The following is a 60,449-nucleotide window of genomic DNA, read 5'->3' as shown; positions in this document are numbered from 1 at the left end:
ATAACAGTTTACATTCATTTCCCAGTGTTCCTTTTCTGGATGTAGCTGATTCTGTCCATCATTAATCAATTGGAATTGGATTAGCTCTTCTCTATGTTGAAGAAATCCACTTCCATCAGCATACATTCTCGTACAGTATCATTGTTGAAGTGTATAATGATCTTCTGGTTCTGCTAGTTTCACTCAGCATCAGTTGATGTAAGTCTCTCCAAGCCTCTCTGTATTTCTCCTGTTGGTCATTTCTTATAGAACAATAATATTCCATAACATTCATATACCATAGTTTACCCAACCATTCTCCAATTGATGGACATCCATTCATCTTCCAGCTTCTAGCCACTATGAAAAGGGCTGCCACAAACATTTTGGCACATACAGGTCCCTTTCCCTTCTTTAGTAGTTCCTTGGGGTATAAGCCCAGTAGTAGTATGGCTGGGTCAAAGGGTATGCACATTTTGATAACTTTTTGGGCATAATTCCAGATTGCTCTCCAGAATGGTTGGATTCTTTCACAACTCCACCAACAATGCATCAGTGTCCTAGTTTTCCCACATCCCCTCCAACATTCATCCTTATTTGTTCCTGTCATCTTAGCCAATCTGACAGGTGTGTAATGATACCTCAGAATTGTCTTAATTTGCATTTCTCTGATCAATAGTGATTTGGAACACTCTTTCATATGAGTGGAAATAGTTTTAATTTCATCATCTGAAAATTGTCTGTTCATATCCTTTGACCATTTATCAATTGGAGAATGGCTTGATTTCTTATAAATTAAAGTCAATTCTCTGTATATTTTGGAGATGAGGCCTTTATCAGAACCTTTAACTGTAAAAATGTTTTCCCAATTTGTTACTTCCCTTCTAATCTTGTTTGCATTAGTTTTGTTTGTGCAGAAACTTTTTAATTTGATGTAATCAAAATTTTCTATTTTGTGATCAATAATGGTCTCTACTTCTCCCTTGGACACAAACTCCTTCCTCCTCCACAAGTCTGAGAGGTAAACCATCCCATGTTCCTCCAATTTATTTATGATTTCGTTCTTTATGCCTAAATCTTGGACCCATTTTGATCTAATCTTAGTATGTGGTGTTAAATGTGGGTCCATGCCTAGTTTCTGCCATACTAATTTCCAGTTTTCCCAGCAGTTTTTGTCAAATAATGAATTCTTATCCCAAAATTTGGGATCTTTGGGTTTGTCAAAGATTAGATTGCTATTTTTATTCACTATCTTGCCCTGTGAACCTAACCTATGCCACTGATCAACTAGTCTATTTCTTAGCCAATACCAAATGGTTTTGGTGACTGTTGCTTTATAATATAGCTTTAAATCAGGTACACTTAGACCACCTTCCTCTGACTTTTTTTTCATTAGTTCCCTTGCAATTCTCGACCTTTTATTCTTCCATGTGAATTTTGTTGTTATTTTTTCTAGGTCATTAAAATAGTTTCTTGGGAGTCTTATTGGTATAGCACTAAATAAATAGATTAGTTTGGGGAGTATTGTCATCTTAATTATATTCGCTCGGCCTATCCAAGAGCACTGAATGTCTTTCCAATTATTTAAATCTGACTTTATTTTTGTGGCAAGTGTTTTGTAATTTTGCTCATATAATTCCTGACTCTCCTTTGGTAGATATATTCCCAAATATTTTATACTATCGACTGTTATTTTGAATGGAATTTCTCTTTGTATCTCTTGCTGTTGGATTGTGTTGTTAATGTATAAAAATCCTGAGGATTTATGTGGATTTATTTTGTATCCTGTGACTTTGCTAAAATTCTGAATTATTTCTAATAGCTTTTTAGCAGAGTCTTTGGGGTTCTCTAAGTATACCATCATGTCATCTGCGAAAAGTGACAATTTGATTTCTTCATTTCCTACTCTAATTCCTTGAATCTCTTTCTCAGCTCTTATTGCCGAGGCTAGAGTTTCTAGTGCTATATTGAATAGTAATGGTGATAGTGGGCAACCTTGTTTCACTCCTGATCTTGCAGGGAAAGGTTCTAGTTTATCACCATTACATATGATGTTTACTAAAGGTTTTAAATATATGCTCCTTATTATTTTAAGGAATAGTCCATGTATTCCTATACTCTCAAGCGTTTTTAGTAGGAATGGATGTTGGATTTTATCAAATGCTTTTTCTGCAGGTTGACCAGATTTTCAACTTAATTTTCTTCAATAATTATTTAAGTGTCTACTATGTGTCAGGCACTGAGAGAAGCCTTGAGAATACAATTTACAATTAAATGGGGGAAACTATGCAAACAAAACATACAAGTATACAAACACACACACATACAAGTATACAAACACACATACACAGAATACAAATATACAAAACAAGCTATGTACAGAATTGATAGGAAATAAAAGAAGAAAAGCAGTGGAATTAAGAGGGGTTATGGATGGCTTCCTATAGAATATGGGATTTTAGTCATAGAGATTATAAGAAGACTGGAAGGTAAGAAGTGATTAGATTATGAAGGTCTTTGAATGTCAAAAAGAGCATTTTGTATCTTTTCCTGCAACTAATAAGAAGGCACCAGATCAGTGTTTAAAAGAAAAATGACTTCAGTGGCTGAATGGATGATAGAAGTAGTGGGGAGAGCCTTGAGACAGGCAGACCCACCAGCAAACTGTTGCAACAATCAAGACATGAGGTAATTCTTATATGTTATTGATATGCATCCTAAAATAATGCCTGCAATTTGCTTTTGTTCCCTCTCCTGAAATAGTGAAACCTTAATGTGGGCTCTGCTATTTTTCCTTCCTGTACTAGGAGGCTGAATTAATTCTGGTGGTGACTTAGTGGTTCACCACAGCTACTTCCTGAATCAGTTTCCGTTCACTCCTCAGGACCAAACTCAGCTGATTTCCCCTTTTTGGGGGAAAGGGAGAGAAGGAGCTTTAAATGTTCATGGGGAAATGCAAAACTCATTCAGCTGTCATTAAGAAGTCATTAAGTTCCTTTTATGTGATAGGCACTGGGCTAACACTGAGGATATAAAGGAAGGAAAAAATCAGACCCTGCTCTCAGGAAGTTCAGTCTAATTGGGGAGACAACATTCAAACCACTACTCTATAGAGTAGATAGAACTGATGATGAAATTATTAATATATTGTTAATATGACAGAAATTATAAAAGCCAAATGTATTATGGACTGTCACTCCCTAAAATTCAGTAATGTCCTTGAATTCCTATTCTTAAGATATTTACTCTTGATTAGAATGAGCTGAAACACATTTTAGGTCCCCCTCAGCCAAGGATTTTTCCTTGTGGGGGTCTAATTGAACTTGAAGCTGAGCTTGCCTCCTTTAAATGGAATTCATGGCATAAAGGGCAAAACAATAGAATAAAATCTATTTCCTTGCCTAGATTGCCAAGGGCCACTGGGATCTCATGACTAAGCCTTGCTACTTCTTACTGAATTCTCTCTCTTCTAAAACTTTTCATGAGTCTCTTTGGTTGGGAAATCCAGTGAACATCCTCCAAAGTGGCAGTTTTGCTACCCTGATATCTCAATTAAAGACTTTTTATTCTTCAACTATGTAGTTTTGATTTATTTTAGGACTTGATAAAAGTAACAGAAGGAAGGCACTACAAGGGGCAAGGGAGAAGAGGAGAGATAGTTGTCAGAGTCAGAGGGCAGGTGTAATTCCTGCATAGGAAGAAGCACAGATTCCTGGAGACTACATCAGTGGCTTCTGATCAATTTGAAACTGAACCGTTAGTTTTTGTGTTTGGCCAATCAGTTCTGAAACCATCCTATTATGATATCACAGAGAGTAAGGACAGAGTAAGTCTGAATGACCCCCAATGTTTTAACCTTGCTTGACCTTTGAGTGTGGTGCTCAGTCAGCCTGAAGGAGAGGGCACATCTCCCAATGACATCTCATCCAATGAGGGAGGAGCTGGGATGGGGCAACTCATTGGTACTTTTCTTGGCAAAGATCCCATTTTACAGGTTAGAAAACTGTGGAAACAGAGTTAAATGACTTGCCTGGGGCCATAAAGCTAATAAGTATGTGAAATTTGAACTCAGGAAGATGAGATTTCCTGACTCAGTCTATCCATTTTACCACTTAAGCACCCCTAACATAATTTAAAAGTATCCAAAGTGGGATGGGGTGCTTTCGGGGATGTAGGTCCTGAGTTTACTTTCACTAGAGGTCTTTAGGTAAAGAAATGATCACTTCTTGCAGATATTGTAAAAGGAGTTCTACTGAGGACTAGAAATAATTGTCCTTCTATTTCTGGGATTCTATGACTTCATGACTTTGAATCCTGTACTCCCTCTGCTTTGTTACACAATGAAAAACAGACCCTGATCCATTTTTAAGTAAATGCCCTTTTAAAATCCTGTTCTCTCCAGTCTAAATCAGTGAGAATAGGAGAAGCAATGAATATCTTAAAACAAATGAGTTGTGACTGGAATGGGAAGGGAGAGAAGGGAAAGGAATACACAAAAATGTCACTTCTTTTCTTTCCCCTTAAAGCCAACAAGACCCTTGGGTCAAGACTTTCCTTGGAGAAGGACCAAAGTACACAAGAAATGCAAGAATCTAAAAATGTTTATTGAATACCAAGTGCTTACTTGCCACCTCACTCAGCTCTCTAAAACCCAAGAAGACTTGCTCTGGTCCAGTCTCTGAATTCCATATTACCAGCATTTAGCACAGTGCTTGGTACACCTAGATTAATACTTGTTAAAGCATTTATTAGATCATTTATTGATATATATAATTTGTTCTGGCACTTTGTGTAGTCTTCCTCTTCTTCTAGGCCTTTGTACCTCTTTCTGTCTTGGAAGACCCAGGCTATGCATCATACATTTGTCTTATTTGCCAAGGATTTAGCCAAGGGCCTTGAAAGAAAGACTTTCAATAGCTCCCTAACTTTCTGCTTACTTCCTCAGTCTCTCCTAAGCTTTCCTAAAAGATGATTTTACATTGTTCTGAATTAGAGTATATCCTCCCAAAGGATTCCTTTTGGATTATGGACATGACTTTTATAGCTACCCTTTCCCTTCAACTTCTCCACCTTCACCCCAACTTCTTACTCATTCAAGGCTTCTGTCTAACAAACATCCTGCCTCTAATGACTATTTTTTGGAACAGAGAACATTTCAGGTATAATTTTCTTAGCTACAGAATTTTGACTTTAGGGAGAGGAAAGCATTTCTTATCCTGTTATGGTACAGGTCTGATTCTTTTGCTTCTGGGTGTCCTCTTTGGAAAGCCTTTTTGAAGATTTGATTTGTAACCTTAATTCTAGTACAATGTGTATGCATATATATATATATATATGTATATATATATGTATATATATATATATATATATATATATATATATATATATATATATATATATATATAAAACTCTGGTGCTTAATGGTTGCAGGGATATGGTGCTGTATGGTTAACAAAAAGCTCTTCTGGGGGGAAAATGTGCTCACCACATACTAAATTTAATCTGTATTGTTAAAAGTTTCTAGATCACTTTTTTTCAGTGTATACAATCAATGAAACAACAAATCATCTTCTGATTTGTAGCATCTGCTGTTTTTTGAGATACAAATGTTCACACAAAAAAATTTAACAATTGACTCTTGATCTGGCATATCCCTAGATGTTTGGGACCTAGAATCAAAGGTCAACAATGCAAAGTCCAAGGATATTTCCTTTTTCCTTGTGGGGGTCTAACTGAAACTGAAGCTGAGCTTCTAGTGTCCTTGCCTCCTTTCAATGGAATTCATGACATAAAGGGTGAAACAACAGAATAAAATCTATTTCCTTGCCTAGATTGCCACTGGGCTACTCAATTATAGGAACTCAATAGAAGTGTAGTGGTTGTCTGATTGTTTAAGTAACATAGAAAAGAGGCACAAAGCCAGGAATTCTTAACCTCTGTATCATGAATTTCTTTGGCAATTTGGTGAAGCTTATGTAGGCTCCTCATAATAATACTTTTAAAGTCATACAATACATAATCTTACGGAGGAAAACAATTATATGTTACAATTTTTTTTTTTAAAGTTCAGAGACCCCAGGTTAAGAATCCCTACTAAAGGCATTCAGAGGGAAGTGAAATGAATGGACTAGAATAGTCAGGGAAAGCTTCATGGAGGTAGATCTTGAACTGGAACTTGAAGGATTGATTATGTTTCTGAGAAGCTGATATGTTCAGGGGAAAAGTTCCTGGAGAAAAGAGAATTTGACAGTTATTTAAGTTTTAATTTTTATCCATCAATTTTATTTTTATAAATAATTTAGTTTAACATTTGTTTAAATATTATTTTAAAAATTATAAATTTAAACCAACAAACAAAATGAATACTTGCATGTACAAGTTCTACAGAAAATGCAGGTTACACATGAAATTATATATCTCCAATATACACTGCTTACTTTTTAAAGAAGTATATAACAAATTTAACATGTTACTTTCAAAGTTGTCCTATTAGTCAGACAGATGAACAGGACAACAGAGCCAGAGGGTCCAGTGACCAGATCAGGAAAACTGGAGATGACACTGGATTCATTGAAAGATCTTGGCCTTTTAAAGTTAAGTTTTCAATAGTTAGGTTGACTGAGATGGCACCTATTCAATGATTAAGCCTAACTAGAAATTGAAGCAAATAATGGCCTCTATCATCTAATAAAAAAGAAAGAAAGAAAGAAAGAAAGAAAGAAAGAAAGAAAGAAAGAAAGAAAGAAAGAAAGAAAGAAAGAAAGAAAGAAAGAAAGAAAGAAAGAAATCTAAATAAATAAATAGAAAGAGAAGACTAAGGAAGTGATAGGACTCTATCTAGTCCTTAGTAGCCATATATAGCCAGGGTCACAATCCTAGGCCTTTCCCCACTGCTCCTGCTGACCTTGAGATGTTGGAACTGAGTGAAGGGTTTTGGAAAGAAATTCCAGCTATGAGGAATTCCAAGTAAAGGTGCTCTGTCTCCTGGAACTTAAACTAATCAGGATCCTGGCTAAGAACAGTTCTCTACGTAGAATCCTGAGCAAGGGGACCTTAGTAATAATGGATCCTGAATTATCAAACCTAGGCTGGTGTGCTGAGAGCCCTAGGATAGAATGGCTTGACCATGAGGACTCATGAATGGGACATAGAACATCTTAAAGGGGCTATTATAATCAACTAGAAAGACTACTGAATTTCCCATCAGAAGACTTGAAATTGAATCTAAGCTCTGCCTGGTAATCTATACCTTTGTGATGGTGTGTGGATCACTGGGCCTTTAGAATTCACTTTCCATGTCTTAAAAAAGAGAAAGCTGATTTAGAGAATATTCTAGCTCAAGATCCTATGAGCCCTGTGAGTGCAGCTGAGTAAGGGAACCCTCATCATGAGGAGCTCTGAGTGAAGAGACTCTTACTTATTAGGATGAGTGGTTCTAAGTGGGAAGATTTGTGGGGTTTGGGAAAACACAGGAAGAGAATCTGTACTCCAAGATGAGAGGGTAGAAAAAGGCCCAGAGAATCTCAGGAATTCAGATTGAAATCTTGTGTGACCTACAGGCATTTTATTTCTCTGAGTCTTGTTTTCTTCATCTCTTAAATGAGAAGGGAGTTAGACTATATCACTACTAAATTCCCTTGCATCTCTAATTATATAACCATTGTAATAGAAAATTCTGCAGTGACCATAGCTATCAGACTCCCGTTGAGGCAGTAAGATAGCACCATAGATTCACATTTGCTCTCAGATGCTTAGTAGTAGTTGAGCAACTCTGGGCAAGTTATTTAAACTTTGCTTTCTCATCTACAAAATGGAGATAATAGCACTGACCTCCCAGGATTGTTGTGAGGCCAAATGAGTACTCAGGGTACATAGTTAGTGATTAATAACTATTTGTGCTATTATTTTCCTTGAGGGGACCTTGGCCAAGGGAAGCTTGAGAATATGGAATCCTGACCTAATTTAAAATGTTCTGAGTGGAGTGAGGGGTCCTGATCTAGAAAGCTTTGGTCATGGAAAGAGATTTCGTTGAGGGGGCTGTGGCTGTGAGCTCCTCTGAGTGAAGGCATCCTGGTAGTGGAGTTCTTAGATAGGGAACCAGAATTACAAGGAGCTCTGATAGAACCTTTAAGGATAACCCTAAAGAATGGGAACCTTATAATAGGATATGTTGAACAAGGGGAGTCCATATATTTTTTGTCTTGAATGAGGCAATCCTGAACATAACTCAGCACACCTTGAGTGTGTATGTATATATGTGTGTGGGTGGGAGGGAGGTAAGGGGCAGCCCTAAAGAAAAAGAATGTGGCTATGAACAACAAATATTTATTGGAATTATTGAGTTGGGTAGCCCTAACTTGAGGAGACTGTAGAAGTAGAGTGTCCTGTGTAAGGAGATGCTTCTGATCTAGACAGGGTAGGAAGTATTTGGAAAGCATGAGGGGGGACACCAAACATCCTGCTCTAGGGCACTTACTTTTCAATCCAATTTACCTGCTCTGCTTCTCCAGGTACAACAAGATCATACCTCATCACTTCCAGCAGATGGCAGTGCAGCCCCACACTAAGTCTGACTTCTCTGAGGCTTTGGGCAGGTGGCAGGGGGTCCCTGGGGTGATCTAAGAGCTCAACCAAATGGGGAGACCCAGGTGAAGGCAAAGGCCACTGCAGGACACTAAAGGGAGGAAGGATTACCTGGCTTCTCCTGGTTATAATCTCAAGAGTCATGGGAAGCCAGATGGAATGACTCAGAGGTGATGCTGCAAGCCCAGACCTCTAAACACCTTTTGAGTTGTTGCTATGCCAAAGTCTGCTCTAAAAAAAAAAAAAAAAAAAAAAAAAAAAAAAGGAGCAAGAGTTAGCCTTATTCATGTCCCTAAGAGTTCTGGCTTCCAGAATTCGTCACAGTCTTGGCCCATGCAGCACAAACACTGTTACATGTTAACTTAGAAAATCACAGAATCTCAGAGTTGGAAGGAAACTTGAAGGTTATGAAATATGTGAACAGCAACAATCCCCCTATAATAAGCTGACAAGTAATCATTTAGTTTCCACTTAAATAACTCTAGGAATGGGCAATCTACTATCTTCCAGAGTAGCTCAATAAACTGGTTACAACTCTGATTTTTAGGACATTTTGCATATATGTCCTGCCTCAAGACTCTCCATTTTTCATTCATTCATTAAACTTTCATCTGGTCTGATCATGTCACCCCCCCTATTCAATAAACTTCAGTGGCTTGCTATTGCCTTCAGAAGCAAATAAAAAATGCTGTTTGGCATTTAAAACCCTTCATAACTTTACTCCCTCCTGTCTTTCCAGTCTTCTTATATTTTATGACACATATTGCTAGATTCAGTGGCCTTTATCTTCTGGCTGTTCCATAAACAGGATGCTCCATCTCTGAGCTCTGGGCATTTTCTCTGTCCCCCATGTCTGAAATATTCTCTCTTCTTGCCTTTTACTATTGACATCCCTGGCTTCCTTTAATTCACAACTAAAATCTCATCTTCCACAGGAAGTCTGATCCAACTGGTCTTAATTCCAGTGTCTTCTCTCAATTAATGATTTCCTATTTATCCTATATATAGATTGCTTTGAATATATTTGTTTGCATGATGTCTCCCCCCTTAGACTTTAAATTTCTTTTGCTGTTTGTGGTATCCCCAGTGCTTAGCATAGTGGCTGACCTTTAGTAGGTCCTAAGTAACTGCTTATTGACTGACTGGGACATATTCTGACTTTGTGCACATCACTTATGTGCTCTAGGCAAGTCTCTAAGATTCTAAGTCACAAAATAGGTGTTGAACCTATTGTTTGGTAGGAGTTTCCTTATCTGGTAGTTCCTTACTGAAATGAAATCATAAATCCAGTTCCAGTCCCAATAGCCTTTTCTTTACATAGAGCTTAAATTCAGCACTTAGCACAGTGCCTGGTACACAGTAAATATTTATTAAATGTTTAGTGATTGAAATTCATTAGATTGTGACCTCCTTGTGAATAGGAACTGTCTTTTGTCTCTTTGTATTCCAATGTCTGCCTATGGTAGCACTTAATAAAATGTTTATTGACTGACTGAAATCTTTCTCTGTTACTTTTGCATTTACCCCTAGTTTTTATGTTTCGCGACCCAACAGAATACATCAAATCCTTCTACCAAATGAGAATTATTTGAAGATAACTACTGTATCATATCCACCATGTATTTTCTCCTCCAGATTAAATTTTTTTTTCAAAAACTAATTAACAAATATTATTATCTATGTGACCATGGTTTATAAGTGGCAGAATCAAGTCAAACTCAGACTGGTTTCCTCTTCATCAGACTGTTTTTGTATACTCGATCATCACTGAGGTCCATTCTAACTTTTATAGCCTGGGATTCTGGAAGGGGCAACAGAAACAAAACCACCTATAAGGTAATGAAAAATCTGGGAGATATTTTGAAGACTCCATGGGATTTGGTGAAAAACTGGTAAAAGGGTATGTAATGAGTATGTAAAAAAGTAAAAAGGAAAAATGTCTATGAATTGCATTAACACAAAATGTTCCTATCTCTCTAAGGTGAAATCTTAATGATGATGCTTCAGAACAAAGACAATCAAGGACAGAGACTTGGATTCTGAATTGATTTTGACCCTGACTCATACGGTTTTTCATCTATTCAGATGAAGTTAAGCTTAGCTTGGATAAAAACAGAAAATGTAGAATTCTTAGGAGGAGGAGGAACAGAGAACTAGAACAATAGTGAAAAGTGCTGGGGGTGGAGATGGGGAATGGAATGAATAGACTTTCCTTTGTATTTAGCAGAAGTATTTGGAATTATTATCATACTTCTAAGTAGCTGTAATTACTACCTATTGTAAAGTAGTATCAAGACTATATATCTCTGTCCAGGCATGTGTCTCCTACTGAGAAACAATGTGATGTATACTAGATAAAGTGCTGTATTGTCACCAGGAAGTCCTGGATTCAAAACTCCCAATGTCTGATATCTGATGGCTACATGAACCTAGGTAAACCATCTCAAATCCACAGAGCTTCAGTTCTCTCATCTTTAAAATGAATCTAATAGTAACATTAGTACTCCCAGGGAGTGTTATGAGGATTAGAAGAGCTAATGTATACAAAGCTTTAATGTAAATGTTCATTTTTGTTATTCTGAGAAGCTAAAATTCTCAGTTCCCAAAAGCATAGTCATCCAATGTATTATGTTCTTTTCACCCTAGGTTGTGACAAAGCCCAGGTCCCATCAAAGTCCATACCATCTAATCTGCCATTTGATTATTCTGTACCTATTCCCATGATCCTGATCTTGTCACTCTCAGCCCCCACAATTACACCTCCTCTCACACATTGCAGACTCCAGATAGAGATCTTCCAGATCCCATTTCTTTCACTGCTCCAGATCTCATCAAACCTTAGTCCTCAACATTAAGATATTATGATATTCTTAGCCTTAAATTCCTCAACCAATATTCCTTTAGATCCCCTGTTCTAGCACATTCCAATCCCTAATCCCAGACCTTATCAATTATCAGGTCCAATCATAGCCCACTTAATTTCCATATCCATAGAACAATAAGCTTCTGTAGAGGATTTTACAGAACAATAGATATATAGGATAAGGCCTTATTTCCCTGTCTTTAGGAATGGATGTCCTTTTAGATATAGATCAAAGTTTGAAAGGTCTTATGTATACTAGCATAATACTTTTTATGATTATTTAAAAAAGAATCTGGAAATAAATGGTTCCTCATTGGCTTGGAAAATGGCTGAACAACTGTGATATATATATATATATATATACATATATATATATGTATATATACATAATATTGTGTTAAAAGAAACATGGAAAGACACGTATAATCTAATGCAGAATAAAGAAAACAGAACACAGTGAATACAATAATGGAAGTAAAAACATCATTAAAAGGCAGCTGCATTCTCACTAATTGCAATGACTAATCTTGATCCCAAAGAATGGATGATGAAACACACTTCTCTCCTCTCATAAGTAGGGCAGAAGTTTTTGAGTAGGAAGTTTTGCATATAAGGCTATTATGTTGGTCGGTTTTGCTAAACTATTTTTCTTTATTTTAAGAAAGAAGCTTCATTGGTGGTGGGTGGAGGGGAATGGCATGAGTCAGGAAATGATTGTGGTGTAAAAATCTAAAGGCATCAATAAAACTCAAAAAAAGCCCAAGAGATTCACATATAGACCCAGATAGAGGTGGATGGTGCCCCCCATAATACCACTGTCTTAAGCTCATACAATGATAGATGTGTGTTTCCTAGAGATCTCTAGACAAAGAGACCATACTATCCCTATCCATGAGACTGTGAGACTGTCTTTAAAATTTGTCAAGACAACTTTCCTGATATCTAGTTTAATAATTTTTTTCTTGCTCCCACACATTCAGGTGGGCTCCTAATGGGGGTTTTGAAAGAAGACAGGCAAAATGTTGCATTTGAGAATTTCTAGTCTGTACAGGGGGTCAAGAGGCCCTTCTCTCTGCCTCAGACTCTTGCTGTATGTAGGGCTGAAGGGCTCCTATATTTGTCTTTCCTAACTTCCCACCATGTCATATTTTTCTCCCACCTCCAACATCACAATCATCAGGCAAGATTCATATTGTCTCTTCAGCTCATTCTACTTTTCCTTTTTAGAGTAGGTATAAGGACAGGAGTGGAAGTACCCCTGTTGAAGGCATACAATATTCAATGACATTTCATCATAAGACAGGGGCCATTCAAAAAGTGAAGGACTCAGGGGGCACAAGACCTGACCCTTACAGAGTTGTCACTTCTCTGCATTGACTGGGGACTTGTAGAATCCCCAAAGCCATACCAATTACTCTTACATGACCCATTCCTGTTAATTGCCTATGACCACAGCTGCAGCCACCAATTTGAAGGGGACCCAAGAGGAGGGGAAATAAGAGTAAGAATTCCCCTGTCAAAAGGGCTTAGAGTTCTGAGGGGGATAGGGACGACTGGCTTGGGGAGCAGTGGGAATTTGCTTAAGTTTTAGTGAAAACAAGTAGCCAGAGTAGCCTTCCCAACCCTAACTCCACTCCTTTCACCTTTTTGACCCCAAGTTTGTTGGAGCTGGTGATGGTTGGGATACTGAGAGAGCCCCTTGGTTTATGGAAAACTTTGAGTGAGAGGTTCCTGGATATAGGGAGCCCTGAAGGGGAGAACTCTAATAATGGTATAGGAGGGTCCTGAGTTAGAGGATATTGGTTGTAAGGAGCCCAGAATTGCATGATCTTGAACATGAGGAACTCTGAGTGAAGGGTCCCTCAATATGAGTAGCCATAAAAAGTAGGAGGCTCTGACTATAGACTTTCCTGAAGTGACTTAGCTTATAAATAGATTTGAATGAAAGACCCTTGGTGGTAGAAAATGAAGGGTGAAAATGAGAAAGCCCTAGCTGAAAAGAGTCCTAAAGAAGGGGATTCCCTGACAGGAGGTCTGAAGTGAAGGAACCCTGGGCATGGGCAGTCTTGGGGCAGATCATAAGCTGTGCTGCAGCTAGTGGCACATAGGTAGAGTTCTGAGCTAGAGTCAGGAAGAACTGAATTAAAATTCAACCTTAGGCCTTTTCTGGTTGTGTGACTTCGGGCAAATCACTGAACCTCTCTCAGCCTCAGTTTCTTCAACTGTAAAATGAGGATAATAATAATAATAATAAACTTACTTCACAAGGTCATTCTGAGGATCAAATGATATAATATTTTAAAAATACTTTTAAAGCGCTTAGCAAACTGTGTGGCACATTACAGTGGCTTAATAAATACTTGATTCCTTATCTTCTTCTTTCCCCTTCTCCTTTCCTGAGTGAAGTTATGACCCTGGTCATAGGGAGTTCGAGCAAGAGAACTCTGACCATGGGGAAACCTGAAGCAAGGGGACACGTAGTATGTCAGTCCTAGGATGAAGATATCTTGGCTTTAAGGATTCCTAAGAACCCCTGACTTTGTTTACCTCTGATCTAGATCAGAGAAATCCAAGAAGGAGGGCAATTCTGAACCTAAGGAGCTTTTACTGGTGTGGGAGAGGTGGGTTTTAGAGGTCCCACTCTCAGTGTTGGTACCTTGGCTATGGGAATCCCTGAATGATGGAGCTCTGGTTATAGAGAGCCCCCAATGAGGACATCCAGACTCTAAGTAACCCTAAATGAGGAGGCTCTAGCTGTAAGGACCCTGGAATGAGGGAGCTCTAGTTATAGAGAACTTGGCTGTAAGGATCTCTGAGTGAGGAGGCTCTGGTTATAGGATCCTAGAATGTGGTATTTTATCTCTGGGTATGCTAGGGTGGGGGATTCTGTACATAGCTAGTTTTGAGTGAGGTGGCCCAACCTTAGGCATTCTGAGGAGGAAGATCTTGGTAAGGAGAAGTTCATAGAAGACTCTTGGCCAAAGGATATCCTGAGTCAGGGAAGCCATATATGTGGAGATCTGAGTGAGGAAACCCTGAACATGGGAAGCTTGAGAAGGGGGAGCTATGGCTGTCAGGATCCAGCACTGAGAGAGAGGAATTTGTCTAGAGCCAACACTGACAAGAGATCTTGGGTGTGAGGTGCTTTTCTCCCAGCATGGGTTAGATAGTAACTGGATAGCATGTTGGGGATGTCAAGTCAAACCCAAACAATCTGTAGCTTGTTCTTATTTCTCATTCTTGCCTCCCTAATTTCTTCTCCTATACCCCCCCCCCCATAATAAGGTCATGTTCTTTCACTGACAGCAGATGGCAGTGTAGTCTAACATAAAGCCTGACTTCCCTGAGTCTGTGGGCAGGTGGCAGGGGGTCCCAGGGGTTGGATCAAGTAGAAGCCCCAGGTGAGATGAGAATCTACTCAAGGAGAGACCAAGGGAAAGTGGGATTATTAGACTCCTCAATATTGCTTCTCCCTGCCTCAATTTTTATCCACTGTAGTCTCTAGGGGACATGGAGCCAGATGGGAAAGCCCAAAGCCCATCCTTTCTGCATAGTTACCTAAGCTAGCTCTTCATGATACTGTCTATAGCCTTAGGACATTTCAGATTCCTACACAGATTTAGGAGGCAGCACAATCCATTTTTTTCCCCACCATACCTTGTCATCAACCTGGCTCACATAGATGCCCTATCACTATCCAGGAGTAATGTCATATTGCCCAGCTTCTGTCACATTCTGCACTACATCATTAACTAGATACTGTAATATTTAGTATATGTCATTTCTAAAATTCCCACCCTGCCCTGCACTCCATTATATCTAAGAACATATGTCAGGCAAGGACCAATCATTTTCCAAAACTTGTCACTATCCAGGCCCTTTAACTTCTAAGACAGTGTCAGAATCCAGGTCCAGTTATTTTCCAAACCTCACTGTTACCCAGACTCCTTAACATCAGACCAAATCACAACCCACGTCTCTGAGGATTTCAGCCCTAATTTCCAAAAGCACTCAGATCCAGAACCTCTGAGACCCTGCCACACTGCAAACTCAGGAGCCCAAAAGCACTGCAGAGACATTCCAGGCCTGGTTTATAGCCCAAATGTCAATTTACCAAAGGCCTCCTTGTCCCAGTTCCTTTCTCTGTTCCAAACCCCAGCTGTACTAAATCTATGGAACCAATGATCACTAGGAGAAAAGAATCTAGATCAATCACCAATAATCTATAATTAGGGGCTTGGGGGAGCATTAATAAGAACTAGATGCTATAGAGAAGGCATAAGTTAAAAGAACAAGAAGGGGCAGCTAAGTGGCACAGTGGATAGCGCACCAGACCTGAAGTTAGGGCCTGAGTTCGAGCCTGATCTCAGACCCTTAACATTTCCTAGCTGTGTGACCCTGGGCAAGTCACTTAACCCCAATTGCCAAAGCAAAAACAAAACTAAAAACCAAGAATATCTAGATATCAGAATTTGATATCTAGATCTTTCAATAATAACACCTAATATTTACATTGCACTTATTACCTGCAAGATACTAGGCAGTGAAGCAATTAGTGTGATATAACAAAAAGGCATTAGAGGATCTAGATTTGAATTTCAGCTCTATCATGCACTAATTTGGGTAAGTCTGATAAACCCTCTGATTCTTAGTTTCTTTATATGTAGAATTAGGATGTCAGAAAAGATTATTTCTAAATCTATGATTTTTATCAATGGAAATGGAACTAAAGAATAGATATTATCATCTAATTTGCAGCTGCTATCTAAGGACCTAACGCTTTTTCATCTAATTTGCAACTAAAATCTCCAATATTTGTTGTCTATTTCTATTGGAATGCAAGTGTCTTGAGAACAGGAATTTTTTCACTTTTCTAATTGTATCCCCATTGCTTTGTATGCCAGTGATTAATAAATGGCTTATCATTCATTCATTCATTCACTTTATAACCCTACAAACATGTACTAAAGGACTAAGATCTGTGGCTTCAACTCCAAATGCTATACAGTCTTGCCTCTGATAGAAATATTCCTTCCCTTGCAGAGACTAAAAAAGAATAGTTGTGGTTTTTTTTTTTTTTTTTTTTTTTTGTTTGTTTGTTTTTGTTTTGCTTCAAGAACTTCAGTGTTGCAGTTGTTACCTTTTTACTTGTTCAGGTCATACATAGGAGGCACCAGAAAGGCAGGATCAAAAACACCATCCAATTTGTCTCTTCTGTCATGTCTACAAGCTAACTCTGAGAACCATATTTATGTACCCTACTTTTAAAGTTCTCATACAATGCAGATTTCCTGCAATTTATATGCTCTAGGATTTGTTCAAGGCCAAATGCAAATCCTTTCCATGAGTATTCCCTTATGCTTGATGGTACTATCAAAGTCAGCCTGTACATAGTTCTGTGCTAGGCCTAACTGCTATAAGTTGGTGTGCTTTATCTGTACTGGTCCCTCATGAATTTTATCTGTTTTTTGTTTACTTCTCAAACCCATACCCCGAAAGATGTATGTGTTGGAGGTAGAAAGGAAATAGGACAAAAACAAAAGCCTATCCTCAATCTAGACACCCACACATCTGCAATGGATTACTCAGAGCCCAAAAGTTTCAAAGAAAAAAATTTCATTTAATAAAAAAATTTAAATAATCAGCTTAAAAAGATATATGAATTGTAATAAGTAATTAGGGGCACTCCTTTTTTTCCTAATCTTCTGAACTGAGGACCTTTCCATGGAACTGGGCCCTTTTTGGTAGGGTGTGTGCTCTGGTTCCTTACTGACACAAGTCACCCAGTCACAGGCAATAAATAACAACATTCACATAGTCACTAAATGGCAGTATATTTGCTTAGACTTTTGCCACAGCCTCTTAATTAATCTTCTTACTTCCAACTTTCCCCTTTCATTTTTTACACAAGTTCTAAAATAATTCTCAAATGCACAGGCTTAATTGTGTTACTTCCCTGTCCCCAAACTTTTCGTGACTTTCAATTGCCTGGAATTTCAGATATAAGCTCATTAACATGGTATGGACAATCAAGCCTGTGCTTTAGGAAAATAATTTTGGTGGTTATGTTGAAGAAAGAGGGAGATGGGACAAGATGTGAGGGGCTTTAAATAGGGTGATAAGCATGTGAGTAGAAAGTAAGGAGTGTATGGAAAAGATATTATGGGGCAGAAAAATAAGGCAATTGATTACTAGATATGTGGGATAAATTAGAGTGAAAAGTTTAGGATAATTCATGATCCATCTGGGTTACTGGAAGAATTGGAGTAATCTCAATAGTAAAAGGGAAATTTGGTAGAGAGGTAGGGTTTAGGGGAAAGAATGAGTTCTGTTTTCAACATGTTGAGTTTGAGATGCTTATGAGACATTTAATTTAAAATGTCATTTTAATAACTTTTAAATACAAATTGTAATGAATAATTAATTAAATTTAAATAATTTAATACAAAAAATATATTTTTTTATTTAATTTTTATTTTATTTTATAATTATAACTTTTTTTTTTTGACAGTACATATGCATGGGTAATTTTTTACAACATTATCCCTTGCACTTACTTCTATTCAGATTTTTCCCTTCCTCCCCCAACCCCCTCCCCCAGATGGCAGGCAGTCTTATACATGTTAATTATATTACAGTATATTCTAGATACAATATGTGTGTAGAACCGAATTTCTTGTTGCACAGGAAGAATTGGATTCAGAAGGTAAAAATAACTCATTTCCCAGTGTTCCTTTTCTGGATGTAGCTGATTCTGTCCATCATTAATCAATTGAAATTGGATTAGCTCTTCTCTATGTTGAAGATATCCATTTCCATCAGCATACATCCTTGTACAGTATCATTGTTGAAGTGTATAATGATCTTCTGGTTCTGCTCATTTTACTTACCATCAGTTGATGTAAGTCTCTCCAAGCATCTCTGTATTTCTCCTGTTGGTCATTTCTTACAGAACAATAATATTCCATAATATTCATATACCATAATTTACCCAACCATTCTCCAATTGATGGACATCCATTCATTTTCCAGCTTCTAGCCACTATAAAAAGGGCTGCCACAAACATTTTGACACATACAGGTCCCTTTCCCCTCTTTAGTATTTCCTTGGGATATAAGCCCAGTAGTAGTATGGTTGGGTCAAAGGGTATGCACATTTTGATAACTTTTTGGGCATAATTCCAGATTCCTCTCCAGAATGGTTGGATTCTTTCACAACTCCACCAACAATGCATCAGTGTCCCAGTTTTCCCACATCCCCTCCAACATTCATCCTTATTTGTTCCTGTCATCTTAGCCAATCTGACAGGTGTGTAATGATATCTCAGAGTTGTCTTAATTTGCATTTCTCTGATCAATAGTGATTTGGAACACTCTTTCATATGAGTGGAAATAGTTTTAATTTCATCATCTGAAAATTGTCTGTTCATATCCTTTGACCATTTATCAATTGGAGAATGGCTTGATTTCTTATAAATTAAAGTCAATTCTCTGTATATTTTGGAGATGAGGCCTTTATCAGAACCTTTAACTGTAAAAATGTTTTCCCAATTTGTTACTTCCCTTCTAATCTTGTTTGCATTAGTTTTGTTTGTGCAGAAACTTTTTAATTTGATGTAATCAAAATGTTCTATTTTGTGATCAATAATGGTCTCTAGTTCTCCCTTGGACACAAACTCCTTCCTCCTCCACAAATCTGAGAGGTAAACCATCCCATGTTCCTCCAATTTATTTATGATTTCGTTCTTTATGCCTAAATCTTGGACCCATTTTGATCTAATCTTAGTATGTGGTGTTAAATGTGGGTCCATGCCTAGTTTCTGCCATACTAATTTCCAGTTTTCCCAGCAGTTTTTGTCATATAATGAATTCTTATCCCAAAATTTGGGATCTTTGGGTTTGTCAAAGATTAGATTGCTATTTTTATTCACTATCTTGCCCTGTGAACCTAACCTATGCCACTGATCAACTAGTCTATTTCTTAGCCAATACCAAATGGTTTTGGTGACTGTTGCTTTATAATATAGTTCTAGATCACGTACAGCTAGACCACCTTCACTTAATTTTTTTTTCATTACTTCCCTTGAAATTCTCGACCTTTTGTTGTTCCATATGAATTCTGTTGTTATTTTTTCTAGGTTATTTAAATAATTTCTTGGAAGTCTTATTGGTATAGCACTAAATAAATAGATTAGTTTAGGGAGTATTGTCATCTTAATTATATTCCCTCGGCCTATCCAAGAGCACTGAATGTCTTTCCAATTATTTAAATCTGACTTTATTTTTTGTGGCAAGTGTTTTGTAATTTTGCTCATATAATTCCTGACTCTCCTTTGGTAGATATATTCCCAAATATTTTATACTATCGACCGTTATTTTGAATGGAATTTCTCTTTGTATCTCTTGCTGTTGGATTGTGTTGTTAATGTATAAAAATGCTTTGACAAAATCCAACATCCATTCCTACTAAAAACTCTTGAGAGTATAGGAATAAATGGACTATTCCTTAGAATAATCAGGAGCATATATTTAAGACCTTCAGTAAGCATAATATGCAATAGAAATAAACTGCAACCTTTCCCAGTAAGATCAGGAGTGAAACAAGGTTGCCCACTATCACCATTACTATTCAATATAGTACTAGAAACGCTAGCCTCGGCAATAAGAGCCGAGAAAGAGATTCAAGGAATTAGAGTAGGAAATGAGGAAATTAAACTATCACTTTTTGCAGATGACATGATGGTATACTTAGAGAACCCCAAAGACTCTGCTAAAAAGCTACTAGAAATAATTCAAAATTTCAGCAAAGTGGCAGGATACAAAATAAATCCACATAAATCCTCGGCATTTTTATATATCACTAACAAAATGCAACAGCAAGAGATACAAAGAGAAATTCCATTCCAAACAAATGTTGAGAGTATAAAATATTTGGGAATCCATCTACCAAAGAAAAGTCAGGAATTATATGAGAAAAATTACAAAACACTTGCCACAAAAATAAAGTCAGATTTAAATAATTGGAAAGACATTCAGTGCTCTTGGATAGGCCGAGCGAATATAATAAAGATGACAATACTCCCCAAACTAATCTATTTATTTAGTGCTATACCAATCAGACTCCCAAGAAACTATTTCAATGACCTAGAAAAAATAACAACAAAATTCATATGGAAGAATAAAAGGTCGAGAATTTCAAGGGAACTAATGAAAAAAAAACTCAGAGGAAGGTGGTCTAAGTGTACCTGATCTAAAGCTATATTATATAGCAGCAGTCACCAAAACCATTTGGTATTGGCTAAGAAATAGACCGGTAGATCAGTGGAACAGATTAGATACAAAGGACAAAAAAGGGTACATCTATAGCAATCTAATCTTTGACAAACCCAAAGATTCCAACATTAGGGATAAAAATTCATTATTCGGAAAAAACTGTTGGGAAAACTGGAAATTAGTATGGCAGAAATTAGATATGGATCCACACTTAACACCATATACCAAGATAAGATCAAAATGGATCCATGATTTAGGCATAAAGAGGGAGATAATAAATAGATTAGAGGAACAGAGGATAATCTACCTCTCAGACTTGTGGAGGAGGAAGGAATTTATGACCAGAGGAGAACTAGAGATCATTATTGATCACAAAATAGAAGATTTTGATTACATCAAACTAAAAAGTTTCTGTACAAATAATACTAATGCAAACAAGATTAGAAGGGAAGTAACAAATTGGGAAAATATTTTTAAAAACAAAGGTTCTGACAAAGGTCTCATTTCCAAAATATATAGAGAACTGACCCTAATTTATAAGAAACCGAACCATTCTCCAATTGATAAATGGTCAAAGGATATGAACAGACAATTCTCAGAGGAAGAAATTGAAACTATATCCACTCACATGAAAGAGTGTTCCAAATCACTACTGATCAGAGAAATGCAAATTAAGACCACTCTGAGATACCACTACACACCTGTCAGATTGGCTAAGATGACAGGAACAAATAATGATAAATGTTGGAGGGGATGTGGGGAAATTGGGACACTAATACATTGCTGGTGGAGTTGCGAAAGAATCCAGCCATTCTGGAGAGCAATCTGGAATTATGCCCAAAAAGTTATCAAACTGTGCATACCCTTTGACCCAGCAGCGCTACTACTGGGATTATATCCCAAAGAAATACTAAAGAGCGGAAAGAGTCATATATGTGCCAAAATGTTTGTGGCAGCTCTTTTTGTTGTAGCTAGAAACTGGAAGATGAATGGATGTCCATCAGTTGGAGAATGGTTGGGTAAATTGTGGTATATGAAGGTTATGGAATATTATTGCTCTGTAAGAAATGACCAGCAGGAGGAATACAGAGAGGCCTGGAGAGACTTAAATCAACTGATGCTGAGTGAAATGAGCAGAACCAGAAGATCACTGTACACTTCAACAACAATACTGTATGAGGATGTATTCTGATGGAAGTGGAAATCTTCAACATAAAGAAGATCCAATTCACTTCCAGTTGATCAATGATGGTCAGAGGTAGCTACACCCAGAGAAGAAACACTGGGAAGTGAATGTAAATTGTTAGCACTAATATCTGTCTGCCCAGGTTGCATGTACCTTCGGATTCTAATGTTTATTGTGTAACAAGAAAATGATATTCACACACATGTATTGTACCTAGACTATATTGTAACACATGTAAAATATATGGGATTGCCTGTCATCGGGGGGAGGGAATAGAGGGAGGGGGGGTAATTTGGAAAAATGAATACAAGGGATAATATTATAAAATATATATATATATATATATATAATAAAAAAAATTAAAAAAATGTATAAAAATGCTGAGGATTTATGTGGATTTATTTTGTATCCTGAAACTTTGCTAAAATTCTGAATTATTTCTAAACAAAACAATATTTTTTAAAAAAACTGTCTAATAGGTAATTAATGTTGTATGATTGAACCTTAGGAGAGAGTCAGGTTCACTCAGAGAGGTAGGAGGAGAACCAAGAGAACACAGAGAGGAGATGAAGATTGCATTTATACAACAGCTTCATGGATTCATAGAACCACATATATAGAACTAGAAGTGACCATCTAATCCAAACTCAGGGAAATAAGTGACTTGCCCAGTACCACACAGATAGCAATCAACACAGATGGAATCTGAATCCAGATCCTCAATTCTGGGGCCACTGTGCCATAACTGTACTGGGGTTCACCAGGAATAAAATGGCTCAATTTTAGCAGAAGCTTTGTTCCAAAGTGTAGATATGAACTTTGCCATTCCCAGGTTTACTCTCAAGGGGATTGGATTTTCAGCTATTGCAACTTTTATGTTGTAAAGGGATAACCATCTGTATCATTGGAGAACTGCCCACACTCATAAATTCATGGTTCCTTTAAGAATTGAAGTAAGTTTGTGCCAACTGTGAATCCAAGAGGGAAACAGAAAATAAGACTATTTGTGACTGCAGCCATAAAGCCAAGACCATCCCTTGAACACATAGCATGAAAAGGATTGATTACCATTGGCAACAGGAACCTTAAATAAGGAAGGAAATCTGGAATTGAGGGAAAGAGTAAAGAGAAGAAAGGGGGAAGGACACTTTTCTGATAGGCTTTCTGTGTCAGGACCAAATTGTAGAGTACATTCTTAGGTTCTTGCATTTTGAAACTAGATGGTTTGAGTAATTCCTGCTGGCCTAACTCTCAGGTTTTGCTGGAACAAATGTCTTCACCACAAAAATGGGTAGGGTATGAGAACATACAGGGTGGGGGTGGGGTTAGATTGAGAAAAAAGGCACCTAGTGTCTTTCAAAAGGAAAAAGTGAGTCAGTTAAAGGAACAGTTGAATTCCTGTACTGTTTATTTTATTAGAAACAAGGTCCAGCCAAGTTTTAAAAGAATGGAGAGGACCAAAGTGTGAAAGTGAAAAATAAAGCTCATATATTCTCTAGCAATTAGTGTATACAGTTGACATTTTTCATGGTGTAACTAAACTATTTCTAGTCCCAGAAGGATTGTGGCACATACTTGTTCTTCCTAAAGGGGCTACTGGTCAGCAGCTGGTAGATCAGGTTCAGTCCTGGAAGAGCCTGGGCCTGTGAAGAGAAGCATCAAGCATTTTCTTCACATTCTCTAGTCCTTTGTTCCTCCACCTCCAGAACCCAGGGAAAATCACTTAAAGCACAGGTTTGGATCATATCTAAAATTTCTTATAAGTTATTGCTTCATGTTTAAGTCTTTGTCAATGTGTGCTTGGATTTTTTTGGTATGTTATGCATTTTTTGTGTAATAGCTTTCCTATACCTGATTTACATTGTACATTAAGTAACTGACTTTTTTGAGGCAGTTGTAGCAAACACAAGCGAAGTGGACTGCAGAAGTAGCTGAATCCCAAGGTCAATGGGGACTTGGATTTGGAGTAAAGTGACAGCACAGAGCCAAGTTGAAATGTAAAAGGCCTAATCGGCATTCCCACAATTGCTTTATGTTCTGATAAATTTAGTCCCATCCTTCCAGCAGATTGATTCAGTAGTTATTCTGAATTTGTTCCATGATACATGTTTGTGACTTTTTAGCATTTCATGTGTGTTATAATAAATACCTTATATATTACCTTTCCCAATTATTCATTGAATATTTTTTTACTCAATCCTATTGGGGAGAAATAATGCATAAAATCATCTGTGCTGGGGTGAGGGATTTAATCTAAAGTGTTTTTAAAAAGAGAGGTGCCTCAAATTAAGATGACAAGAAAAGATAATGATAAATATTGGAAGGATGTGGAAAAACTGAGACACTAATGCATTATTGGTGGGATTGTGAAATGGCGCAACCATTCTGGAGATCAATTTGGAACTAGGCCCAAAGGGCTATCAAACTGTGCATAGTATTTGATCCAGCAGTATCTCTACTGAGTCTATATCCTAAAGAGATCTTAAAGGAGGGAAAAGGACCCACATGTGCAAAAAATGTTTGTAGCAGCCCTTTTTGTAGTAGCAAGGAAATGGAAATTGAGTGAATGCCCATCATTTGGGGAAAGGCTGAATAAGTTTTGGTATATGAATGTAATGGAATATTATTGTTTTATAAGAAATTATGAGCAGGCTGATTTCAGAAAATCCCTGAGAGTCTTACAAGAACTGATGCTAAGTGAAGTGAGCAGAACCAAGAAAACATTGTAACACAAGAAAACATTGTACACAATAACAACAAGATTATGTGATGATCATCTGTGATGGACTTGGCTCTTTTCAACAATGAGGTAATTCAAAACAGTTCTGATAGATTTGTGATAGAAAGAGCCATCTACATTCAGAGAGACAGAGAACTATGGTGACTGAATGTGGACTAAAAAACTTGTATTTTATTTTTTCTGGTGTTTTTTTCCCTTTTTGATCTGATTTTTCTTGTATAGCATGACAAATATAGAAATATGTTGAGAAGAATTGCATATGTCCAACCTATATTGGATTGCTTGCTGTCTTGGGGAGGAAGAAGAGGAGAGAGAGGGGGGGGGGAAATTGGAAACACAAGGTTTTCAAAGGTGAATGCTGAAAACTATCTTTGCATGTATTTGGAAAAATAAAATTTGTAATGTTCTGTTGTCTCCAGAAACTGCTGATAGTTCTCTAGGAGGAGATCTGCTGTCTCAACTCAATCTCTCAGCCAGATTCTTCTTGCTGTAGAGAGCCGCCAACTCTGGCCTATAGTAGATTTCTCCTCCTCCAGAGTGCCGCCTTCTTTTATCCTCCCAGAGAATGGGCATGGGATAATGCAAGGGCTTGTGGGCAGATTACTTCTACCAATGAACTTGCTCCTTTTAAACATTAAGCTCCTCCCCAGAAGTTCAAAGGGGTAAAACTCCCTTTAAAGGACAGAACTAGAGAATTGTTAAGTACCGACTTAGCACTTAGTAAGAACCTAATATTTCATTATCTTATTAACACTTAGTAAGAACCTAACAAAAATTCTATTAAAAATTTAAAAAAAAGAAGTTCATTTCATTAGAGGCAGGCTCTCCCTGGATTGAATCTGGTCCAAATAGCTTACCCCAGGACAGGGAATAGATTTAATAGTTCCATCTCCTTTGGTGACCAATGGTGTTGCCCAAAGTTAGAGGTGTAAGAGGTGTCATTTGAACCTGTAATCTATTATTCCAATTGTAGCATGCTATCTCTGGGAATCTTTCCCACTAAATTCAATTCAGTGCTATTTATTAATCACTATGTAATAGTCCCCCAAAAAGATTTTTGGGGGTTGGGAGGAAGATGGGAAAGTCTTTCCTGCAATGTTTTGTCTCTGTTAAAGATCCACTCCTCTCCTTCTGCATGGTACCACATCTTTCTTGAATCTTTTATGGCTGAAGCCTTCCATGATAGAAATTTTTATCTTCTATGTCACATTGCTAATTGGTGTCTCCCTTGCCTGGGATGTCTGAAGTGAGAAATCAATCATATATGCCTGCTACACCTAATTCCATTCTAGTTTAAACACTGGGTTAGTCAGATTTATTAATGACTGTAGATCTAGGAATCAAATCTGGAAAAGTGGAGGGAAAAATGATAAGAAGTTAGTGAAACTTGACAACTATTCACAGAACCATCCTGGTTCTTGCCATGACCTAAAGATCAATTGTATCCACAATTCTATTACTTCCCTGCTATGCCTTGGAGCTACTAATCTAGCATCTTCTTTTATTTTATTGCCCTCCCCTTACCAGCCTATGCTTTTACACCAGGATGTTACTCACCCTCTTAATCTCAGCCTTTCCTTCAGGCAAGTTAAAATGAACCTTTTGCTGCAGATTCACTGACTGGTCTAATTTTTTCTGAGAAGCTTTTTAAAATCCCATGGCAACCACAGTAGACTGGAGTACACCTACAGAGTGTAAAGCAGAACTATTCTAGTGCAGGCCTTTATCACCTCATGCCTGAACTATTGTCATGACCTGCTGGTGGGTCTATCTGCTTCAAGTTTATCCCACTTCAATTTGCTCCATTTCTAGCTACTAAAATGATTTTCCTAAAACAAAGATTTACCCATTATATTTCTATTCAACAAACTCCAGTAACTTCTTGTTGCCTCCAGGATCCAATACAAAGTGCTTTGGCATTCAAAGCTCTTTATAACCTACTTTCCTCCTACCTTCCCAACAGTCTTATTATATTTTAATCCCTGATACACATTCTTGGATCCAAGTAACAAAGGCCTCTTTAGTCTTTCATGAACAAGACACTCTATCTCAGCTCTGGGCATTTTCTCTGGCTGTCCTCCACGCTTAGAATGTTCTCCCACCTGCACTTCAACTAGTATCTACTTGACTTCCTTTAAGTTCTTAATAAAATTTTATTTTTTACTGGAGGCCTTCCCCAAACCCTAAATCCAGTGCATTCCCCTTGATAATTATTTCCCATATATCCTATATATAGCTTGCTTTATATATATTTGATTGGATGTTGTCTCCTTGTTAGATTGCAAACTTCTTGAAATTAGGGATTATTTTTTGCTTCTTCTTCTTTTTTTTTTTTTTTTAATCTCCAGTGCTTAGCACACTACCTGGCACATGATAGGTAAATAATAAATGTTTGCTGATTGATTAATCTTAGGCACTGAAGAATTTAATTTTCATTTCTTCAGTATCTCTGATGTGGACATTCCCACCCCAGTGCATACTGCAACCCATCTCTATGCTCTCATTCTCTTTAATTTGTATCCATGAGTTTTTAAAGATAATCAATCATCAGATCCCAAGGTAGTTCCTGGGGCAGAATCCAAGTTTCTGGCAGGGAGTAGATAGAGATGACATCTGGTTTGGAGCTGAAGGGTAAGAAAGAAGGGAGGATAAGACTCCAAAAATGACTCTGATAAAAATTAAACTGTACTAAGTGTGTAGGAGAGGCTCAAGAAGAGTGCTATGTGAAATCTGAGGTGGCTGAGATGATTTTGAATGCAAGAATAGGAGAGTGCTCAGGGGCTGATTAGGGCGGTAAATATAAGCATTTGTTAAACATCAGTACATGTAATTAATTCAGCTGAAGAAAAAGAAAGTTTTAACATGGAAAAATGGCAAGTGGAGTGGGGAGACACATATTAGTTATAGTTAGATTGAAACAGGTCTACAGGCAGAAGATAAGATGATACTTAGTACAAATGTAGCTGAAATGTTTGAATGGGAAAAGCATAAGATACATTGGAATGGTACAATAGAGCTAGCTTGTGGCAGGCCTTGAATATTAGAATAAGGAATTTATGTTTTATGCAGCAGATGATGGGTAGTCACTGACATTTTTGAACAGCAGTGTAGGGAACTTAGGAGTTCATTAGGAAAATAACAGGCAGCAAAATGAAAGAGGTTGGAGAGAATAGACAGGAGACCTGTTAGGAGGATTTTTACAATAATCCAGTCAAGAGGATCTGACCAAAGTTAAGTATAGTGGGAATGGAAAAGAGGGAACAAATGTGAGAAATACCAAACGTCACGTGTGGTGGAGGGTGAAGACTGAAAAGAAGGCCATTAGACTTGGCAATAAGTTTTGATAAAGTGGTGATGGGAAGGAAGAAAACCAAGAGAAGAGCAGGAAATGCAAAGTTTAATTCAAGATTTCAAGCCTGGAATGTCATTAGGAGACATTAGGAAGAATGATAAATTTTGGAGAAAATATCATGATTTCATTTGGGGACATACTGGATTTGAGATGTTCATAGGGCATTTGGAAATATAGTGGGCCCATTTAGCTGTGTCAGGGGCAAGAAAAAAATCAGAGATAAAACTGTTCCTAGAATCTTCTAGCTCTTCTGTGGATAGAGTGCTAGGTCTGAAGTCAGGAAGATCTGAGTTTCTGTCTCAGATTCTTACAATCTGTGTGACCCTGAGCAAATCACTTAATCTTAATTTCTTATCTGTGAAGTAAGCTGTAGAAGGAAGTGGTAAACCACACCATTGTCTTTGCCAAGAAAACCCCCAATGGGGTTACAAAGAGTTGGATAAGACTAAACAACAACTTCCTAACTCCTGGCCTAGTACGCTAACCACTATATCACCTAGCTGCACCATTAACACCCATTACATGCAAGGCATTGAAGTAGACTCCTGGGATAGAAAGAAAATATTGAAACAATAATTTTCCTCAAAGATCTTATATTCTACATGGAGAAATAAAGCTTGTAAGTACATAAAAATGTCTAATAAAAAGACAAAGAGATGAGAGATGGCATGTATGTGTGGGAACACAGTTATAGGAATATTTGAAGAGTAAAAGAACATAATCAGTTGAGAGAACATGGAAAACTATATGAAGGAGGGGACAATTTAGCCGAGACTTGAGAATAAAGATTCTGAAAGGCAGAAATGATTCAATTTATTACGGGTTTGGACACAACTTGTTTGAATGAATGTACAAAAGTAGGAACAACTAGTAGTCCAATTTGCCTGAAAAGAAAGTACATGCAATGATATGTGAAATATGACTGGGAAAGTAGTTGTTGCCACATTGTTAAGGACTTAGAGTATCAGACTGATTGCTTTTAATCGTATCCTACAAACAAGGCTCTTGAACAGTAGAAAGACATAGCAATCTTATCCCTTATTAAAATTACTTTTGCAATTGTGTGAAAAATTGAATTAGGTGCCTTAAGGTTTACAAAACATATTTCTTACCTTCTAGAGAAAATACTATCTTCATTCTACACATAAAGAAACTGAGGTTCAGATTGATTAAATGATTATATGGCACTAAGGGTCTACTATTTGAGAGGGACTGTGGAAGGTCTCAGAATACACAGAATAAAGGCATCAAGCCCAGACAAACTTTATCCCAGAAAACTGAAAAAAAAAAGGGGGGGGGGAAGGGAGGAAGAGGAAGCCTCAATTTCTTAATTTGTGAAAAGAAGGTGTTTATTCACTAGATCTCTAAATTCCCTGACAGCTCTAAATCTAGGATACTAGGTCTGCTGAATCATTGCCAGTGATCTTTGAATAATTGTGAAGAATTAGGAGACACCTCAGGACAGAGACAGGCAACATTTGTTCTGATTTTCCAAAAGAAGGAAAATCCTTGAACTATAGGCCAATAACTTCATTTTTTGGCAAATTTCTAGAATCCATTATTAAAGGGATAATTTACAAATCTTCAGAAAGGGAAGTGGCAACCACCAAAGCCAGTATGGGTTCATCCAGAACAGCTCATACCAGACTAATCTCATTTCCTTTTTTTTTGACAGAGTTACTAGACTGGTAGATGAGGAGAATATAATTAGGCATAGTATAACTGGATTTTAGAAAGGCATCTGACAAAGTCTCTCATGATATCCTTCTAAAACGAGATTGAGAGATAAAGGATAAATAAGAGCACAATTATGAATTTTTGGAGGCATCTGAACAATCAAACCCAAAGAATGGTGATTAATGATTTACTCAAGTGGGATGAGATTTCTAGAATTCTTCAGTTATTATTAATCTTATCTTGTTCAACATTTTTACTGACTTATAAGAACATATATAGATGGCATGTTTTATTAAATTATTAGCTATCAGGGAAAGCATTGCTAATATATACACACACACACACACATATATATATATATACATCTATAAAATGTGGACATATCTATACACCTATACATATATCTATACATATATAAAGTTGAGATAAAAGAGGCAAAGTAAGTATACATATGAAATGTACATGCAGATGTATTTAGGTATAGGTGTAGATACACATAAATAAACATATGTACGCAAGCATATACATATACATGCACACATATGTGTATGAGTATAGTGTATGTAACCAAGATTAAAAAGAGGCAATTTATTTCAGTGAGGGAAAAATTGATGTGTTTGTGATTAGAATTTAGATTCAAATCTTAGCTGATACACCCTGTGTAATCTTAGGCCCCTTCTTTAACCCTCTCCTTGTCTCCTTGTCTATAATAGGAAGTTCTTGGATTAGATCAGGAGTCCTTAACCTAGGATTTATGAACTTTTTTTCCCTGAGTCAATTGGGATTAAATGACTTGCCCAGGGTCACACAGCTAGGATGTGTTAAGTGTCTGAGACTAGATTGAAACTCAGGTCATCCTGATTTCAAGGCTGATTCTCTATCCACTGTGCCCCCTATGAACTTATTTTTTAAAATATCTAAATTCAACATACTATATTTTTTAGTTTATGCATTTAAGCCATTATTCTGAGAAGAGGTTCACAGACTTCACCAGATAGCCAAAGGGGTCTAGGCTACACAAAAGATTATCTTTTGCAGTTCTAAATTGATGATGACCTTAAGATTCTGACAGGGTAGAATGAAAGGCTAAAACTAATAAAATATAATTTAATAAAGATAATTACATGGGTTCTATAGAGATTATTAAAAAGTAACTGTACAAGTATTGGTTGGAAGAAGTATGACTGGACAACAATTCATGCAAAAAACACATGGGTTTACTGGACAGCAAACTCAATAGGAATGAACAATGTAGTACAACAATCAATAAAGCTAATCCAATCTAATTCAATTCAATTCAACAAACATTTATTCTAACAATCTGAGATCCCAGAAATAGAAATGGCTTTTAGACTGAGGGAAATTATAGCCATAGTTTCTTTTGTACTTAGCTCTGGTCAGATCATCTCTGGAATATTGTATTCAGTTTTGAGTGCCATGTTTTAGGAAGCAGAAACAAATTTTTATAGATTCAGAGGAAGTCCGAGACTGATGATTGGCATTAAAAGCTATGTACATGAGAATCAATTGAAGGAACTGGAGGTGCTTAGAGCTTTTAGGGGTGGGGAGAGGCATGAGCCCAATCTTCTAATATTCAAAAGACTAACACATAGAAAGAGAGATTAATGTTTTACTTTTCTCCAGAGGAAAGAAGCAATAGGCTGAAGTTAGAGGGGCATATTTTAATTGGATAAAATTAACAATTGTTTGGAAGGGGAATAGGCTGCCTTAGTTGTCCAACACTTAAGATCTCCAGGAATTTGGATGTCAACTGACCAGAAATATTGTACAGCAGAGTTATTGTTCAGATACTGATTAGACTAGATAATCTTTGAGGTAGCTACATGCTACTGTGCATACAGTGTTGACTATGGAAGACATGAGATCAAAACTTGTCTCAGATGTTTCCTAGCTATGTAACCCTGGGTAAGAAACAACATTTGTCTGCCTCAGCTTCCTCAAGAGTAAAATAAGAACTGTTACCACTTACCTCCCAGTATTCTTGTGAAGATTAAATGAAATAATTCTTGTAAGATATCTGGCATACAACAGGTGCATAATAAATGTATTTTCCTTCCTTTTTCAACTGAGATTCTATGATTTGCAAAATGTTAGGTTGGAACTCTAGGGAAGTCCATGTTAAAAATAGGTTTAAGAGTCACCTACTTAAATTCAGTAATATAAGGCATGGGAGTTATGAAATACCAGGGAGATAATGTAGAAAGAAGAGTGTGAAAAATACGATATTTGAAGGTACACTTGTGTTTAAGGATTATTAGAAGCCAGACAAAATACAAAATGTGGATAGAGAAAATTGGGGATCTGGTGTCAGAGGATCTGAATGTGTATTAGCATTCTATCACTTATTACTTTTGTGACCTTGGGCAAGTCATTTAATCTCAGTTTCTTCATTTATAAAAGGACCAAGTGACTTCTCAGGTTGCTTTGCTAAGGAAAAGGAGATGAATCTGGAAATATATCAACCACCACTGAGGGGTTGAGGATGAAGGCTAAAATGAAACAAAGCATTTAGATTTGAGAGAAAACTAATTTCCATATGCATTAGTTTTTCTAGTGAACCAAACCAGCATTTCCATTCCAGTTTTTTTTCTGTCCTGTTCCTTGCCTTTTCTTTCATGTCTATACTCAATAATTTCTTTTCAAAAACCCAAATCTATGATTTTTTTAACCTACCTAAATTACCCCAGTCTCTCTGCTGACCCTTGAATGTACAATTTCTATTAAGAAATCTTCAACTAGATGTCCAATTGTTGTTGTTCAGTCAGTTTAAGTTATATCTAACTCTTTTTGACCCAGTTTGGGGTTTTCCTGGCAAAGATAATGGAATGATTTGATATTTCCTTCTCCAGCTCATTTTACAGATGAGGAAACTGAGGCAAACAGGATTAAGTGACTTAACCAAGATCATACTGCTAGTATCTAATGTCATATTTCATTTAAGGAAGATAAGTCTTCCAGGCCCTGTACTCTATTTACCACATCATCTAGCTACCCTAACATATCCAATAACTCAATATTTCCAAAATGAAATTATCTTATTCCAAACCCTCTATTCTTCCTTCTTCTCTGTCGAGGGCAACTCCATTCACCCTTTCTTTCAGGTTTACAACCTAATGGTCAGGAGTCCAAAAGGACTCCTCATTCTCACTCCATCCTCAACATCCAGTCTGTAGCTAAGTACTATCGATTTCACCTTTATTTCACCTTTTAACATCCTTCAAATATGCCCCCTTTTCCTTCCATAACACTGCCAGCCCCCTACTGAAGGACCTTATCACTTCATGAGACTATTGCAATTGTCTATCTGTCTGTCTCAAGGCTTTCCCCACAACAATCCATCCTCCATCCAAGAGATGCAATCATATCACCTCCTGCTTGATAAATTCCAGTGGCTTCTTATTGCCTCCAAGATCAAATACAAAATGCTTGTCTCCTTCTACCTTTCCAGTCTCCTCACACCTTATTCTATGACACATACTCTTTGATCCAGTGATACTGACCTTCTGGTTGTTCAGGAACAAGACATTTCATCTTTCTGCTATGGGCATCTTTTTTCCTAGTTGTCTCCCACGCTTTGAACATTCTCCCTTCTTTGATCTAATTATTGACCTCTTTAAACTCAAGTCCCAACTAAAATCCCACCCTCTATAGGGAGTTTTCCCTAACCCTTCTTAATTTTTGTTCTTCTCCTCAATTAACCACCTTTTATTTATTCTATGTATTTTTTTGCATGATGTCCTCCCCGTTGGATTCTAAATCCTTTGATGGCAGGGACCATTTTTGGTCTCTTTTTATATACCCAGTGCCTGGGCATAGTAGGAGCTTAATAAATGTTTATTGACTGATCTTCTTTCTCCATTTTTCTATTTTCTTCAAGGAGCTAATATGGTCACAAGCCTGAGGTTTGGTGGCCCATTCATTCAGCCATTTCAAGGTGTCCAATCTGCCCAAGTTTGGAGCAAAACAACGGGGAAGCTGTTGGCGTCAAGGTTTGCTTGTTTCAGTGAAGTAAATAATTCCTTTGGCTACAACTTTTCAGGAAGCCAATTCTAACCAGAATCGATAAGACTTCAAAAGACTCAGTTTGGGGCACAATCACATCTTAAAAAACAACAAACGAACACAGGAGAAGAAATTAGCCTGTTAAATAGGGGAATGCCCAGGAGGCCCAAACATGGACAGGAGTCTAAGTGATAGGCAACCAAACCTTAGGAGCGGTGGGAAACAGCCCCACAGCAATGACAGTACAGTTTGAGTAAGGCCGGGCCTATGGAATTCTCCCCCAAAATCGCTATTCGGGACAGCTGCTCCAAAGACAGGCAATCCCGAGCAAAGGGAGCAGTTAGTGTTCAGTCAGTTTGGTTGGAATGTCAAGTTTGTGAGGAGGAACAAAGCTGTAAAAACAAATCTGGAGTGGTGACTACGCCCCCTCCCCCACAAAGCGCTTCCCATTTCGAAGGTGGTCCTTGGGGGTCGGGTCTAAAAGGAGCTACAGCCTAAAAGGGCCTGGTTTTCCGGGGCCAGTGCTGCGCTCCTTAGGCAGGCTGAGTTAGAGGGAGATGCCCGCGTCGCCCAAGCAGGGAGAGATTGTGCAGGCTGCTGCCCAGGGCATGGCAGCTGCAGGACGCATTTTTGGAACCGGGCTCCCAGCTGCCCGACTCCCTCGACGCCCCGCAGGAGGAGAAAGGGAGGGAGGGAGGGCTTGTCGGGGCGTGGCGGCTGGAGAAAGGCAGCCCCTAAAGACCCCGGCCCCGCCCGTCTGAGTCACAGACCCCGGCCCTCCAGCTGCGCTCCCCGCCCCCGGCGGGAGGAGCTCAGGAGACCGCCGGGCAGAGCACTAGGGGCGGAGGGAGGGAGGACGGCACAAACAGAACGAAACCAGATCAGAGCGGGCCGGGGCCCGAGCATCTCAAGGGGCTATGGGGGAGGGCGTGATGGTGACTGAAGCCGCGGAGCGCGGCCCGGTGCATGCGGTGACCGTGGTGACGCTTCTGGAGAAGCTGAACACCATGCTGGAGGCGGTGCGGGAGCGCCAAGGAGGCCTGGCCCGGAGACAGGGCGGCCTGACGGGCACCGTGCGCCGCATCCAGAGCGGCCTGGACAAGCTCAGCGGCACCTACGGGGCCACCAGCAGCACGCTAGCCCAGCTGCTGGACGAGGCCGAGAACGTCAGCACGGACGCCCACGCCGCCCGCGAGCGCGCCGTCTGCCGCGAGCTCCAGGTGCAGCGGCTCGAGGCCAACCACGAGCTGCTGGTCGCCCGCGGCAAGATGCACGTCCAGCTCTTCAAGGTCAGTGATGCACCCAGCGCAGGCCCAAAACCCAGTCCCTCGGGGCACACCCCCTGCTGCCTGGGACCGCACCTACATTCCTGGCCCGGCCGCGGGGCCCCAGAAGTGCAGCTTCAGGCCGCACCCTTGCTTACGTCACCATCCGAGGTCCCGCCCACATGCCCACGACCGAGTAGCCACTCCCGCCTCTCCTGCCCCTCCCATACCCGTACAGAAACTCCACGTTGGCATCGAGTGAACCCGAAGCAGATAGAGTGCTGGAAAGGACCTTAGGGAGTCTCGGAGTGCAGAGCCCTAGTTTTACAGATGAGGAACAGCCCCAGAGAGAGGCGAGCCAAAGGCAGGCAGCTAGCTCTCCACTCCCTCCTTGGCTCAGTGCTTTCCCCCCAACATCAGAGCTTCTTTTTACCTGAGGGTCCCAGACTTTGCCTATGGATGGATTTAAGGAGAGTAATCAACTTGAATAGGAAAGAAATTAAATTAGATTATATGGTTTCTTTTATAATCCTTCGTGTTTTCTAAAACATTCAGGAAAATGAACTTCCACAGACACACAAGTGTCCACGCTAGATAAAAGATGGAGTCCTTTTCCACAGTGTTATTCATGTCTGTGGGTGATGGCATCCCCTGGCTTGTATGGGACATAGTCCCCTAACCCCATCCCCCCAACCCGATGTGGAAAAAGTTATGGGAAGGATTATTCTTCTTTCTCAACAAGTATGCTTGGCTATACCGCTGTGGGTAACTTCATAACCCAATACAGATCTTCCTACATTTGACTAATAGGATGATTTGGGTGGACCTTAATGACTTCTAGGCAGTAAGTGAATTTAACTCATAAGGTCTAGTTCCAGCTCATCATAGCTTCATTCACCTTTCCCTAGGTTTCTCCCACCCCTTTCCATCCGTTTCTGGGCCTGTAGAAGCACTGGAGTAGCCTAAGTTATGCTACAAGTATTTTCTGGGCAGAAGTAAGGATTAAGAGAGTTACAAAGGCATATTATTGATGGTGAACTCAGATGGGCAGTCTTGCTTCTGGAAAGTGACACATTAAATAACTATACTAAGACATTGTTTCTGGGGAGATAATGTTCTTTATTTTTCATTTTCAGGAGGAGGCAGAAATCCCAGCCAGAGCTTTTCAGAAGGAGCCAGAATCCATAGGGCTGGAAGAAAAGGAGCTAGGACCAGAGGCCCTAGAAGAACTGGAAGAAGGGGAAAGCTCAGATGAGGAGCCAGTGGAATCCCGAGCCAAACGTCTTCGGCGTACTGGCCTGCAGAAGGTTCAGAGCCTTCGTAGGGCACTGTCCACCCGAAAGAGCAAGGGCCCTGCCCCACCTCCACCCACTCCCACCAAACCTCCCCGACTGGGCCCTAGCCAGGGTGTTGAAAATCAGCCTGAGGTAGGGGTAGTGGTTGAAGCAGAGTCATTGGAGCTAGAGCCACCAAGGAGCCCTGTGGAAAATTCAGAGGCCCCTGAGGCTAGGGAAACCCCAATGCTTCAGATAGAGGGTGCTGCCTAGTGCTCCATCCTGCCTCCCTACTTCTCTGTGCCTTTACCTTGAATGGCACCATCAGTTGCCAAGCAGCAGATCACAGTGACCTATAAAGCACTTAAACCCAAAGAAAGAAAGAACCCTGCCTTTATAGTTCACCTCCCTTCCTAGCTCCTAAATTCAGGTCTTCACTCCAAAGCACTAGTCTAGCCTCAATCCACCCCATTCTAAACCTCAAAGACCAACACTATCCCCCTCCCAAGTGTACTCAAGATTAATAAATTAATTTCACTAACCACAAGTGTCATGTAATTGAAGATTAATACTTCATACAGCCAGGGACCACCTGGGACCACCATCAGAACAGTTTATGATATCCTTTCCTGAAGATCTCTGCAGGCTTTTATCTCTCCTAGGTCTCTGGTCAGGAACTTCAAATCATCAGAGAGAAAAGATGCAATAATGAGAAGGCAACAGGAGTGTAGGGGAAACAAGTGAGCTGTGGCATAGGACCATGACTAAGGGTGTTAGATCATGGAATGAATCAGTATTAGAGTTGAAAAAGGCTGTAAAGGTCATCTGCAACAGCCCATCCCCTTTCCCTCATTTTGCAGATGAAAAAACAGACCTAGTTACATGATTTGCCTAAGATAATTCAGGGAAGGGGCAGCTAGATGGCGTAGTGGATAGAGCACCGGCCCTAAAATCAGGAGGACCTGAGTTCAAATTCCACCTCAGACACTTTACTCTTCCTAGCTGTGTGACCCTGGGCATGTCACTTAACCCCAATTGCCTCAGGGGAAAAAATAAATAAAGATAATGAAGGCAGAAAGAGGTCAAACTGGATTTGAATTCAGCTCCACAGATTCTTAAATCCAGTGTTGTTACCATTACATGATACTGGTAAATAAGGAAAACAGAAAGGAAAAAACACTTGCAATATATGGTAACAGTATGTCATCTGGTAGTAACAGTAGAAGGAAGGCTGGCAAATCAAGATTTGGGATATAGAAGAATAACCATGAAAAAATAACTCTTATTTGATAAGTATTGGCCAATTATTCTAGACCTTGGAGAAGATGGTCTCTATCCTTATGGAGTTTATGTTCTAGTACGGAAGTAAGAGACAGGCACAGATAATTAGAGTACACAATATTACATGTTAAATGGATTAGAGAAGCACAAAACAAAATACCATGTGAGGTCTAAGTGGGAATGACACTAACAAATGGGATTAGAAAAGATTTCGTGAAGGAGATGGCATTAGAGTTGGGTTTGTATAGTAATTCAACAAATTAGGAGGTGGGCATTCTAAGCACAGGAAATGACAAAAATAGACTAGAAATAAGCAGAGTGCCAATCTCAAAGTCGTGAAGAGAAATATATCTTTAAAAAACACAGACTTTAGTTCTAATTACTTTCTTATCATGGAATCTCACACCTAATAGATACTTACAATAGGTTAGTTCATTGCTATGCAAAAGGAAAGATTAGAAGATATCCCTAGAGAACAGGGGACAGGAAAAAAAAAAAAAAAAAAGTAAGAAGCCTGTGGGGGAACCATAGGGAAAGATAATGGAAATGGTCCAAGGGAACAGAAGCCGTTGATGGGACCAGAAGTTTGGCAGGACAGGAGATGAAAGGAGCTGGTTCCAAGATTAGAAGACATGCCTTCTAACTCTTTAGCACTCTTGCCATTACACCAAGCTGTTTTTAGAAAACAAGTCCTAAACTATCCAGGCTGGAGAGATTTCTGGACGTCTCTAGGGAAGAATTTAGGAGGTCCTCAAATAATTTTAAATGAGAGCAATTAAGGTCAGGAGATTTAGAATTTGTGATTTTGCCATTGTACTTCTGGTAGCTCATTGATAAAATTGGGTATGGAGAACGGAGAGTGAGAGGATGCTACCAATCATAGTATTTTCCCCATCCCTAATAATTTCTCATTAGATGTGTGATCCCAGAGACATTTCCCCACCTATAAAAGCTACCTAACCTTGAGAAAAGTAAAATAAAATCCATGAGATCCCTAAGTACAAGTAGAAATTTAATGTGCAGATTTTCAGACTATTCCAATTCACTTGAAAGCTACTATCTTCTAGCCTTCCCTAAAAGGATTGTCTTTACAAAACTACAAAATTCCAGTGGATCGGGGCATAGAAGTTAGCTAGACTATTGTGTCCTAACCCACAATATGCTGTAGATCGGAGGGAAAATCTAAGTACTTTCCAGATATCCTCTCTGTTCTTTCAACTGTCATTTGTCTTCCCTGGCAGGGGAGGAAGAGGGAGGTAGGATGGTGTGATGGAGAACATGTTGGATACAGGATCAGAAGATGTGGATTTAAATCCTAACCTGCTTTTTCTTGTGAGACGGATTATTAGACGTGTTGTTGGGCAGACTACATTCTGAGTTGTGTGTTTAGTTCTGTCTACCTCATTTTAGGAAGGATTTGATAAGCTGAAGTGCCCAGGACAGTGAAAACACAATTCCATTCATTGGTTTGTTGAAAGAAGTCAACAAGCAATAAGCACCACTAAGCGCTTAATATTAAACACTAGAAATACAAGTATGAACAAAAAGATAATATTTGCCTTCAGAACTTACATAGGATAGACTACTTTCAAGATGTGAAAGCCAGGGATGAAGAAAGCTTCCAGGGTGAAGAGCTTGGAATATTCAGACTGGAGAAAAGATTGGGGAAGGGGGAGAAGACCTGACATCTGTCTTCATACATTTGAAGGAATGTCATAGAATTGGAATTAAACTTTTTTTTTTTTTTTTTTTTACTTGATGTGAAAAGGCAGAAATGGGGACAAAGCATGAAATTTGCAAGTGTATAGATTTTTAGCTTGACAAAAGGAAAACTTAACCATTAGCACTGTTCAAAAGTACAATTATGGGGTGGGGCAGTGGAGAGAGTGATCTTGATTTTGGAGACAGGAGAACTGGATTCAGATATAGGTTCTAAATGTTTATCTTCTATGTGACTTTGGGCAAGTCAGTGATCCTCTTTGGGCCTCAGTTTCGCCCTGTAAAATGAAGAAGCTGCATTAGAATCTGGTCTCTCATATTGCTTTCATCTCTAAATTTATGGCCCCATTCTCCTTTCTAGCCCCTAAAAAGAAGGAAGCACCATGGAATTTAAAACTTAACCTTGAATGTTCCTCAAAATCTATCCTAACATTCTTAGTGAGGTCTGTTCCGGTTTTTCAGAGTTTCAGAATTCTGAATTGATTCAGGATCCCAGAAAGAAAAGTTTAGAAATGGAAGGCAGTGACAGTAATCACAGCAAGCACAGATTTATTGCCAGAAGCCATTACTCCAATCCAGACTGCTCAGTAGAATTTTCTTTCCTATATAGGGCAAGAAGGAGACAGTCCTGATTCCCATGATTTCTGGTGCCCAATCACTTGGTTCCTATCCCTTAATCTCTTTGGCAGAGAAATATTTTTTCCAGTTCCTAAGTATTTTGTATTATGTTATTTAAATTTATAAGTTTTTTTTTCAAAATATATGCAAGGATAGTTTTCAACATTCACCCTTGCAAAACCTTGTGTTTCAAATTTTTCTCCCTCCCTCTCCAGCTCTCTGCTCCCCTAGATAGCAAGCAATCCAATATAGGTTAAACATGTATACTTCTTCTAAACATATATCCATATTTATCATACTGCACAAGGAAAAATCAGATCAAAAAGGGGGAGGGAATGAGAAAGAAAAAAAAAACCAAGAAAACAAATAACAAAAGGTGAAAATACTATGCTGTAATTCACATTTAGTCTCCATGGAACTCTCTGTAGATGGCTCTTTCCATCACAAGTCTATTGGAATTACCTTGAATCACTTCATTGTTGAAAAAAGCCAAATCTTTTACAACTGATCATGACATAATCTTATTGCTGTGCACTGTGTTCTCTTAGTTCTACTCACTTCACTTAGTATTAGTTCATGGAAGACTCACCAAGCCTTTCTGAAATCAGCCTGTTCATCATTTTTTATAGAACAATAATATTCCATAACATATATATATATATATATATATCATAACTTATTTAGTTATTTCCCAACTGATGGGCATCCGCTTGCCACTACACAAAGGGCTGCTACAAACATTTTTGCACATGTGGATTCTTTCCTCTATTTTAATGATTTCTTTGGGATACAGATCCAGTGGAGATACTTCTAGATCAAAGAGTATACACAGCCCTTTGGGCATAGTTCCAAATCGCTCTCCAGAATGATTGGATCTGTTGCCAACTCTACCAACAATGTATTAGTATCCCAGTTTTCCCACATCCCTTCCAACATTTTTCATCACGACAGAGAAATATCCTGATTCAATAGAATTAAGACCTGGGGAAGCTCTTAAGTTAGAGAGACAAAATCACCCACCACATTCCAGGCAATCCCAAGTCATCGTATCTTGTCATTGGACTTTAATGACTCTGGAGGAGAAAGTGAAGTGGACAGCTTCGCCCAGCTCTGCCTCACTTAAATCCAATTCATGGATTGACATGTCATTGGTTTTCTTCAAGAACAAATGATCATCAATTACATCACCTCTAGACATATTGCAAGGAACCTTAACCTTGTAAATTACTAATCAATAGCTTAAGCCAAAAAATATAATTCACAGAATAATTCTCTGGACTTCTGAGTTGTTCTACAACTGTTCTATAGATGAAGAGACACAAGGAAGCACCTACATTTTAGGGACATCTATTAACCTATAAGCACCATGATTTCCAGGCTCAAGCTTTTTTCTTGATTCTTACAATGCTAACACCACATCAGAGTTTCAGATCTCCCTCCTTGCTCCTTGCATGGAGGAAGCTAGGTGGTAAAATGAAAGTGCCCTGGACCTAGGGACAAAAAGACATGAGTTCAGTAAAACCTCAGATGCTTTCTGGCTGTGTGACCTTGGGCAAATTATTTAATCTGGAGGAGATTAATGGAGGTACCAATAGTATCTCCCTCTCTGATTATTGTGAGGACCAAATCAGATAATATTTATAAGAGTTTAGCAAAGTACTTGGCATATCGTTGTCACTGTAGAAGTGCTAACTATTATAATAAAAATTATTAATTATCCTTGTTTCTGAACATTCTTTCCCAAAACTTATCTCTCCCATTCTCATTCAGAGCTTTTCTCAGATTCATCTTTCTGGAATCTACCCAGAGTAGGTCTGGGGGAAGATCACACCACCCCCAAACACCTGCTTCAAACAACTGCCTCTCCCCAAAACAAGACTCCCAAAAAAGAAATAGAAAAGAAGGGAAGGGCAGAAAAAATTCAGCACTCCCTATACTATATTACATGCGTAGGCATAGTGATGAGCACTTCTGTGATATTTGCAGGCTTGCTCTAACGCACATATGAGATCTATGCTACCTTACATGAGTCATGGATATCCCTACATGGCTAATTCCAAATGGAGATCAAACTTTTCTCTGTAAGAATCTGGAAAATGTGGGGAAACTCAGAAGATATTGGCTCCTATTGAAATTTTAATTAAAAAACTTAAATAGCTCATTAAGTTAAGATAAATTGAATAACTCATTAAAGCAATTAAGCTCTTGGCATTTAGGAACTTATTCAGTCTCTACAACAAGCCTGTAAAATGTGTACTGCAGATATAATCATTCCTATTTTACAGAGCTAGAAACTGAGGCTTAAGTCAATTGCCTATGATTAAAAAGAGTTAGTGGAGCAAAGAAGGAAACAAACATTTAAGTCTCTGGTATGTGCTGCCTGCTCTAAAATCTTTTGTCTTTTGAGCTTTACAACCACCCTATGAGACAGATCTGATTATTACCCCCATTTTACAGTTATAAAAGCTGAGGCAGACTGAAATTGAATGCCTTGTTTTGAGCTATACATCTAGGAAATATCTGTGACTAAATTTGAACTCAGGTCTTTGTGTCAGAACCAGTGCTGCATTCCCTGCACTCATAAAGATACTTTGGTGAGTACCAAAGGCAGAAATCAAATTTCTGTCTCTTTGAACTCTAAACCACTAGGTTTTTCTGCTAGCCCATGCTACCTGATACAGTGGAGAAAGTGCCAGGCTTGGAGTCATGAAGACTTACTTTCTGAGCTCAAATATAGTCTCAGATATATACTAGCTATGTGATCCTGGACAAATCATTTAACCCTGTTTGCCTCAGTTTCCTCATCTGTAAAGTGGGATGGAGGAAGAACTGACAAACTCCTCCAGTATTTTTGTCAAGAAAACTCTAATTGAGGTTCAGAAGAATTGGACATGACTAAAATAAGTGAACAACAAAAATGCTGCCTTCTAAACTTTGGGATGCCAATATTTGTGTTCAGTGATTTGTCTGCTATCTACCACTCACATTCACTCTACTGACTGTAAGGGAAAGGAAAGAGAGATGAAAGGATAATTTACTCATGTATTTTTTGTGGACCGTTGCAGGTAATAAGTAGTTGTAATTGTTATTCCTTAAAAAATAAAAATCATATAACTACAAAAGAAACCAGTTACAATATAATATAGTTATCCAAAATACTAAACTAAACTAAACTGGTACAACTAAAAAAAGTTTGTGGGCTTCGGGTTAAGAACTCCTGCCTTAATGAGTCATGGGTAACATGAGATATGTTAAGGAGAAGCTTATTCTTCTTCAGGAAGAGGAGTGGTCTTGGGAGGAAGCAGGAGGTTGCTATCATTCATCCAGTTTGGGGAGGTATCCAGAGTGGTAAAGAGGCTTGCCCAGCTTCTTAGTGGCAGAGCTGAGATTCAGACTCAAATACTGAGATTCTAAGTTTACTCTTTGCACTGTATTATTGTGCCTTCTTGTTACTAGTACTCTGCCTTGCTTTATGGAACCTTATGAGGAAACTAAATGCTTCAGTCCTCCAGATACTGTAATCCTTACTTAAGAGCCCAAAACCTCAGGCACCAACTCTGGAAGCCAAGGTCATATTCCAAGGGTGACTTACTTTCTGAGTGTGTGTAATCCCCATCTCTATTCAGTAATGAGTGAAAGAAATCTGGCTCTGAATACGTTTGGACTGCCAGCTGGACAAAACCAGCCTCTAACCAGCGGATGACTAGAACTGAACCAAACGGGCTGGAAGTCAAACCGGAGCTTGATTTCAAAGTGAGGGAAATGGCTTGTAAGTGAGGACACGTGTTCTGGGCCTGCCCCTAGTGGGGAGACCAGCTTTAATGTGGGAAAATCTTATTACTTATTTTTATTATCTTATTACTTATGCCCATGTACAGTGAGCCATGGCCCTGACGATGAGGGGTAGCAGCAATAATGAGACAAGTTTGATTTATAGCAGGACTTCTTTCCTGGAACATGGGTATTTGTGTGAGCTTGTCTGAACACCTGGTTCTGGTCAAAGCTATACAATAATCATGTGATTTTTTTTTCCTGAGGTAATTGGGGTCAAATGACTTGCTCAGGGTTACACAGTTAGGAAATATTAAGTGTCTGAGGCCAGATTTGAACTCAAGTCCTTCTGACTTCAGGGATGGTGCTCTATCCACTGCACCACCCTAGCTGCCCCTAATTATGTGATTTTTGCCAGAGAGTGAGATCATCCAGAACACAATGAATTGTTGCTATGTCAAACTCAGGGCACAGCTTGCTTTCTGGGCTTTAGTTCTAGAAAATAGAATGTCTCCTAATATCTTGTAATTTCCTTCTTTTGGTAAAAGGGAGGGGGTCTGAAAGAATCCTTACCTTTCTGGCCAGGGTGTAGGATGTGTTCAGGGAAGATCTCTGGTATGAGAGCTGCCAAGTCCTGTATAGAGCTGCTTTTCACCTTTGGTGTTCACCTGATCCACCCAACTCTTTCCTGTGAATCAAGAAGCTGTAATAAGTACAGTAGCCACAGTCCAGTAAACCAATTCAGCAGATGGGCTAATCTAGGTTGAGGGTAACTGAGGGGTCTCAAATCCATTGGTGAATTAGAAGCGTGTGAAGACTTCCTTTGGTTCAATGGGCAGATAAGAATAATTTTTTTATTATAGCTTTTCATTTATAAGATATATGCATGGGTAATTTTTCAGCTTGATAATTGCAAAACCTTTTGAAAAACAATTTGTTCCAACGTTCCATGAAGTGGAAGCTGTGGAATACTTAGAGCTTAGTTAGACAGCAAAGATCCACTATATCTCAAGCTATCACCTGTCATCTTGATTTTTTCCTGCCATTGGACTGTGATGATACTGGAAGAGAGAGTGAGACTAACAATTTTGTGCCTCTCTGCCTCATTTAAATCCAATTTATGCACAAATCAAAACACATCATCCATAGCATTTTATCATTCGTCCTATTTCAAAGTCCTTTGGGTGATAGGCAAGTGATGAAACAGCAGGTGTGGATACAGTTGAAACTGTAATAACAACCCTGCACATAGGTGGTCCAGGTCATAGGGTCATCTGCTGATCTTCTATTATGAGAAAGGAGCTAGAAAAGGTGCTTTAACCAATTATCTGGTTAGTAAGTAATTCAAGTCAATTCCAAAAGACTTGTGATGGAGAGATCTGCATCCAGAAAGAGCATTATGGGGACTGAATGTGGATCACATCATAGTATTTTTACTTTTTTTTATTTGCTTGATTTTTTCTCTTTCTCATTTTCCTCTTTTTTGATCTGATTTTTCTTATGCAGCATGATAAATGTGGAAATGTATAGATTTGCACAAGTTTAACATATATTGGATTACTTTTTGTCTAGGGGAAGCGGTGGGAAGGGAGAAAAATTTGGAACAGGTTTTTTCAAGGGTGAATGTTGAAAATTATCTTTGCATGTATTTTGAAAATAAAAAGCTTTTATTAAAAAAATAAAAAATAGTAAAAACTATCTGCTTACCCAATCTTACCTCATTATTGCAGGTGGAGATCCCACCCTGTGATTGAAACACAAAAAAATGTATAAAAATCTCTGCAAAGATGATTCTACTTACCATTGGTACATAGAAGATGCACACACTTATAGACAACACAAAATCCTGTAGACCTAAAAGGCAAACAGCTCTTATTATGAGAGAACTCAGTAAGTATTATATTCAAATAGTAGTCTTGAGGTTATGAAATGAAACAAGGCGGATACATGTTTTTCTGTGTAAAGGAGTGAAGGAGAACACCATGAAGCTGGTGTAGACTTTGCAACCAAAACTCATCTAATCAACAAGCTTTTTTGCCTACTAAAAGGAGAGAATGACAGCCTTGACAATGTGATTTCCACTTTTGGGAAATCACCATGCCATGCCACTAGTATCAGTGCTGAAGCTCCCACTATGATGAACTCTGATGAGACCAAAGAAAAAATTCATTAAGATCTAGAGATTCTTATCATCAATGTCCTAAAAGAGGACAAGCTTATAATTCTGGGTGACTTTAATGCTAGAGTAGGCTAAGACCTAGAGGCTTTGGGAGGAATGGAGGTGGATACAGCAATAGCAATGGTCACTTACTATTGAAGATTTGTGCATCTCATGACCTTCTCATTACCAACACTATCTTCTATTTACCTAAAAACACAAAATTTATGGATGCACTTTTGCAGCAAACATTGACACTTAATAGACTGTGTTTAAAGAGAAGATACTGGATGTGATAAAGGCAATGTGTGGTGCAGAGTGCTAGACTGATCATAGACTTATTCTTTCTAAGCTTAATATTTGTATTCAACAAAAGCCATGGCCCCCAAAGCAAAAAGACTGTTAGAAGAATTAATATCAACAGGTTAGAACACTTCACTGAGTAGGAACAGTTTGTTACTAAATTGGAGGATAAATTGAGCCAACACACAGTTGGCAATAGCGGAGCAGAAAAGAAATGGGCAGCTTTCAGAGATCTGGTGTACATCACTGCATATGTTTATCTGGGTCAGAACACTCACAAACACCAAGACTGGTTTGACAAAAATTATGGGGAAATTCAGAAGCTGCTAAATGAAAAGCAAGAACTCCACAGAGTGTACCAACAGGATAGTTTGTGTGTCGCTAAGAAGATAGCATGTAATTAAAAGTAAAGTACAATTGAAGCTTAGAGAGATGCAGGATTTTTAGCTCAATAAGAAGGCAGATGAAATTCAGCTTTATGGTAACAATCCAAAATATTTTTCTGGTGCCTTGAAAGTTATTTTCGGGCCAAAGATCTATGGTGCATCTCAACTACTCAGTGATGGAGCTGATGGATTAGTGATAAAGACATAATCCCAGAGAGGTGGGCTGAACACTCCCATAGTGCTCTCATTAGATTGTCATCAATCAATGCTGAAACCATCGATTATCTACCTCAGATTGAAGTCAATCACTCCCTAGCTGAAGTGCCAACTAAAGAAGAGGTTTTGAATATCATTAGGCTCCTTTGGTGTCCCAAAGCACCTGGTGCTGATTTTATTCCAACTGAGATTTACAAGGGAGGGGGTTTCATTGCTCATGCCAAATCTGACTGAATTGTTCCAGGTTATATAGCAAGAAGGTTATCTCTCAGGAGTCCTAAGATGTCCATCTCTATAAAGATAAAGGGAATAGATTATCCTGTGACAATCACAGGGCTGGGGGTGAGGGGACTCTCTCTTAGACATTGTTGACAAGTTTACCAGAGTCTTCCTTATTAGGCTGATCCTTCACTTGGAAGATGGTCATCTAATGAGAGTCAGTGTGGCTTCAGAAAGAGCCAAGGAATGGTTGACATGATGTTTGCTATCTGACAATTCCAGGAGAAATGCCAGAAGCGGAACAGAGAACTATACCCAATGTTTGTGGATCTGACCAAGGCCTTTGATAATGTCAGTTGCAATGGTTTATGGAAAATTATGTCAATTATTTGGTTGCCTGGAAAAGATCATCAGTATTGTACGTGCATTTCATGATTTCATGCTTGCCCAGGGTTCTGGATGATGGACAATGCTCCTGTATTTTCCAATCACCAGTGAAATAAAACAAGGCTGTGTGCTTTTTCTTATGCTTTTTAGCATATTTTCATCCATGTTGTCAAACAATTTCAATGAGGATGAATACGGCATCAAGGTCACCTACTGCACTGATGGTAAATTATTCAACTTGATGAATATGGGAATATATGTTTAGAAGAATTGCATATATTTAACTTGCATTGGATCGCTTACTGTCTAAGGGAAAGAGGGAGAAAAATTTGAAAATGATCTTCGCATATATTTGGAAAAATGAAATACTATTCATTTAAAAAAAATAAAAAGTAAGCTCTGGATAAAGCTCTTAGAAGTTTTCTGGCTTGTCTCCATTTTAAAGTTTTCATGAATCTAACTCACAACACAAATACAACAAAGACATTTTACATTTTAAAGAGGCACAAACATAGACAAAATGACAAGACAGATAGAAACAGTCACAGTTTAACAAAGTGGTTACAGTCCATACAGAGGCACACAGTCACAGGAGCATACAGTTTAATAAACAACAGAGATACATAGAGAGTCCAAGTAACAGAGGTGTGTAATTTAAGAAAGGATATCCTTACTAGAGTAATCTGAGATGAACTGTGTCACTGGAGGGGCTCTGGAGTTTTCCTCACAAAGAATGGTGAGCTCAACTAAGTGGGGGCTTGAAGGATTGAAGCAGAGATAAGGGTAGAAGGCTCACCAGGTTGGGAGTCATGGTGGTGTTGGACTCCAGAGAAATAAATCTTCGGTAGTCCCTTGTCTATTCTCACTGGTACCAGAGTTCCAATGCCACTAATTAATGTCAGCCAGACTGAAATGGTCTCTAACCTGTGGATGACCAGAGTCAAACAGAGTCTGGAATCAAACAGAAATTAATTTCAAAATCAGAGAAATGTCTTGCAAGAACACCTGTGCTGGGCCTGTCTCTAGTGGGGGGGATCTACTTTAAGTGGACAAACCTTAATACTTACCCCAATGGCTGTGTAATGAGCCATAGCCCTGACAATGAGGATTTGAGCAATGAAACAAATTTTATTCATAGTAGGGCTTCGTGCCTGGAACATGGGTGTTTGTCTGAGCTTGTCTGGGGCTTTCCAAACTCAGGGAACATCTGGTGGTGATCAAAACTCTACAGTTAATTATGTGATCATTGCCAGAGGGTGAGCTCATCCAGAGGATAAACACAAAGGATTGTTGTTATGTCAAGCTCAGAGCACAGCTTGCTTTCTGGGCCTTAGCTCTGGAAAACAGGCTGTCTCCTAATATCTTGACAGGAGCAAGTTACGCTCGTAGGTGCCTCATACTCAAGTGTATCAGCTCCAACATATATCCTGAACTCCTTGTTACCTTTATACTTTTATATACTGGAGATAGAGAGAAAAAGGATGATACTACCTTTTAATATCATACATTGAGGGATGGCTAGACTAGACTTGCTGACTAGCAAACAGAGTCTCTGTCAGTAGATCTGGAGACCCTTCCCCTGCTATCACCCAGTGATTTCTCATCCCCCTTTGACCTTACCCTTGCCCACTTTAGATCTATTTTGACTTTGTATTCTTATCACGTTCTCCAGATCCTCTTTATTTCATTAACAAATTTCCATTTCACTCACAAACACCCAGCTCCTTCCAGAAGGTACTGCTCATCTAAGGAAGATGATTTATCTACTGGACTCTCCAATGGATATAGAAAAAGAAGATATCCTCCTTGCTCCTCAATACCTCTCTCCAGACCTTCCCTTGACAGCCATCACTCAGCAATCCCCCATCCTTTGAAGTTCATTTCATCACTTATATCACCCATTTCAGATCCTTGTTTCTTTAAATGATCAACCTATAACTCTTCCTTTTTCTCAAGGAGTTTAGTATCTGATTAATAGTGCTTCCTTCCACTTCAACTTCTACTTGGGCCCTTCAATATATATACTGATGTCTCTTTGAACATTATGGACTCCCTGACTTTCAAACTCTTTAACTCATCTTAGTCACTCACATGAATGGTCATACCTTATATCTCACTATCAGATGTAAACTATCTCCAAAATTTAACTCTAAAATTACTGTCTCTGCTTAAAATTTTCCATTCTTCTAGTTATCCTTCTGCCAAATTCCTCCTGAACCTATTCATTGTCACTGCAACTTCCACCTTTTCATCCTTATTGTTTTTCCAGTTCATCGTTTTTCTTTGACCTCACTTTTTCCCTTTCTACAGCCAAAAGATCTTAGGATTTAAAATTGTGAAGGATTTTATAATTTAACTTGTTAAACTGATATCTTTTGTTATCAATTAACTCTGGCCCAGAGAGATGGTCACTTGCTTAAGGTCACATGGATAGTAAATATCAGAGCCAACCAAATTCAAGCTCACTGATGCCAGATCTGTTTAGACATCATTAATGAGTTCAGCTCTATGCTTTTTTTTCAACTCCTGAATCTTTTGTTCCCTCATCTTATTACTGCCTAGACCAAATTTCCGGTTACTCTTAATACCTTCCTTCTTCTATTTTGTTGGATCCTCCTGAAGAATTTCAAAGAATTGTGTTGACAACATCAGCTATAAATGCTATTTATTTCAGTTTCATTTTCACTGTTGTAATGAAGTTTTTGTGTACTTCCCTCATTGATTTTCTATTTTGTTTCCAGAAATAGATTTTCCAAACATTGAAATAAATCCTACTAAATAGAATCTGAACCTGAGTTTTGAATCCAAGTTCTATGACCACCAATGCAGTTCTTTTTCCAATTCACAATGGCTATTGATCACATAATACAAGAAATATACATGAATATAACATATCAAACTATTCAAAACTTGAGAAAGGAAGCTTAGATCCAAGGGTTTCGTCTTTCTTTTAATCTTTGCATTTAATCTAATGTATGGGAGGACTAGCACTTCTGGATGTAGATGCTTTTCAGGACTGTTCATATACCTTCAGTGTCCATCCATTACTCAATTCTCACTTGTGGTTCCAAGCAGCTGTAGCATGCATAGTGAGCACACCCTGGAAAACCAGATTGAAAGTAACTCATCAGAGAGTTAAGGGCATGTCTACCCCAAGCACGTGAAGATTTCCCCCCATTAGAATGGGTGCATGAGAAAAAATTTATTCCATCAGCCTGAAGGCAGTAGAGAGATGGAATGTCTTATTTATGGAATATCAAGGAGTTAATTTATACTGGATTGAAGAGTATGTAGGATTTAGGGGGTGTAGGGTGTAAGAAGACTGGAATAAAGGATTATGTGCTTATAAAGTTAAGGATTTTGAATGGCAAAAATATTTAAAAAAATTTTTTTTGTATTTGATCCTGGAAATTATAAGAAGCCAGTGGAGCATAGAGATGACATGGTTGGAGTCACATGTTAGGAAAATCCCTTTGACAGCTGAATCTGGAGGATGGAGTGAAGTGGGAAGAGAATTATAGCAGGGGAGATCCATCGGCAGACTATTCTATCAGCAGTATTCTAGGTGTAAGGTGAAAAGAGTCAGTGGGTGACTGGCAAAAGATAAAAAACAAGAAATTCAGAAGATATTGCAAAGATGAAATCAATAGGCCCCAGAAACAGATTGTATATAAGAGGTGAGAGATGGAAAAGAACAGAGGATGACATCTAGGTTGTGAACCTTGGATGCTGGGAGGGTGGTGTTGCCTTTAACAGTAATAGGGAAGTTTGGAAGCAGGTAGACTTTAAAGAGAAAGATGATGAGTTCAGTTTTCTAATTGATCTTATCTCCAGGGTTTCTATTCTTTAAGCTATCTTCCTACTAGTTGCCAAAATAAATGTCCTTATGCACAGGATCTGGCCATATGAAGTCCTTGCTAAAAAAAAAAAAGAAAAAAAATCAATGACAAAGTCGCCTACAATCTGGCTCCAATCTATCCTTCCAGACTTACTTCATCTTCCTTTCACACAATCTAAATTGCAGTTGTATTGGCCTATTAACTGCTTGCTGAATTAGCTACTCCTCCCATTTTTTATGCTTTTGCACATGCTGTTTGGTCTCCTATAATATACTGAGCTTCAAAACCACATCTTAGAATCCTCAGCTTCCTTTAAAGGCCCAGCTCAGGTGCCACTTCTATTTTATGTATAATGTCCATGTTATAAGTGTACTTCCTCAAATGACTTTTTATTTATTTATCAGAAAACATATTTTTTCTGTTGGAATATAAGCAACTGAAGGGCAAGCGTTATTTCATTTTTGTTCTTGTATTCCCAACACTAAAAGGATGGGGACAGTGAGGTGGTATAGTGGATAGAGCATAGGAATTGGAATAAGAAAGACCAAGTTAGAATCTTGCCTCAGAACCTCCCTAGGTGTGTGACTCTGGATAACTCAAACCCTTGTTCAATTTCCTTATTTGTAAAAATGGGGATGATAATAGCCCCTGCCTTAGAGGGTTAGTATGGACATTGAGTGAGATAAAATATGAAACGTGCTTTGCCACTATATAGATAATATTATTACTATTATTTTTATTATTAGCTGTCTTCCAAGCTAGGAAAATCTGGGTTCACATCCTTCTTTAACACACACTAACTGTGTGACCCTGGACAAATAAATTTTTTAGTGCTATAGTAACCCTTTAAGCTTATAAATTGTAGAGAAGATACTGATCTACATTGGTTATTTGTTGCTTTATCTTAGGAGTTCCTTTAGTAAATGAAATCCCAGGTCTAGTCCCTTTCTTTCCCTAACAACTAGCCTAGGAAGTTGCATGTAATCAAGTACACAAATGCTCCTAGAACTTCCTCAAAGTGCAGATTCTCTCTGACACTGTCATTATGTACTTGTCTTGTACTATTTCCAGATCTCCCTTCTATTAGCTATTATGCTAAAGGTTTCCCTCAATTTCTTTTGAGATTTTGAGGAACTTAGTGGAACAATCAACTCACCAGTCATTCCTCATTCTTCTACTCATAGCTATCTTTTTTTTTCCTTATACATTTGCTTAATAAAACCATTTATTCCAGTCTTTCAAAGTCCCCCATTTTTAAAATTTTTTTATCCCACTCCCATTTACTATGTGCCTCTCTATTGCCTTTCATGTGATAGTCATTTTAAGTCTGCCATGATTCACAACCATTTGACAATACCAGAGAATATTGTTTAGAATATTTAAAATATTTTTGGAGAGAAATTTGGAGTCATTTAAAGAACTTACAATTTTCTTTAGGCAATATTGCCTGCTCTCCTCCTGTTTGCTTCTGGGCCTGCCCAATTCACTGTGTATTTACATTGTCTGTTCAGACATATACACTGATGAACAAATTACAAAGATTTTTGTGACAAAACTTCCCTCTAGTCCCCATCAGTGATAGGAGAGCCACTACATTTAGACTAGTCTATTTGTTCTGTCTGGCACACATGTAGGTGGCCTGTGTAAGTTGTCCTTTTAACTGCAAATCATAATCTTGACAATAGCCATTTTTCATCCATTTGATTTTTGCTGTGTGGGTGGTTAACAAACACTTTTCACTGTTTGCATGCCTCTTCTGGGTGACTCTGCAGTGTTTCAACACAACATCTTTTATAAATAGGAAGATGTGGATCTTATTCACAGAGAATCCCTTTTCAATTTGGACTTTATATTGAATCTCCTTCAGGAGAGTGGTAAATACTTTTGGCAAGCATACATGTTCTTGTTATATATTAGAAGGTCATCAAACAACGCTGTCTTCATTTATATATCCCTTAAGGAAGTTTGAACAATTTTGACATATGATATAGTGGGAGGTACTTTGTTGGAAAAAAAGTATGTCCACTATAGAATTTTGCTGGTGAAAGCTTCCCATTCCCCATTAATATACTTAACAAGGATTCCCTTGATTCACATGTAGATGATATTCATTAAAATTTTATGCAGAACATTCAATTACTTTTTTTTTTGGTATAAATAAAATCTAAGAGCTTTCTTGACTCTTTTCATATCTTCCCCTCCTTATACCTTGTGAATTAATCCCAAAAATACTCTCATAGTTATATTATTTCACCTACACAAAGAAGAAGATCTTGGTCTTGGCTAATTGTAGTGTTGTTTAGAAACATGTCTATGACTATGGTGTTAAAGTTCAAATCTGGGAACTCTACTGTTTCTAAAAAAAGCTTCTCATAAAAATCTGTGCAGATCTTTTCCATTTTTCTTCTGTGGTTCTCTTTTCATTTTCATCTTTAGATGCCTTCAACATAATTTTGCTTCTTTAGGTCTTTTGTCAAGCTTTTATTTAACCTGATTTTGTCCTGTATTGCTTCTATTTTATGAGAAGATGTTACCCATTATTTTTCATCATTCTTCACCGTAAAATTTTACAAACAAGCTTCTTTTCCAACCAGTATTGTTTTTGGCTACCATATATCTTGAAAGCAAGTGTTGTCTGACTAAAGCATTGTTATGGTGAGCAATCAACTCTGAATAAAATATGAAATTATTGTAGTACAAATTTATTTAAAACAAATTTAAATCACCTTTCACAGTTGGCACATTAGAAATATTTATTGAATTGAATTAAATAGAATCAAGTGTTAACTTTGAAGCTTTTCTTCTGGCCAAAAAAAAAAAAAAAAAAAGTGGCCTAGTTTTCTGAAATTGAGATCACTTCTAGAAAGGATGAGGCTTATTTTTGGTCTTGAAATCTTAATCCCATTGTACTTTTCCCTTGTTAACCTTCTACAGTTTTGTCTGTTGCTCTTCCTACCTACATTCATCTTCTGATAACTTATCTTTTCATCTTAACTGAAACTACTGATTTTCCCCTTGACCTAACCTTCCTGTTTAACTCAGAAATTATATTATTTACAGAAAGCCCATCTGGCTTTTCTGACTAAAATTTGTGAAAAAGTTGTTGTACCAAACCAAATTGTAGGGTAGAATTCCAAACTCCTTAGAATTTACATATAAAATGCCATCAGCTGTGTTTGGCTGCATTTTCTTCTGGCTAGAGCAGTGAAAACAGAAAGAATAGAATAAAAGTGAGTGGTATTATGTGACTTGAATTATGGGGAAAAACCAACAGTCAAGTGCTGCAAGATGATCCTACTGATTAGCCCATGATTGCTGTCCTTTTTTCTAAAGGATGAAACCACTGAAAGAATTAGCATCTGTGGAAAAAGTCTGAAAGTGATCCTCATGGGAACTTGTGGGCTCCTCTTCCACTATTTCTTCTCTAGGCAAAATAATTCTTTTATTTTTCCTAATAATAGAGATTCTATTTTGGAGACTGGGAGCAGGGAGAGTCAATGGACCATAATGGTTAGAGTACTGGTCTTAGAGAAAGAAACCTGGGATTGAAATTTGGCTCTGATGCTAATTGTATGATTCTGTACAAATCACTTCATTGCCCTAAGCCTCAGATATTTCACCTGTAAAATGGAGGATGGGGAAAGTGAATAATAATACTTGTTCTATCTACTTCCCAGGGTAATTTTAAGAGAAACAATTTATAAACTTAAAATATTATATTGTCTTAAATGAAGATAATATGGATTAGACCTTTTACTCAGGCTTCTCACAAGTGTTACTGGTCCATATAAAAAGTATCATAGTAGCATTATCCTCAGTCTTGGGCAAAAATTTTTTTAAAAATATGTTCAACTGAAGATGAATTGAAATTATCATATATTGGTACAGCAAGTCAGCAATTTATTTTTTATTATAGCTTTTTTATTGACAAAACATATGCATGGGTAATTTTTCAACATTGATCCTTGCAAAAACTTCTGTTCCAACTTTTCCCCTCCTTCCCTCCACTCCCTCCCCTAGATAGCAGGTAGTCCCATACATGTTAAATATGTTAAAGTATATGCAAACAAACAATAACAGAAAGAGTGGAAATACTATGTTCTGTTCCACACTCATTTCCCAGTGTTCTTTCGTTGGGTGTAGCTGGTTTTGCTCATTATTGATCAATTAGAACTGATTTGGATCCTCTCATTGTTGAAGAGAACTATTCCATCAGAATTGATACTCATATAGTATTGTTGTTGAAGTTCTCATTTCACTCAGCATCAGTTCATGTAAGTCTTACCAAATTTCTCTGTATTCATTTTGCTGTTCATTTCTTATAGAACAATAAATAATATTCTATAACATTCATATGCCACAATTTACTCAGCTATTCTCCGTGAAGACAAAGTTAGCACTCTGGATACCTTAGAATCAATTGGAGTCAGGATAAACAAAAGTCTTTGGTCTTTATTCTTGGTCTTTAGGGGTAGGAGTGAATTGGATGGACGCAGAACAACCTCTGCTCTTCATCTCCCACCCAGAAGTGACTCTGGCTAGTCTTACTCCACCCCCTAGTCCCTCTTACAATTCTCTGGATACACCAAATGATTGGGCCAGCACAGAATAGTGGGAAGGGCCAGTTCCCAAGCATATTCTAATAGAGTATTGGCCAATTGATAATTAGCCTTAAGTGCTCAGTTGTCCTACCTCTCAGTGCATCAACTCAGAGTTTCAGCCCTTTACAATTCTCCAATTGATGGGCATCCATTCAATTTCCAGTTTCTAATCACTATGAAAAGGGCTGCCACAAACATTTTTGCACAAAAAGGTCCCTTTTCCTTTTTTAGTATCTCTTTGGGATATAAGCCCAGTAGAAATACTGCTGGATCAAAGGGTATGTACAATTTGATAACTTTTTGAATATAGTTCCAAATCGCTCTCCAGAATGGTTGGATCAGTTCACAACTCCACCAACAATGCATCAGTGTCCCAGTTTTCTTGCATCCCCTCCAACATGCATCAGTATTTTTTCCTGAAATCTTAGCCAATCTAACAAGTGTGCAGGGGTATCTCAAAGTTGTCTTAATTTGCATTTCTTTGATCAATAATGATTTGGAACACCTTTCCATATGAGTAGAAATAGTTTCAATTTCATCATTTGGAAATTGTCTGTTCATGTCCTTTGACCATTTATCCATTGGAGAATGGCTTGATTTCTTATAAATTAGAGTTAATTCTCTATATATTTTGGAAATGAGGCTTTTATCAGAACCTTGAACTGTAAAAATATTTTCCTAGTTTATTGCTTCCCTGCTAATCTTATCCAGCAATTCATTTTTAAAATTTTTTCGGTGAACAAAAATTGAATTTCTTTTCTTCATAGCTATCACTTCTATTTAAAAAAAAGAACATTAAACCCCATATAACAAATATATCTAGTCAACCAAAACAAATTCTCACCTTGGCCAAGTTTAAAAATTATAGATAGGTCTCATTCTGCAACCTGAGTCTATCACCTTTCATCATCTGTTTTCTGGAATGATGTTTTGTCATTGTGTTGATTAAAGTATATCATTCAGAGTTATCTTAACATTGTTGTTATTGTAGAAATTGTTCCTCTGGTTTTGCTCACTTCATTCTGCATCAGTTCATATAAGTAAACCTCCCAGGTTTCTTTGAAACTGTCCATTTCATTCTTTCTTATAACAATATTCCATTACATTTCTCTTATACAATTTCTTCACTTTTTCCCCAGTAGGGGAACTTTCCAGTTCTTTACTACTACAAAAAATAACTGCTATCAGTATTTTTCTACAAGTATATTCTTCTTTTTTTCATTCTGGAATAGTCTTAGTAGTTGCATCATTGGCTCAAAAAAAGCATACTTTAGTGACTTTTTTGGACATAGTTCCAGGCTGTTTTCTAGAAGGACAGAACTACATCATTAAATATGCTGGTAGATTGTACTTCTCTAGAGAGAATATGATTCAAATAAATTTGATAAAGCCTATAATCTATTAAATGATCCTAGAGCAAGAGAAAAATAAGAAGCTTAAATAAAGTAACCAGAACAGAGATGAACAGAGTGGGTAGCTTGCCTACCTAGAGAATACAGTTTGGAATGAGAAAGAGCATGAGATGCCCAGAGAACAAAGTACCATGAATGAGATTTCCCACAGTGAATTGTTCTTTGGTGAAGACCTGGGTTAAACTCCCATTTCTCATATTTACTAGCTGTGTAACACAAGGCAACTTCTTTGTGTCAGAGTTTACTTCCTCACATTTAGGTATTAAGTCATAAAGAAGTGATGCTTCATTGGTAGAAGATATTCCTGACATGTATGAATGTTTTTTTAAATGTGTTTCAATATAATTTTTGGTAATTCTACTTATTTTAGTTTATCCATTTTAAAACATTATTGTGGGAAACTGATTCATGGGCTTAGGAGTAATCCAAAAGAACAGGAGGTCCTATCTCACAATATTTTTTTCGACATTCTTAAGGATATTCCCATAAATCCATTAATGGGCATAAGAAGTGACAAAAGCAAAACAGGCAAATTGAGTTTTTCTCTTGAGTATATTTTTCTTAGCTTCTGTTCCATATATATTTCTCCCACCTTTTTTGGGTATTTAATCCTAAGAGCCAATGCCAGTTGAGCAAGTTAGACATGTAGGGGGGGGTCTAACTGCCAATAAACTCACAAATCATAATATACACACTCTTCACTGAAGATTGCTGATTAGACAAACATCTTAAAAGAAAGAAAGGAAAACTGGATTTCTTCTAGATAGCCTTTGTTTTCTCTTATAGGCCTCTATTATAGTTCAAGTAGTTTCATACAATTATGGAGACCGTATCTAAACCTAGACTGTAAAATCATAGGAATATAGGTCTGGAGCTGAAAGGGATCTTAGTGGTTATCTAGTACAACCCTTCATTTCACATATAAGGAAACTCAAAGAGGTAAAGGGACCTAAGGGTCACACAGACTATAAATGCCAGAGGCAATGATTAAGGTAAGAACCAGGACAAGGACAATCTGTTTACTGATTGTCTCTATGGATAAGCCCTTAAAGAAAGGCTCTTTCACCATGTTTTTTTCACTTTCCCTCATCAAAACACTGCTGAATCTAAAGTAAAGTAGGAAGGAGACTGGAGAAGTAGAGGTTGTTACCATTATTACTTCATTCTTCCTCTCCCACCATTGCTATTCATAAGGCAAATGTGGCTGGGGAAGATGTGGCAGCAGTGTATTGGGGTGTTTTGGAAAAGGTACTGAGGGTTGGAACAGGCAGCTACAAATACCAATTTAGAACAATTTGGGGGGTTCTTAACCTTTTGCATGTCATGGACCACTCACTTGGCAAGGTAGAAAAACCTATAGAACATCTTTTCAGGATAATGTTTTAAAATGCATGAAATAAAGTATATAGAATTACAAAATAACTTATATATATATATATATATATATATAGATAGATAGATAGATAGATAGATAGATAGATAGATAGATATTTTTAAGTTCACACTTCTCAAGTAAAGAACCCCAGGAAGTCAAACCCTTCCCTAAGACAAGATTTGATTAGCTTTCAAGTCCTTATCTTACATAGAGAACTTAAGTTTTTTTCTTCTTTTTTGCTGAGATAATGGGGGTTAAATGATTTGCCCAGGATAAGTATCTGAGGCTAAATTTGAACTCAGGTTCTCATGACTTCAGTGTTTGGTGCTCTATCTTTACCACCTAGCTGCCCTAATCTTAAGTATTTCTAATGGAACACAAAAATGTGTCTAATTGAAAAACTTCACTGGCCACAGAAGGGAAGGAGTGATCAAACATCAGCAGGAAGGCAGAATAAAGCCAAAATTTTTTTAATTCACTGGGATTCTGGTTGCATTTTAAAGTTGTCATTTGTTTAAAGTAAGATGTTCTGCCTTAAAAAGAAGAAATTGAGGGTTATTGCCAGTATATTGGATGACTCCCTTTGGGGTACTTTATAACAGGATATGATCTAGAATTATACAAGAGCTACAGATTTGAGTTTGGCTTGATCTGCATCATTGAAGGGAACTTCCAGATTGGATAAAATCGACAATCTACTTGTTAAACTATTGCCTATACTTAAGGAAAGATGTTGATTGCTTGTGGATGGAATGAAAAGATATTAATTTCCATATGAAACAGGGATAGCATAATAGATAGAACATTGAGCCTGGAGTCAGGAAGATTTAAGTTCAAAACTAGCCTTAGAAACTTATTAGTTGTGTGATTCTGAGCAAGTCACATAATCTCTGCCTTCCTTGATTTCTTTAACTGTAAAACAGGGATAATAGCATCTGTCTCTCAGAGTTGTTATGAGACTCAAATGAATCATTTTTGTGAAGCACTTATAGCACTGTCTGGTAGAAACTTACTAACTGCTTGTTGAGTTCCGCTCCCCCCCACCCATGTTTCCCAAATTTCTCATACCAAAGACTAAGGCTGAGCAATACTTCTGTGTACTGATCATTCAAGACAACAAATATTTTATTGAGTGTTTACCACATGCAAAGCACCAGAGGGTCTTACGTTTACAAAGCTTAACATAACAAATACTATATTTTCATAAAGGAAATAGTATAATCCAAACTCTTATTTATGAATGTGTTAACTTTTCTTCATCTAATGCAGTCATAAAATGCATTTTGTGGTTGCTGGGTTATGAGCTGCTTAGGAATATGACACCAAAGGGGAAAATATCACATAGAAAATAAATATCCAAAAACTCAATAAAAAGAGGATGAGAATGTTGTTCTGATCGGAAAAACACCATCTGAAATAATTTGAACATGGGAACTGGAGGATAGTTGGGAAGGGAGGCTCATAGATCTAGAAGTGGGGGAAAAACCTTTACAGACCACCAATCAGTCAATAAGAATTTATTAAATGCTTTCTCTGTGACGGCACTGGGGATTCATAAAAAGGCAAAAACATGATCAAGCTCTCGAGGAGTTCTAATGGGGAGGGATAATCTAATCTAATCCCTTCTTTTTATAGATAAGGCAACTGGGGCTCAGACAAGTCAAGTGAGCCCAAGATCTTGATAATATCAGAGGTGGGAAGTGAACTCAGGTTTGGTGACATTAAATTAATGCTCTTCTCACTTGACACGAAGCATCACAAGGCACAGGAGAAATTCAGTCAGCATGTATTAAATACTTAATATGTGCCAGGAGTTGTGTTAGGCTCTGGAAAGACAATAATTAAAAACTCCCACCGGCTTACATGTTATGGGGAGGGCAGGAGTGGAACAGGATATAGCACGCACAGAGAAGTAAACACAAGAGATGTACAAAGTAAATACAAAGGGA

At 38.0% G+C, this 60,449-nt stretch overlaps 1 protein-coding gene across 1 annotated transcript; it reads left to right on the top strand.

Moving 5' to 3' along the window:
- The first annotated feature begins 34,479 nt into the window (after positions 1–34,479).
- On the top strand, positions 34,480–36,757 carry CAVIN3 (caveolae associated protein 3). The gene is made up of 2 exons (XM_074305032.1): positions 34,480–34,965; positions 36,078–36,757. The coding sequence occupies exons 1-2, from the start codon at positions 34,594–34,596 to the stop codon at positions 36,486–36,488; spliced, it is 783 nt and encodes a 260-aa protein (XP_074161133.1). The 5' UTR covers positions 34,480–34,593; the 3' UTR covers positions 36,489–36,757.
- The last annotated feature ends 23,692 nt before the right edge of the window (positions 36,758–60,449 follow it).

The sequence above is a fragment of the Sminthopsis crassicaudata genome, chromosome 3, assembly GCF_048593235.1.
Source record: "Sminthopsis crassicaudata isolate SCR6 chromosome 3, ASM4859323v1, whole genome shotgun sequence".
In the NCBI taxonomy this organism is placed as follows: Eukaryota; Metazoa; Chordata; class Mammalia; order Dasyuromorphia; family Dasyuridae; genus Sminthopsis; species Sminthopsis crassicaudata.
This window is presented reverse-complemented; position numbering and strand designations above follow the sequence as displayed.

What these genes read in the sequence shown, in the direction of transcription:
- CAVIN3 (XM_074305032.1), top strand. Translation starts at nt 34,594, where the DNA reads ATGGGGGAGGGCGTGATGGTGACTGAAGCCGCGGAGCGCGGCCCGGTG. An exon ending in TGCACGTCCAGCTCTTCAAG is followed by an intron (nt 34,966 to 36,077) that starts GTCAGTGATGCA and finishes TTTCATTTTCAG; the next exon opens with GAGGAGGCAGAAATCCCAGC.